Source organism: Pinus tabuliformis, chromosome J, assembly GCF_031772625.1.
Source record: "Pinus tabuliformis cultivar Carrire ecotype Pingquan chromosome J, CPIR1, whole genome shotgun sequence".
NCBI classification, from domain to species: domain Eukaryota; kingdom Viridiplantae; phylum Streptophyta; class Pinopsida; order Pinales; family Pinaceae; genus Pinus; species Pinus tabuliformis.
In genome coordinates, this window is record NC_142295.1 from 500,844,884 (window position 1) to 500,916,972 (window position 72,089).

A 72,089-nucleotide genomic window follows, 5' to 3' on the forward strand; every position below is an offset into this window, starting at 1 on the left:
AAATCCATAGATTAAACTGCAAACCATGACCCAGAACCCAGAGGAAACTCTCGTTTCTACTTCAGCGCAGGCTCTGTGAAGAGGTTTTGCATTTCAACGCAAGTTCCGAGAGGGCTACCTGCGCTGCAATTCAGTTTCTCTGTGCAACAGGTGCGCTGATCAGCCTTTGCCCTGTGCAGCTGTGGTTCTTTGCATCCTTGTGTTCAGTTTTATCTCTGTTTTTTTTGCAGCCTGTTATCAGTGTGTGTACCTATCTGAAAACCCCTTTTCTTTGCCTTAATTCCGCCTTAGTTGTATAAAAGAAACTGTATTTGTTTTTGTGTATTTGTTACATCATTTGCAGTTTCCCATTACAAAAGTAAACTAGTCATACTGTCGCCCTTAGATCTAGACCTGTCGTAAGTGTCGTTTTGATCTTAGGAGAAGGTTTGTTTGCTGTTGACAGTTGATTGCGCTTTTACTTTTGTATTTTGGTTTGAATTTGTGAATTTCTAGTGTCGAAACAAGTGTTTACTTCAAAATCATAAAGTGTCGTAATCGTCTTTTTGATTTCAAAAAGAAACTTGTTTGTGTTTTCACTTGAAATCGAATTCAAATTTGTACAACAGCTTTCTTTTTAGGCATCAATATTAAGAAAGTGAAAACAAATACATGCATTTGTTCATTTGCATATTGATAGTTTGTATGGTTTGATTTAGGAAAAGTGCATTTACAGTGTGCTCTATGCTCTTTGAGAAAAGATTGTGTCTTTCTTTTCCCCTTGTAGATAGGATTTTCATTGTTGAAAAGAGATAAAAGCTTGCTTACAATCATTAGACTGCATTTAGGAATTGTATCTACATCTCGTGGTGATCCAAAAAGGTAAACTTCTAAGAAAGATCAACCTAAAATAAATTGAATGAACTTAACAACGCATTGGAACTTAACGCACAACATAGAGGTCTAGGCTAGAGATGTGTTCCGGCGTCGTAAAACCTGGTGACTGTCGGCCTCACTGATGGTTGGGTGATTCCTCCTGAGAGACGATAAGCGCCAGTACGGATTGTGCTCCCACGTACCGTCGAGTATATATTGGGAGACCCCTATAGGCATAAAACCTTTATCCATAGGAAGCCGTGTCGGCCGCCCTACTGATCGCAATGCACTGAACACAGCATTCAGGAAGATTGACCGCCCGTACCCTAAAAAGTATTCTGCGGTTTTGTGATTGGTTTGGCACACCCTCTACCTAGAACTCCAGAGCAGTCCCTTTCATTCCTTTTCAGACTCCTTAACAGAAAAGGTCCATCTGAGCACTTGTCACTTCAGGCTCATTAAAAATCGAAGGAGACTAGAGTCATCTTTTGTTTTTTCTCGACTCTTAAAAACTGAAAAAGCAAGTTGTGTCTGAAGCGTCTAAAATTCATTTAATTCGAAAACATATTTCCCCTTTGGTATTTTAGTTGATCGAGTAATCCGCAATCGTGGAAGAAAGTCAATTGAAACCCCGTCGTTCGCGGAGGCTTACGAGTCAACCGTCTTTGTCTCCGGAATCGAAAACAGTACGGACAAAGCGAACTCGTTTAACCGATTCGAAATCTCCTATTAAAGTTAGAACAAGTGTTCCAACAACATCCGAGATTTCGGTTACTCCAAACATTTCTGGAAACCCTGCCTCTACAGAAGAAGTTCAACAGCCACAGAGGGATAGTGATACTGATCCTAGTCTGAGAGCAAACACTTGTGTTACTGAACCAGTTCCATCTGCAACTGGTTCGGAGAGTCTTGCTCCTCAAACATCTGTCGCTGCCGATTCAACCCCTTCTTCGGCACCAGAAATATTTTACGGACCTGACGGTCTTCCCCTTCCACCTGGTTTGATTGCGATAGAGGAAATTGTAGAAGATCCGCAAGCAAGTACTCTAACACATTTTGGAGTCGGGGCCACTCTATTTCCTTCGACATCAGAAGTTAGTCTACCACCAGTGGAAGTTCCTGTAGAATCGCTAGGTAATCTTTTGGATAGACTCAAAATGTCTGAACAACCATCAACATCTAGGACTGTGTCAACAGACACAGCGACAACAAAACTCCCTGCCGTCACTCCGACAATGTTTACCGGTGTACCATCTGTCCCGACTAGCTCACAACCGCTAGAAGGAGTCCATCCAGGGATTATTTTGACAGTATGGTCCGTTCCTGTTTGTTCCTCTGGAATAATATCCAGTAACTCTTATGTTGATACTCGCCAAATTGATCCATTTGGAGGTCAATTTGGGCAATCCAATCCCCAAGGGCAGACAATCCCCTTGAGTTCTGGATTACCACCGTATGGGGGGCAGTATGCCCTTTCATTACCCCCTCCGGGAGGATATCCATACGGGAGTTCACAATAGTATTCAGGTTATACTGAAGTTATGTCAAGTGGTTGGGTACCTATACTACCCCAACAACCAAGAGTTGTGTATTCTATGCAACCATGTGTACCTATGTTGAACATCCCGACTACACCAGCTATTGTGACAGTGTCACAAGTTCAAACGCTGCTTGTTGTATGTCAACCTCAGATTTCTCAGGTTGTAATACAACAGCCCCTTGACCCTGTGACTCAACCACAATCGCCGACTGGTGGGGTGACACAGGTCCAAACAGATACAATTACCCCACACCTTGGTCCAACGGTTAGTATAGCGCCACAGAACATGGCTTCACAACCGTGGCTGGTGCAATACCAACAACCACAATTCCAACAAGTATACCAAGATTCTGAGCAGTAGATCTTTGTGAACAGTGGACAACCGTACATTCAAAACGGTCAAAATCAACCACTTTACAATGGTCATGTCCACCAACCGTATCAGTCATACCAGCATCAACTGCATTATGCTGGTATGCAAAGGCCAACTGCTCAGGCAATTCCATCATATCCTGGGTATGCTTCACCTAACCTGAAACAACAGTTATCATTCGTGGCAACTTTAGAGTTACCTGATTTACACCGGTTAACAAACGATCCAATTGCTTACGCTCCCTGGTGGCCAGCGATCCCTCATAAACTTCCATCAGATATTCCTAAATTTAATGGAAATCCAGGTGAAGATCCATCGAATCACGTGATGACATTTCATCTATGGTGTTCATCAAACACCCTAAACGATGATTCGATAAGGCTTCGCCTATTTCAGAGGACGTTAACGGGTCCAGCGGCAAAATGGTATATTGAATTGCCTAGAGCTTCGTTCGACAACTTCAGTACCTTAGCCACGACTTTCTTAACCCATTTTCAATTACCGATAAGGTATGAAACGGGAACGGAAATCCTAACCAGCTTCAAACAGACAACGGCCACCCACATATCTGATCATATACATGAGTGGCGACGTCGTCATTGTTGTGGGGAAAAATGCCTATGCAGGACGATCCTATCCACCTAAGGTGTGACAGTGCCTTAGCAACAAACAGAAATAGCTATTCTAGTATTCTTCCTTTATGAATTAAGAATGAAGAGAGATGGATGGACTAACCGGTGTCTTCCGTTTGTCCCTCGATCCGGTTTCTCTTCTCTTTGAGAGTTCCCCACCACTTGCCTTCTCGCTCGCCCAGCTTCAACAGGTTCCTGCAAGATCACAAGAAGGGAACACTACACAAAGACATAGATTCATATTCATAACTAGTTCAGGATTAGAAATAAACTAAACATACTAATGCAATCATACATCAAAGATACATCAGTATATAGGAGAAACCAAGATAGCTTTATTGATGAATAACAAGGTTCAAGAGGAGATACAACCAAGAGGGCTCCAATCCAGCATCTCCTTCCCAACAAATGAAATTCCTATCTTCACCTTCCTTCAAAGCATTATGCACCCAATGATTCCAATCTCAAACCAACAGCAATTCTTCGCAATAACAAAATTCCAGCCTCTTGGATCTCATGGAGGAGAGATCCATATATAGATGTTTGGAGAGAGGATGAGTCAGCTTGAGATCTGACTAGTGTCCTCTCCCTCTGTCAGTTCTTGCTTCCACTTGGAGACTAAGAGTCTCTTACTCATCACTAGTCGAATTCATTGAGGCAAGTGTCATTGGAGAAGATTCTGGAAGCTTCCAGGGTCTTTCCACCTCGTTGAATGAACTTGCCATTTGTCACTTTCCACTCAGCGTACCCTGGTAGTGCTTCTACCTGCGTTGCAGTGCACCTAGCCAGTGCAATCTCTGCATTTCAGTGCAGACAGCTAGTGGAGCCTTTGAATTGATCCTGAATTGACTTGTTTTTTAGCAGTTTCTGGTGGAGAACTTCTGTGAATTGCTGTGGTTTGTTAGCCTTGTTCCTCTAGGGGTAGGAACAACATGTTTAGGGACTTTGGATCCCTTGGATTATGGACATGTCATGCTTATAGCTGTAAGGCACAAAAATGTCTATAACAGTTGCCCCCTAAAGTATGAAGCCGTTTATCAGGTGAAATGCTTTATTAGGAGGATCCGAAGTTCTTTCAATGCTGGGAGGAGACCTGTAATAAGATACAATACAATACATTATTTTTCATACTGCTTTCATGATCTAGCTGAGGCGAGCATTCCCATGCTCAGCTTCATAAATTCATTTTTCTGTACATAGAACAAACAATCGTCTGATGGTAGACTGATAATTTTGATGAAATTATCATCCTTTGGGTAGGATGATTATCTGCTGCAATGATGTACATGTCAATGTTTTTATTTTTCCTGAATATATATCACAGCTCGGATGGATGAAACTAGATTCGGGGTCTTCAATCTCATCTGATCTTCACTCTAAGTACAAGTCGATCCATGTGAGAATTGTTCTGAAGTCGAACATGGAAAGACATCGCTTGATTACCAGTCAATGAGGTAAACCGTTAACAAGCGTGAGAGGAATCACCGATAATGATAATGACCCTCAAGGTACTGCAGTACAATTCACGTGGTGTGAATAAAGGACTTGGCGTCGAACACCATGCAAAATCTTTCGGTCGAAGGTCATTGATGTATACCTGTCGCCGGAAGTGAGAAACTTGCCATTGAGGCATGCAAGCTTCAAAGTACTGAAGGGGTTGTTCCTAGATCAACTTCTTGGATAATGAGATGATGTCGACAAGAAGTGATCCATCAAAGGAGGGCCTTAATGTATCCCACATCAGTGACACGGAATGGAGCAAATGATTTTGATGGAGGTGAAAACGATCTGATGATATATGATTCAGGGTGGCAGTCATGAAAAGAATGAAGGATAATGTATGGTAGTGGATGGGACATGGGCGACTTCTCTGAACGACTTCTCTTGAACATATGGCGACACTTATGCGATGGATCGGTAACATTACCCCAAATATGGATGGTATGGCGAGACCATGGTGATGTGACCGGTGAATGAAACAACCCAACCCGACTGTGGTACGGAGGAAAAGTGTCATGTTCAAGAGCGACTTGCTACCATCAAAGTTTTCTTGAGTTTCTCCCAATTTTTCCCTAGTCATTGCTGACCAGTACCTCTTTATTTTTGTCAAGCTTGAGGAGGATAACATATGCTTCTTCTATAACTTGCCCTTCGGGCAAGCCCATCGCTATGTTTTAACAAGCCTAGCGATAGTGAAACTCGTTCTCGTCTAAAGACAAGTTTGTCGCTATTTAATGCTTTTAACGAGTCTAACGACAAAGATAACTCGGTCCTTTTCATTTTTAGAGAGTCTGAAAAGGTACGTAAAGTCAACACCGAAAGTCCTTTTTCGTCATCTAATCCCTTAAGTCCAAAAAAGTATAAAACAATACAGAAGGGATGAGTTTTCGATAGTTTTAACGAGCCGAACAAAACAAGCGCTCGATCTTTTTGTGCAATAATCCCTCAGGTCCAAAAAGATTAAAATTTAGAGGAGGGATAGCTCTTCCGGTCGCTTTATCGAGCTAGAAGGCCAAAACTCGGCAATCTTTTCATATTTTACGAGTCAGATGAAAAGAGCTTAAAGAAGACTCATCTTTTGAGGAACGAGTGATAAAACGGGTTAGCAGCTGATTCCAGGTACGGGTTGGAATTTTCCAATCACGGCAGTGTCACAAGGATGGCTAGTGAAATCACTCTTCGCAGCTGTTCCTCAAAATGGGTAAACAATCATATGGAGGTGAACGATCGGCCAATGGAAAAGTGGAGGTGACGGTGCAAACACGACCAAGGCTTTAATGGCTGATAATGTTACATTCATGGTGGTTATTTACCGGAAGATAGTTCATTTTTTAACGAGCTTAAACACGGAAAAACACTGCTCAGTCTTATGTTTATTTTTTAACGAGCATGAACTATGTGCTAAAACTGCTCGGATCTTGTGTTTATTTTTTAACGAGCATGAACTGTGTGCTAAAACTGCTCGATAAATCCAGTCATATGATAAGAATGTCTCATTGAAGATGCTATTTTTTATGGAGCTTAGATCTTATAAAGCTTTGCTCCAGATCCTTTCTTTATGCAAGTTTGGAAACGACTAATCCTACGAGTTTAAAGGGTTAGACCTACAGGTTTAAAGGGAGGACCTAAAAATTTAAAAAATAAATAGTTGCCCCTTGCTTGCACTCCAAAAGGTTTGCATGCCCCCAGGCATAAAGTACGATTTCAAGGTTACCCCTCAATTTGCAGATAAAACATTTGTTTTACCAGTAGAGGCCTACCTTTTTCAGGTTACCCAAAGATTGTCTCGTTAATCTTTCAAACAAAACACTTCTTCGGCGATATCTACCGAGATAGGCAAAGGTGAGTGACAACGAGCGCCAAACACATAACTTTGACAAAAGAATCTTATTCTAGAATAACCCCCCTTCCAAGACAGACGGGGTACAGACTAGTCATATTCTCCCGTGGAAACCTACCCTATACCCAAAGTTTTCCTGCCGAAGCAGACCAGGACGCATGCTCCCTGGGTTCTAGTCATATCCTTCCGGATTACTCGCGCTCATCGGGAGGACGGACCGTGGGTTGAGATATTTCTTGCGTGAAGAGACCATTTAGTGATGGTATATGACTATTTGCGATGCGTGATCCGGGAAATGAAAGCTGGTCCACGAGCTTGACCACTCTTCCTTCGTGCGGAAATCACATTACTCTAAAGAGTGAGGAGACGATGGCTCCCATGCAATATATATAGTCTCGTCCAAGGAGTAGGTTATAATCCAAGGGTCCTTGAATGACCATCACGTTCATTTGAACGGTCTTCCCTTTCAATGTTATGGGCACATTGGGGAGGATCCCTAAAGGTCGACTAGTTCCTTTATCAAAGCCTGTCAGATTTCTCATTTCAGGCAAAAGCGCTGGCGAACCAAGCACTTTCCAAGCAATAGAGGAAAGGATACTCACAGATGCCCCCTCATCAATGATGGTGCCAATAATTACCATTCTGTATATTTGAACCATAATTCTGAATGGTATGCTTGCTGGCAACTGGGGTCTGCCTAGTTGGTTCCAGTCAAAGGATACAACTAGGTTGCTTGGTGGTGGGACCGAATATACGGCCGGGTATGACTCTGACAAAGTTCCTTCCTGCGATATAGGAATGGGAAAATTGCCCCCTTGTTCATCGGAGTCTGTGTTGATGAAGAGAATTTGGACGGTGTCATCTTTATTCTCTTCTGTGATGGTACCATTCGAAGATAGAACCTCTGAAGGCAAGACCGGGTCAACTCCCGCCTCGACCTTTTGACTTTCGTTAGGTATGAATTCGGACGGTTCATCCTCAATGATAGGTGCTTCGGCTAACCACCTGAGCGGGCCAACCGGGTTCTCAACTGGTGAAGGACTTGGCAGGAGTTTTTGATATCCAGGAGGAAGTTGCACTGGTAAAACCGGGCGATCTTCCAAAACTCTTTTAGCCTCGTCTAAGAAGGGACAACGGTGGATGGCATGGTCGCCTTCACACAGTTTGCAGGGAAATCTATCTTTCCCTCTCTGTCCTATGGCTTCACTTTCACTAGTTGATGGTGTGCTGTCAACATGGCTATCAGAGGTTGACGCCACCGAATTGTGCAAACAGGGAGACCAGTCCCTTAGAATCCGAGGGATGCAGGGACAATCTCTGTGGAAGTGGTCTCCCTTGCATATGACACATGGCGATTTAGGCCTAGTCAGTGCTGTGTGTGGATTTTTGTCGGATGACACTTGTTTGCCCCCAGTCGCTTTTGGCTCCTTCTCCTTCTTCTCTTTCTTCTTCTTTTCCTTCTTCTCCTTAGGAACTTGGTTTTTTGTTTTACCAGCTCTGTCAAGCGAAGAGGAAGGAGGAGAGGAAGAATTAGAGGAAGTGGAAGGCTGGTGGGCAACTCTGGACTAGTCTAACTGTTGATTCGACTGTTCAGGAATAGTGGTGTTCTGAACGACATTGGCTGAGAAGAGCCAGACCGGCAAGCCAATTGTCAGTCCTGGAAGCGACAATGTGGCCATATGGGGTGCACCAACATCTCCCCAAGAGGAGAAGGGACTAGGATTTCCACCAAGGGGAATTCCTTGGTTGGTGTGCTCCATTTTCTCAACCTAAAGATCAACGCGGGAAGAAGGGGTGATTGTTCCGTTTAAAATAAATTTTAACGACGCTTTAGACACAACTTGCTTTTTCAATTTTAAAGAGTCGAGAAAAAGCTAAAGATGACTCTAGTCTCCTTAGATGTTTTAGCGAGCCCGAAGTGACAAATGCTCGGATGGACTTTTTTCGTTATAGAGTCTGAAAAAGGCCAAAAGGAACTGCTCTGGAGTTCTAGGTAGAGGGTGTGCCAAACTTTTCGCAAAACCGCAGAATACTTTTTAAGGTACGGGCGGTCAATCTTCCTGAATGCTGTGTTCAGTGCATTGCGATCAGTAGGGCGGCCGACACGGCTTCCTAAGGATAAAGTTTTTATGCCTATAGGGGTCTCCCAATATATACTCGACGGTACGTGGGAGCACAATCCGTACTGGCGCTATCGTCCCTCAGGAGGAATCACCCACCATCAGCGAGATCGACAGTCACCAGGCTTTACGACGCCGGAACACATCTCTAGCCTAGACCTCTATGTTGTGCGTTAAGTTACAAAGCGTTGTTAAGTTCATTCAATTTATTTTAGGTTGATCTTTCTTAGAAGTTTGCCTTTTTGGATCACCACGAGATGTATGATACAATTCCTAAATGCAGTCTAAAGATGATAAGCAAGCTTTTATATCTTTTCAACAATGAAAATCCTAGCTACAAAGGGAAAAGAAAGACACCATCTTTTCTCAAAGAGCAATCAGCACACTCTAAATGCACTTTTCCTAAATCAAACATGCAAACTATCAAAATGCAAATGCACAATGCAGGTGTTTGTTTCCGCTCTCTTAATATTGATGCCTAAAAAGAAAGCTTTTTGTACAACTTTGAATTTGCTTTTAAATGACAAATACAAACAAGTTTACTTTTTCGAAATCAGAAAGGGTAGAAGAGAATACAACACTTTACGACTTTCGAAATGAACACTTGTTTCGACACTTAAAAGAGACAAACTCAAACCAAAAGCAAAAGTAAATGTATAATCAACCGTAAACAGCTAATGAACTCTCTCCTAAGATCACAATCAACAGATCTGAATCAAGGGCTACAGGATGACTATTTCACTCTTGCAAAGGAAAACTGTAAATGACGCCACAAACACATAAAAACACTCACAGTCTTTTTGTACAAAAGGAGGCGGAATTTAAGTAGAGAAAAGGAGTTATCAGACAGGTACCTATGCTAGTTACAGGCTGCAAAAATCAGAGATCAAAACAAGGCAAAACAGAGCAGAGAACCCCAGCTGCACAAGGCCTAACTGATCAACGCACCCTCAACACAGAGGTTTTGACATTCAGCGCAGGTAGCCTTCACGGGACCTGTGTTGAAATGCAGAACCTCTTCACAGAGTCTGCGCTGAAGCAGAAACGAGAGTTCCTCACTGGGTTCTGGGTCACAGTTTGCTGATTAATCTACGGTTTCAGGCCAAATAAAAGCAACAAGCAAGGTACAATCAAAGGGATGCTTTGAGGGAGGGCTAAGATTTATCACAAAGGATCATCAAATCATTTGTGAGTCCATTGTTCAGATCATAGACAAATCCAGTGATTGGATCAAAGCAGCAGTTGTCTACTTTGCATCTGAAAATAGCAGATGCAGTTCGATTGTTGCTGTTGAGTCTATGAAACAAACAATGATAGAGACACAAATAAAATGAATAAACAGATATCCCCGGCGGAGTCGCCAATTTGTTGTGGGGAAAAATGCCTATGCAGGACGATCCTATCCACCTAAGGTGTGACAGTGCCTTAGCAACAAACAGAATCAGCTATTCTAGTATTCTTCCTTTATGAATTAAGAATGAAGAGAGATGGATGGACTAACCGGTGTCTTTCGTTTGTCCCTCGATCCGGTTTCTCTTCTCTTTGAGAGTTCCCCACCACTTGCCTTCTCGCTCGCCCAGCTTCAACAGGTTCCTGCAAGATCACAAGAAGGGAACACTACACAAAGACATAGATTCATATTCATAACTAGTTCAGGATTAGAAATAAACTAAACATACTAATGCAATCATACATCAAAGATACATCAGTATATAGGAGAAACCAAGATAGATTTATTGATGAATAACAAGGTTCAGGAGGAGATACAACCAAGAGGGCTCCAATCCAGCATCTCCTTCCCAACAAATGAAATTCCTATCTTCACCTTCCTTCAAAGCATTAAGCACCCAATGATTCCAATCTCAAACCAACAGCAATTCTTCGCAATAACAAAATTCCAGCCTCTTGGATCTCATGGAGGAGAGATCCATATATAGATGTTTGGAGAGAGGATGAGTCAGCTTGAGATCTGACTAGTGTCCTCTCCCTCTGTCAGTTCTTGCTTCCACTTGGAGACTAAGAGTCTCTTACTCATCACTAGTCGAATTCATTGAGGCAAGTGTCACTAGAGAAGATTCTGGAAGCTTCCAGGGTCTTTCCACCTCGTTGAATGAACTTGCCATTTGTCACTTTCCGCTCAGTGCACCCTGGTAGTGCTTCTACCTGCGTTGCAGTGCACCTAGCCAGTGCAATCTCTGCATTTCAGCGCAGACAGCTAGTAGAGCCTCTGAATTGATCCTGAATTGACTTGTTTTTGAGCAGTTTCTGGTGGAGAACTTCTGTGAATTGCTGTGGTTTGTTAGCCTTGTTCCTCTAGGGGTAGGAACAACATGTTTAGGGACTTTGGATCCCTTGGATTATCGACATTTCATGCTTATAGCTGTAAGGAAAAAAAATGTCTATAACAGTCGTAGGATGGTAAAAACATACGTTCTCGATCAGCCATTAGCTGAATGGTTTATCAAGTCCTTACTTCCTACAATCACGGAAGATGTGGCAAAGGGGGGGGGGGGTCGTAACGGAAGAGCAAGTCATCGCTCGTGCGCAATATCTGGACTTGGTCTATACTCAGTCTGGCACGCTCTACGACAAAATACCTGACGCCCCTAGACCGGAATTCTCAATTCCTCCTCCTCCTAAATCAAACAATGACTCTCACGCCGACGATGGCGTGATTGGCACGACAAACATGAAATCGACAAAGGCTACGTCCAAGAAAGCCCGTAAGATTTCAGATCAAAATGCAAAAGACGAAATTCTTGCTTCGGAAGTAAATTCTGTATCAGCAGATAAGGGCAAAGAAACCAAACAACCAGGAAGCAAGAAGAAGAAAGGCAAAGGGAAGAAGAAGAAACAGGATGAATCATCTCCTGAAAAAACTTCTTCAGACCCTCCTGGAAATAGGAAACCCCCCTTTGGGTGTCAGATATGTGATGAGAATCACTGGACGAGAGAATGTCCATACAAAGCTGAGCTTAAAAGATTCTTTAAAAGTTCGCAAACCTCAGCTGTGTTAACTGATCCATTTCCAAATCCAGGAACAAATCTGGTTGAAAGTGAAAATGCTTCCCTGTCGCAAGTGCTAATGTTGTCGATTTCGAAGCAGCAAAATGATGCTTTGATTGCGACAAGGAACAAAGATTACGGGAATCCGTAGATGTCGAACGACAAGGATAAAGATCAACCAAGTAGTTCGACAACAACTTCGACAGAAGTTGTACCACCCATCATTCCTGAATTAACAATAAAACCACCAAAGGGAGTAGTACACAAGTCGACATTTAATCCTCGCGCTAGAGCAGCGCAGAATTATAACATAGTGGAAGATTTGGCCCAATCACCATCCGCTATGTCGACTCTTGAGCTGCTACAAAATTGCCCATCCCAAAGGCAGGCTTTGTTATCAGCCACTGGTGGGGTTGATCCTAGGGATTCCAATCTTGTATCCTTCGACCACAAAGGATACGATCCTCAGTTACCAGCCCAACTAGCTTTCCTTATTCAAGTGAAAGCCCTCAACAAAACTGTTCATCGAACAATTATTGATGAGGGGGCATCTACATGTATTATGTCGATGAGTTGCTGGAAAACTTTAGGATCTCCAACCTTGTCGCGATCCTTGACGACATTAAAAGCATTCAACGGAAGAACATATACCCCATATGGAATTCTAAATAACTTGAAGGTTGAACTAGGGGGAAAAATAGTAGAAATAGATGTTGAAGTCATCGATGGAAATCTTGATTACAACATCCTACTAGGAAGACCGTGGATATATGCCATGGCAGCTGTTGTGTCGACCTATTTTAGAAATATTGCATTTCCCTTTCAAGGAGGGATTACAATCGTCGATCAACAAAACTTCCTCCCCAATGGTTCTCAAGTTACAGGAAGTATTCCCATGATCCATGGAAGCCCCCATTCGCTTCAAAATATCGGAGTAGGCCTACTAAAAGATCCTATACTAATGGGAACTTTCGCTCTTCCACCTCCAATCAATCTGGCGGAAGTAGCGTCGATAGGAACCTGCAATATGATATCTTCCACAAAGATCTCAGAAAATGATATCGACATGGATCATGCAATGTTTTTGCCCCCAAGCCCAATAGAAATATTGTAGCAACCAATGTTTCTAGCATGGGAGGCAAACCCAAATCAACGCTCATCAAGCGTTTGGGTAGATAGGTCTAGAGAATATGGTACCCCTTCAGATCCTTGGTCGCGAGTGCATGGAACCGACGAAGGAATTGTACAATCAATGTTGATTGAAGGGGCACCATGGAATGATTGCCACCATCGTTCCCTTCTTCTAGATTATGAAGAAGATACTCAAGATGACCTTCATCATCCTTCAGTTTTTGAATTCCTTTCAAATAGTGTAAATACGGTTGATTCCAAGTGAAACTTATCCAACATTGAAGAGCTATAGCCATAAATATCTCGACTAAAATAGATTTTGTAGAGAATCTTTATGTTGGCAAATGTTGTTCTCGTTCAGAACTGGAAGTATTTAACGCTCTTTTTCGCGAATTCAGAGATGTCTTTGCTTGGTCATATGATGAAATGCCAGGCATTGACTCGAGTATCATTGAACACGAAATTAAGATGTATCCAGATGTCAAACCGGTACGACAACGGCTCAGGCAGGTGCACCCCAAGAAAGCCGCTGCCATTAAGGCAGAGGTTGAAAAACTTCTCCATGCTGGTTTCAACTACCCGGTTCCTCTAACCGATTGGGTATCAAATATTGTCCCTGTTATGAAGAAACAAGGGACAATTAGAGTGTGTGTCGACTATAGGGATGTAAATCAAGCTTGTCCAAAAGACAACTACCCTACACCCTTCATCGACCAGATAATTGATGAATGTGCTGGATGCGAAATCTTTTCATTCATGGATGGATTTTCCGGGTATAATCAAATAAATATCCGCCCACAGGACCAGTCAAAGACTGCATTCATTTGTCCGTGGGGCAAATTCGCATATCGAAAATTACTCTTTGGTTTAAAGAATGCAGGGGCGACGTTTCAGAGGGCAATGACTTATGCCTTCCATGACATCAAAAACATCGTTCAACCATACCTCGATGACCTTCCGGCTCATTCGTGAAAGCGGACTGATCATCCGCAGCATTTAAGACCGATATTTCTACGTTGCCGACACTACAAGATACGACTCAATCCACACAAATGTGTATTTTGCATCAGTTCTGGTCGTTTACTTGGCTTTGTAGTCTCCAAGGATGGGATTCGTCTCGACCCGTGCAAGGTACAGACAATCATAAATTTGCCTCCACCTTCAAATTTGCTTCAGATTCAGAAACTCCAAGGGAAAGCAAACTTTCTGACGAGGTTCATTCCAAATTACGCCGAACTTGCTAAAGGTTATACATGTCTTTTGAAAAAGGAGGTACCCTTCGTTTGGGATTAGGTTGTGCAAGCTTCCTTTGATGCTTTAAAAGATTCCTTAATGAAAGCATCATTAACGTACGCCCTCGATTATCAAAGAGATTTTAACCTGTATCTGACTGCAGCAGATACGACCATCGCAATGGTTTTAGTTCAAGAAGTCGATGGAATTGAACACCCTATATATTATTTAAGTAAGAACTTAAATGATACAGAAAGTAAATATTCTTATGTTGAAAGACTAGCACTTGCAGCTGTTCAAGCGATACAAAGATTTCGACACTATGTCCTCTTTCGGAAAACTACCATTCTGTCAGATTGCAACCCCATGACTTATATATTGTCGCGACAGTTGCTGGGGGGCAAATATTCAAAATGGATAGCAATCCTTCAAGAGTTTGATCTGGAATTCGTAAAATCCAAATCAAAGAAAGCTCTAGTTTTTGCAGAATTATTATGCGATCTCCCATCATCGTCCAACGATGAAACATCCGAAGAATCAATCGTGGACGAGAATTTGTTTCTGATATCCACCAGCAATGAGTGGTATGGAGATATAATAATTTACCTCCAAACCCAAAATTTTAGGCCTAACACCTCTCACTCTGAAAAGAAACATATACGATACCAAGCAAAAGACTACATGATCGTCGGTGATACACTTTACCGTCGTGGTATCGATACAGTTCTGAGAAGGTGCCTCACCCATGAGGAGGCCAAAAAAGCCCTGAATGAGTGTCATTCAGGTGCATGTGGAGGGCATCAATCTGGATATGCTACAGCACAAAAAATCTTACGAGAAGGATACTTCTGGCCAACAATGTTCAAAGATTGCATAACTGCAGTCAGAAGTTGCCATGCTTGTCAAATTTTTGATAGCAAAACCAGAAGACCACCCACACCTCTACAGCCAATAGTTGTTGTTGGGCCGTTCGCCAAATTGGGCATCGATTTCACGACATGTAACCCCACCTCGACCGGGGGGCATGGGTATATTATAGTCGCCGTTGACTATTTTACCAAATGGGCCGAGGCAATGCCTACATTAGATAACACTGGTGAAACAGCTGCCCTTTTCTTTTTCAATCATGTAGTCGCCAGATTCGGCGTACCACAGGCTATAGACACAGATCATGGATCACATTTTCGCAATCACATGATGCTCGAATTAGCTGCCAAACTGGGATTGTCTCATGACAGCTCCACTCCGTATTATCCGCAAGCCAACGGACAAGTTGAAGCGATCAACAAGGTCTTGAAGCGTATGTTGCAAAGGATGATTGGAGTTCACAAAAGAAGGTGGCACCTAATCTTGTACTCAACCTTGTGGGCTTACCGAACATCGGTAAGGAATGCGACCAGGTTCACACCCTTCCAACTGGTATATGGCCTGGAAGCAGTCTTACCAGTCCAGTGTGAAATCTCGTCTCTTAAACTCGCAATCGATCTCCTCCCCGGAACTTCAGAAGAAGAGGCCCGTTTCTTGTAATTAATCCAATTGGATGAAACCCATCATGATGCCGCTTTGGCTAACGAAGCCCATAAGAAATGAGTCAAGGCGCAGTTCGACAAAAATGTCAAACCCCGTGTCTTCTCAGAAGGTGACTTGGTCTTGCTTTACGACCAAGAATCCGATAAATTGGGAGCCGGTAAATTTAATTCTTTATGGATGGGCCCCTATATTGTTAAACGAGTGTTAGCAAAAGGAGCCTACGAGTTAATGGATTATGACGGAATTCCACTGGCGCAACCTCGTAATGGGTTGTACCTCAAGCGTTACTATGCTTAAATAGTAACCAATATGCTTTTGTTGTATTTTGTTTTCACTGAAGTGTTCGTTTTGGTTGAGTAATCCACCTTTTTACATTTATTGCAGATGTCAAACCTTTTGGAGACATGTGTTGGATATGCCGACAGAGCGAGTCGTAGTTCGCGGAACCTGTCCTCTGCAGCCTAGGCCATTTTTTATCCAAGCGGCGAGTTAGTAAGTTTCAGAGGTGTATGTATTGGTCAATCAACGAATAACATCGCTGAGTATAGCGCGTTGATAGAACTTCTCTCTGATGCCATCACCCATGGTATACACCGACTAATCGTCAGGCTAGACTCACAACTCGTAATACTACAACTCAATGGTATATATTCCGTGCGAAACCCAGCTATTTATCGCATGTTCCTAAGGGTTAAGATTTTGGAAAGACAATTTGATTTTATTCAATACCAACATATTTCCAGAAACTTAAACACATTAACTGACTCATTAGCGAACTATGTGTTAGATAGACATTTGCAACATTTATAAAAAGAAACACATCATCAATGTTTTACATGTGGATCATATAACTCAACCAGAATAAAACCCCGAAAATCAATATATATATATATATATATATATATAGCTGTTTATGGTTTACATATAATGTTCTGTAACCAAGACAAAATCAGTCACATGACCCAAAAACTCAAAATGCTAGGGGGCACCCTAGTCTAATGATGCTCGTGATAGCAAGTCACAGCCTGTGCGATCATGCGTAAGAGACGAGTCCATCGTCTAGGCACACCAGTAGTATGCCGCTGTAACTGCAAAGGTAGCTCGTCGATCCTCACATCGAGAATACCGAGAGTAAGGCTCTCAACCTGCTCCTGCACAGCTGTGAGAGTCTCGGCCACATCAAGGTCACGAAGAATAACCCTCCCGGCAGCCTCTCCTGCTGGGGCAGCAGCTGGCACTCTCAAACGGACTACTGGACGAACAGGACCAACATCTACATGTACACATGAGTTTGATTAAAAGTCTTGATAGAATAAAGCACAAGGACATTATAAATAAAAATAGTAAACAGTGATATGGTCAAAGATTTTACCAATAGCGCCCCGCTGCTCGCCATCCGGCAGTACTAAATCCGAATCACCCCGGAAGTCCATGCCAGCATATGGATACTCGGCATAAGCCATCTCCTGCTGATCAAACCACCTGAAGAAGGTATCAGAAAATGAAATCTGAGACTAACCAGCATGCCTAGACATATGGTCAACCCATCTCTGCATACGTGGTTTAGTAGGAAGAGGTATGTCGAGTGCAATGTACTATGGTTGCATCAGTGGTATCTTCTCCAAGGCAAAGGCGGTCAAAATAGAACCGAACCCAAAGTTCTTCAACCTCCCATCCTTTATCTTGGTCAACTGGCTCTTCATCATAAGAACTACTGCATCACACCAGTTGAATATTTTCGGTTGGAAGCATTCCAAGGCATGCTGCATATAGGATTTGTTGGCTACATGAAGAGACGCACTCCCGGCCATCCTACCAAAAGTAAACAGGATAGACCTAAGGGACCTGTCAGTGACATCTCAGATGATGATCTTGCCGTCTTTACTCGGCTGAGATCCTTCCCTGCAATACTGGCGGACATAATCTCTCACAGAGTCACTCCCTTGGGCTGAGCCTGACAAAGAAATGGGGGCACCCCGCCTCGACAAGCCAGTCAAGAAGTAAATGTCTACTGCGATCAAGGGGATAGATTTGCTCCTAATCTGGAAAACTTGATTGATAGGATCCCAAGCATCGAGCAAATACTGCAGTAGGTTGATCTGCTGTCTCATGCTAGAAATGCGGAAGAACTTCAGTAGACCACAGTTCCGCAGTGCGTTCACCGTAACAGGATCATGTAGGGCAATCATGTCCTCTTCTTCATGTTCTCATTCTCGCCATGTAAGGGTAATTTTGCTCCAATATCTCTGCAAAAACAAGCAAGAGAGGAGATTAAATCCTAATTTTTATGAGAAACAGGGAAAATTTTCATTAAAAACTGTGCAACAACTTTCTTTTCTGTGCCCAATGCACCTGCACATGTGTTATGGGTGCATTGAATGTCAAGTCACCTTCATGATGACCCACAATCAGCACAGGTTTCGACATGCCTAGGGTGTGTTGATGGCAGAACGCACCCATCAAACCCCAGGGGCTCAGAAAAGCAGGGACTGAAGCACAGAATGCAGAAAAGGAACCATGAAATGAAAGAGCTCAGGTTTAGCTCCTACCTGGTCCAGACGGCACCGAGAATCGTCCACAGAATCTCCCGAAATCAGTTGATGAAAATCAAGGGGGAAGAGGCACCTCCAAAGCTCCAACAAACCAAGTTCAAATGAAATGGTAAAATGAGAGGTAAAAACACTTTTTAATTGCTTTTTACGTAGTTCAAAGTAAAATATTAGCGTTTTAATCTCATTTCTAAGAAAATGTTGTCCATTTCTAACTAGTTTGATGAAGCAACTGAAGATACAGTACTATCTTTGAAAAGCAAAGCTATTTATGGTAAAAAATCAAAACAAGACCATGTTATCGAGCAGTTTTAGCACATAGTTCATGCTCGTTAAAAAATAAACATAAGATCGAGCAAGTGTTTCAACCCGCGTTTAAGATCGTTAAAAAATGAACTATCCTCCGGTAAATAACCACCGTGAATGTAACGTTATCAGCCATTAAAGCCTTGGTCATGTTTGCACCGTCACCTCCACTTTTCCATTGGCCAATTATTCACCTCCATTTGATTGTTTACCCATTTTGAGGAACAGCTACGAAGAGTGATTTCACTAGCCATCCTTGTGACACTTCCGTGCTTGGAAAATTCCAACCCTTACCTGGAATTAGCTGCTACCCATTTTATCACTCGTTCCTCAAAAGACGAGTCTTCTTTAAGCTCTTTTCATCTGACTCGTAAAATATGAAAAGATTGCCGAGTTTTGGCCTTCTAGCTCGTTAAAGCGACAGGAAGAGCTATCCCTCCTCTAGATTTTAATCTTTTTGAACCTGAGGGATTATTGCACAAAAAGATCGAGCACTTGTTTTGTTCGACTCGTTAAAACTATCGAAAATTCATCCCTTCTGTATTGTTTTATACTTTTTCGGACTTAAGGGATTAGATGACGAAAAAGGACTTCCACAGTTAACTTTACGTACCTTTTCAGACTCTCTAAAAATGAAAAGGACCGAGTTATCTTTGTCGTTAGACTCGTTAAAAAGATTAATAGCGACAAACTTGTCTTTAGACGAGAACGAGTTTCACTATCGCTAGGCTCGTTAAAACATAGCGATGGGTTTGCCCGAAGGGCAAATTATAGAACAAGCATATGTTATCCTCCTCAAGCTTGACAAAAATAAAGAGGTACTGGTCAGCAATGACTGGGGAAAAATTGGGAAGAAACTCAAAGAACCTTTATTGGTAGCAAGTCGCTCTTGAACATGACACTTCCACTCCGTGCCTGAGTCGGGTTGGGTTGTTTCATTCACCGGTCACATCACCATGGTCTCGCCATACCATCCACCTTTGGGGTAAATGCTACCAATCCACCATATAAGTGTCACTGATATGTTCAAGAGAAGTCATCCAGAGAAGTCAACCGTGTCCCATCCACTACCATACATTATACTTCATTCTTTCATGACCGCCACCCTGAACCATATATCATCAGATCGTTTTCACCTCCATCAAAATCATTTTCTCCGTTCTGTGTCATTGATGTGGGATTCATTAAGGCCCTCCTTTGACGGATCGCTTCTTGTCGACATCAGCTCATTATCCAAGAAGTTAATCTAGGAACACCCCCTTCAGTACTTTGAAGCTTGCATGCCTCAATGGCAAGTTTCTCACTTCCGACGACAGGTATACATCAATGACCTTCGACCGAAAGATTTTGCGTGGTGTTCGACGCCAAGTCATTTATTCACACCACGTGAATTGTACTGCAGTACCTTGAGGGTCATCATCCTTATCGGTGATTCCTCTCGCGCTTGTTAACAGTTTACATCATTGACTGGTAATCAAGCGATGTCTTTCCATGTTCGACTTCAAAACATTTCTCACATGGATCGACTTGTACTTAGAGTAAAGATCGGACAAGATTGAAGACCCCGGATCTAGTTTCATCCATCTGGGCTGCGATATATATTCAGGAAAAATAAAGACACTGACATGTACAGCATTGCAAAACAGATAATCATCCTACCAAAAGGATGATGATTTCATCAGAATCATCAGTCTACCATCAGACGATTGTCTGTCCTATGTACATAAAAATGAATTTATAAAGCTGAGCATGGGAATGCCCGCCTCAGCTAGATCATGAAAACAGTATGAAAAATAATGTATTGTATTGTATCTTATTACAGGTCTCCTCCCAGCATTGAAAGAACTTCGGATCCTCCTAATAAAGCATTTCACCCGATAAACGGCCTCATACTTTAGGGGGCAACTGTTATAGACATTTTTGTGCCTTACAGCTTTGAGCATGAAATGTCCATAATCCAAGGGATCCAAAGTCCGTAAAAGTGTTGTTCCTGCCCCTAAAGGAACAATGTCAACCAATGACAGCTTCTCCCAGAAGTTCTCCACCAGAAACTGCTCAAAACTAGTCAAATCAGGATCAATTCAGAAGCTCCACTAGCTACCTGCGTTGCAAAGCATCCAAATACACTGTCTAGGTGCATTGCAACGCACTTGAATGCACTACCTAGGTGCGTTGAGCGGGAAATGACAAGTGGCAGAGTCATTCAACGAGGTGGAAAGACCATGGAAGCTTCCAGAATCTTCTCCAATGACACTTGCCTCACTGAATTCGACCAAGTGATGAGTAAGAGGCTCTCAGTCTCCAAGTGGAAGGAAGAACTAACAGAGAGAAGCCACAAGTCAAAAAATAAGCTGACTCATCCTCTCTTCTTACATCTATATATGGATCCCTCATCCCAGAGATCCAGAGGCTGGAATTTTGTACTTTGCAGAGAATTGTTGTTGGTTTGAGATTGAGATTAGTACATTGGGTGATTTATGCTTTGTTGGAGGAGAGGAAGGGATTCCTTTGCTGGGAGGTAGATGCTGGATCGGGACTCACTTGGTTGTATCTCCTCTTGGACTTTCTTATCATATCAATAAAATTATTTGAGTTTCTCCTACATGCTGTGTATCAATGATGCTTTGTTATATTTGCATGTTTAGCTTAATCTGATCCTGAGCTTTTTATGAATGTAAATCTATATCTTCATGTAGTTTCTCTCTTCTGTGATCTTGCAGGAATTCGGTGAAGCTGGGCTGGTAAGGGAGCAGGGAGTTGGGAGCTATTGAAGAGAGGAGCGATTGGATCAACAAACTAGCGAAAGACACAGGTGAGTTACATCCTTCCTCTTCATTTACATTTCATAAAGAAGAATACTCAAGTAGTTTTCCTTGTTTGTTGCTAAGGCACTATCACACCTTAGAGTGGGATAGGGGAATTCTGAATGGATACTTTTCCCAACAACAACTTGTTATGCTCTTAACCTACAAAATGATACCCAAATATAGAATATGCGAAGAAAAGATACCCAGAACACAGAATAGCAATGATTTTATTATTCAGAGAGTAATGTTCACTTGCCTATTCAAGGGGGCAACCTCCAATAGAGCAGAGCTCGATTACAAAATAAGACACGATGCTCCTCGCAGGGAGTCTCTATCCTTTATATATGACTCATACATGCAATACCACGGGCCAATACCGTGGGTTTTATTAATACCATCTATCTAATACTACGGCCCATTTGCAACTAACTGTGGTTCCGTCATTAATTGCGGATTAACCACTAACAATTATTAATATGGGCTTTATTGACTCTTGACTATGACATGATCCCATTACATAAATAAGGGGGTTAGGGTGGGACCCTAACACCATCAGACACACAGTTGGGTCTCCTTCCTTGCCCAAATGATGGAAATGAAACATTTACAAGACATTGTAACACTAGTAGCAGTAGCAGTAGTAGTACTAGTGAAACAAGCGGTTCATGTACAAATGAGCTGTGGACCATGTGTTTTGATAGATCAAAGACATAAGATGGCTCTGGAGCAGGTTGAGTCTTAATAGACCCAATGCATAGGAAACACGATCTCAATCCTCTTGGAATTCGAGTGTACAAACAACACTGCTAAATATGAAGCACTTGTATTCGCTTGAATAAATCCATTAGCCTAAATGTTGTTGTGCTCAAAGTGGTAGGTGATTCAGAAATCATGGTACAGAAAGTACATAACACCATACATTGTTTATCACCTCATCTCAAAATTTATCAATAAGAGGTATTGTGATTGATCTCTAACTTCCAAGATTTCAATATTATTGATGTGCCAAGAATGCGTAATGTAATTGTTGAGGCCTTAGCTAATGCAACTGCTAGTATGACACCGCTTAGGGATAAGTTTACTGTCGAAATTTTGTATAAGCCTTCTATACCTATCAACATAACTAACTTATGCATTTTTAATGATGATCAATAGATATTGCACTTCATGGCCAACATTGATGTCTTCAAGGACGCAATGATTAACAAAGATGATCATGAGCAGTCTCTGCAAGATACAATTGATGACAAGAAAGGAAACCTCATCCCCAAGGGTGTGGTATCTTTCAAAAAGATCTATGACTTGTAGAATGGTTCAAAGGGCCAAGGAACAACAAAACACATAGTTCCACCATGATGCACGAAGAAATCAACTTGGGAATAGAACAAGATACGAAGTTCGTCAATCTTAGTACATGTTTCACACCTAGGAGTGACAAGCCTTTGTTCACTTGTTCAAACAGTACTGGGATGTGTTCAGGTAGACATATGTTAATCTAAAAACATATGGCATAAGAATACTCCAATATGTGATCCCGATCAAAGAGGGGGTCAAGCTATTTTAGCGGAAGCTAAGGAAAGTACATTTGTCACTTGAACCCCTCATATAGAAATAACTGACTAAGTTGTTGGATGCTCAGATCATTTACGGAGTTTTTCATTCTACATGGGTTTCTAACTTAGTTCTTATATGTAAGAAGTCTGGGGAGATCCACTTATGCGTTGATTTCTGAAATCTGAACCACCCCTTAGACAAAGACAACTACCCCATGCCATTGATGGAACACATTGTACAAAGAATATCTAGAGCATAAATTTTTTCTTTCCTCGATGGTTTTTCAGGATACAACCAGGATCTAGTAGTATAACTTGATAAACTGAGAACTACCTTCCATACCAAGGAGTGTACATTCACTTACAAAAGAATGCTGCTTGGGCTTGTGATGCACATGCAACATTTCAGTGCCTTCCATGGACTTATCAGACAAAGTGTAGTGGTTTACCTTGATGATGTGACAGTGTTTTCCAGAACACAGTCATACCACATACACCATCTAAAGAAGGTATTCGAGCAATGCCGAAAATACGTGATATCCTTAAATCCCAAGAAGAGCATATTTGCTGTGTATGATGGGAACCTCCTTGGGAACATCATTTCTAGGAGTGGGATCAAGGTTGATTTGGACAGAGTTCATATCATCACATAGAGTCCTCACCCAGTCAACAAGAAATCCATGCAATCCTTCTTGGGGAAGATCAACTTCCTCTGGAATTTCATCTCGGATTATGCATAGATGGTGAAACCAATGCAAGACATGATCAAGAAGGATGTAGTCTACAACTGGGGTAAGAAGGAAAAGGATGCATTCACCCATATCAAGCAGGCTATAGTAGATGCACCTGCACTTTACAGCCTAGAATTTAACAAGGATTTCTTGTTATACACCTTTGCCTCTGACACTTCGCTTGTTGCAGTACTCACTCAGAAGGATGAGCTGAAAAATGAAGCTCCCATCTCCTTCATGAGTGAAATCATGCAGGGACCTGAACTCAACTACCCCATCATCAATAAACAAGCATACACAGTATACAAGGCGGTGAAACACATCAGAACCTACTTGCTGAAGAACCATTATGTAGTCTTTGTGCCACACCCAGCAGTCATATCACTTCTTGTTCAACAAGAGCTAGGTGAAATATGTGCGATCTGGATGGCAGGATTGCAAGAGTATGATATTGACATCAATTTAGTTAACACTATCAAGGGTCATGGTCTCTGCAGACTCACAACAGAAGAAGTCCACACACAGGATGAAGAAGAAGAGTTGACTGGTTGGGAGCAAGAAATTGAGATGTATGATGTAGAGTGAGCACCACCCACTTCATATGGAGACTCTTGGTATGAAGATGTGTGCCAATACCTTGATCGTGGCACCATTCCCTATCACTTCTCCATGGGACAGAAGAGAGCACTCTGCCTCAAAGCTTTACCTTACCCATTGGTGCATGGAGTGATTTACAAAAAGCACATCAATGGAATTTTTCTCAGGTGCTTGGAGGCACATGATTCAAAGAAGGTCTTGCATGATTTGCATGACAGACCAATTTGGGGTCACTTCACGGGAAAAGCTATTGCACACAATGTCATGCGAGTTGGTTTCTACTAGGCCACATTATTCAATGATGCACATGCTTATGCCCGAAAGTGCTCGGTCTGTGAGCAATGCACCGACATAACATGAAGGTTAGCAGCCCTGCTGCACCTTATTGCAGTGAGTGAACCATTTCAATAATTTGGCTTAGACATCATTGGGGAAATATTCTTGCACTCATCAAAGCAACACCGCCACATCTTGATAGCTATAGATTACGTCATGCAGTGGACAGGAGCAGTTCAACTTAAGAAAGTGAATGACCAAGAAGTCATTAGCTTCCCTCAACAAAAAATCATCTCATGATTTTTCATTTCGGTATCACTTGTTTTTGACAATGCAACTTACTTTTTGTCTTTAAAGCCTTATGATTTTTCAGTACAATATGGTATCATGCTTAAACACTTAGCTAACTACTACCAGTAGGGAAATGGTCTCATCGAATCTACGAATAAAAACCTTATCCGCATTATCAAGAAGAGTATTTACTCTGAACATCGAAACTGGAACTCTACTTTGATGAATGCCTTATGGGCTAAACATGTAACACCCAAACCCTCTATGAACACTTCGCCATACTTCTTGGTTTATGGGAAAGAAGCCATCCTCCTGCTGAACATCTACTTGACTGCTCTCTTATTGTCCCAAGAATCCCAAGGAAAGCCATGTCTGTTAGTTCAACATAGGATGCATACACTTCACAAGCTACTGGAAGAATAGATGAAAGCAAAAGAAAAATTCATACTCCACCAGAATTGTATGAAGAGATGGCTTGACAAGAAGTCTGCAGGGAATGCTAACCTTGATGTGGGTGACTTAGTCATGAAATGGGACAAACCCCATGAAGACAAAGGCAAAGATATGAAGTTCCAGACCCTATGGATTGGTCCATACATTGTTAAGGAAAATATTGGCCCACACACATATCGTCTGCAATCACTTAACAAGAGGATTGACAACCTTCTTGTCAATAGCCATGACTTACAGAACTATTTTCAGTAACTTGAGGCTACACCTTGCGCTATGTACATAATATTTTTACTACCTGTGTTTTCTCTTTACTTTTCTTTGCTTTGTTTTGTTTTCTTAATATCTTGCTATTTTTGGTTTTGCTAATAAGTGCTTCCCTCTACTAAGTTATGGCTCTTGAATGAGCATGTGGTTGAGATCCAAAGAGTCTTGTGACACTGCAACACTTGACCAGTCTTGTGTCCATCTTCTCTATTCCTGGTTATAACCTTCGGCCGATGAAGTCCTAATGGAAAATATGTGCTGTCTGTAAGGGAAGCTCTGGTCCAACCATGAACTTGTGTCCAAATATGAAAACCCCATGCCTGTACTCAGTCTTCTTATCTGTGTGTTCAAGGTCATCCAACTAGTAGAAACAAGAAGGGGAAAATCTAAACGAGAAAATCTAAATCAGAGGTCTTACATGCTTCTCTGAAGGAGAAGCTTCTTCTTCTCTTAATAAGTTGGGATCCCTCTTCTGTTGCAAAACTAAATAAGTGCCTATGCATAGTTCTCTTTCCAAAAAAAAATATAAAAGGAGAAAGATAAGAAAGGCTTCCTGCGCAAAGAGGTGAAGCATGAAACTTCACCAGGGTACTAACCAGGCTTGCTAGTAGTGGAGAAATGTGTGTGTTCCTACATGACTCTGTCGGGGTATTGTCCAGGTCTGCTAGTAGCAGAGCAACACAAGAGATGAAAAATTATACTCTGAAAATTTTAAACTCGCGAGCTAAAATACCCTTCCCAATTTTGAAACACAATGATCAAGCTCAAAATTGTTGTTATCTTTGATTGAGTTGGCAAAAGGTGAACCATGTATGTCCATGGGGTAAGCAAGGAAACCAAGGTAACCCACCTAATGATTCAATACTCTTTGATAGATCAAGGCCATGTGCTGTCAATGGACCAAAACAAAGAAGTTGGTATTCAACCAGTGTTTTGCCAAGTGTTGTAAAGGCTACAACACCCTCCAAAATTTTGTCTTGCATCCAATTTTGGAGCCTTCCTTGGATTTTCCTTGATTATTGCAAACACTCAAGATCATACCATGAGATCTTGCCAAGTCTCTACACTCTCTTTGCTTGACTGATCACTAGTTGTGTTTTATCATGTTTGTGTAATGTCATGCTTGCAGTCTTGTTCTGTCTATGTTGAAGGTCTGTGTTTACATGTACAAGTTGCGTTCACTGTGTAAACATATGTCACACTCACACACGAAGTTGTAAACAATGTCGTGCAAGTGTCTTCATGGCCTTTCAATGATCTATCTCAAGTGTCACACTTGTCGCTCTCACCATTTAGTTAGTCACACTATGAATATGTTGTCTTGTGGTTTGAGGTGTCTTGTCATTGAGTCATGTTGATTGTGTGTTTGCAAGGTCATTTATACATGATTTCACTCACTCACACACTTAACCATTTTTCTGAATATCTATCAACTGGACCACCCTCCATCAGCCAAACCTCCACTAAGTTGCATTATGCAGTCTCAGCCCTTAGTGACCAAGCGTTGTTGCCTAGAACTGTGAAGAGCTTGAGGTTTCCCTCCAAGAAGTCTACACTGCACAATTTTGGAATCAACCTGGCTGACTATCACCTAGAACAGTGCAGAAGTCACCCAAGAATTCATCTGAGTCTAGTTTTCTCGCAAGCCTATCCATCAATATTCCCGCTGGTCAACCGAAGAATTGGCTTGAGCAGTGACCCAGGGTTGCACTCATCTCCAAAACTGTGCAGTAGTTTCCCATCTTGGTTGCCTTCACTACCTTAACAATCTACATAGACATGAGAAACAGACACCCGCTTCCTGTCACTACATTGTCCTATGAAATTGTGTAGTTTTTCTGGGTAGTCTCCTTGCTGCCCTGCTCTCCACTCCTCCTAAAAACTGCACAGATTTCATTGACAGTTCACTTGTTGCCTAAAACCCCACTCAGCCTAGAAATTGTATAGTCATGTATTACATGAATACCTCCTAGAAGTGTGCAATTCTTACCAGCAGGCTCCCGCAGCCCGATCTCAACTTTCTCTGGAAAATTACGTAGTTTTCACTGTGAGTGCCTCTTGCTACCCAAACTACCTTCCCTAGAAAAACTATACAATTCGACATCCCATCTGAGCCACATCCCACATATGTCATTGCTGTCCCATACTTCTCAACCTAGCCCCTCAATGACCTCTACACATTTCTTCCCAACAGTGCCTTGGAGCCTTGCATCCAGGCCTGAAATGTGCTCTGCGCACCTTCAGAGCCTTCTCCTCTCTCCAAGTCACCTACACCCAAAAACGAAAGATGATGCATCATGGTAGAATAGGGGATTTATAGATTGGATGTCATCTCATTATGAGTGATTGAAGAAACCAGTACATGAATGAGATATAGTGTGATGATTAACAAGATGAACAAGTAGCACATCCTAGGAGGCTTGTTCGCAAACAGATGAACGCATGAAGCATACTAAGTACTAGCAAAGGAGACACATGCATATGCAACATCAAGTGAACACCAAGACCATCGAAGTCTCTGCACACCTTGTCATGCAGAGGTGAAGCTATGATACACAAATAACACACTTATTACTCAGCAGCACAACATCTTGACATGGACACCACCATCAGCATGAACATACCAGTAGTGTCATGTTGAGTCATGTCATGAGTCATCTCGGACACATAACTACTATGGGCCATATGTGCTGTAATAAATGTAATGTAATGTGGAAGTCCAAGAGACCCACATATGAAGTTGAAGAGTCATGTCAGTCAAACAGGCACAAGAAAAGTTGAAGAGTCACAAGGGTCAAGTTCACCCTTGGCTATATATACCCCTCATTTGTACATGCAAAGGAAATTTCACCTTGGCTCCTGCCACATAGCCTTGAGAGTCTGTAGTATTTTCTTTGAGGAGCAAGTAATGGCTCCTACGCACCACTACTGGGGTTAGTGATGTATGGTGTACAAATGTGTCTTGGAACTTTTTCTAATTCAGAAGCCTTTTAACAATCCAACACATTTTCACACATGTATTGTATTCGTTTGTAAGACTATTCTGTGGATGCTTGTAATGCATGTTGCTTCAACTTGTACTAATATAGTTGAAATATTTTGGTATTTTTAGTGCATATACTATTGGAAATGTGTTGGATTAGTTGTTATCACTGTCTCGCCCATGTGGACTACTCTGTCGGACACTAGACATACTCATTCTTGTAAACTTGTTATAATGTTCATCGCACTCATGTGGACTACTCCGCTTGGTTTTGTACGTGCTATATGTCCAGTTTGTGTTTGTGACTACCACATCCATGTGTACTACTCCAATGGAAGCTGTGTAGATCCTCCTATGTTGTGTGTCTCTACTTGAGTTGGGACTACTCCCTCTCGACCAGAGACTCACTTTCACCCTCTCCTTATGCAATGAAATAACTTAGACACAAGTTACACTAAGCACTCACCGACACACGAACCTCACATTTTTAAGACTAAGTGAACCACTCTCATGTGGTGAAGGCAAGAGCTAAGGAATATATTTAAGATCATACCAGATGGGACTCCTACACTAAATGGTGTGAGGTTTAGTTGGGAGTTCATACCGGGGAGATCCCCTGAATGTTGGTAGGTCCAACACTATCAACAACTTGAAAGAAAATAAATTATTGAACTTTAACATATTCTACTCCAGAGAATTAAATGACATGAAATAAAGCCTACTCTGATTGCATGGAAGTAAATGACAAAAATAGATCCTAATCTATCTTGCAAAAAGTAGATGACATCAAAATGGCCCTAATCTATTTTGCAGAGAGTAATGGAAAAATGAAATACAAATCTATTTTGTGGGAAAAAACCTATTCTATTATAGGAAAAAAGAATGACTAAGAAAATCCTATTCTACTTGCAAGAGGGAAATCAAATGCTCAAGAATGTTGAAGGTAAATCACTTTCGTTCTATCTAACGTATAAAGAAGTTGTGTAACCTAGTTGTAGAATGAAACTACAACTAAGAAATGAAATTACCTAGGGGTATCTTTTCTTCTAAACTCCATATTCAAGGCTTAAATTATGTTATGGAGTGATGAGGAATGAGAAACAAGCTTTCAAGGCAATTTGGAATAGATTTGAAGAAATTTGTACGTTGCTACAGGATTGCTACAAGATTCTTGTTTCTTGAGTTAACCTACCAAATTACTAAGTTAATAAAATGAAAATGATGTGGGGTAAATTTTTTATTAATTTGAATTGTTTTAGGATTTAATTCAAGTGGAATCAACTTGAAATAGTTTCATTAGCATGTGCTAAAATTTAGCAGAAAATTACTACTAAAAATAAAAAATTTCATAACAATGAGCTAGTAAGTTGATCTAAGTGCCCAAATGCCTAAGTTAGTCAAGTGAAAATGTTATGCGTTAATTTTTTTTATTGATATTAATTTTTTTATATCTAGATTCATGTGGAATTAACTTGAAATAAGTTCATTAACGTGTGAAAAAATTAAGCAAAAAATTATTACTAAAACCAGAAATTCTAGAATTGTGATCTAGTAAACCAATCCAAGTAACTCAATGATGAATATGACTTTGTAGATTTGTTCTAAGGATGAATCATAGAACTAACTATATAAATGACATGAAAATAAACTTACTTCAACCATTTAACCAATCTAAACTGCAACAAATGAAGCATGAATACTAAGTGCATAAATAAGAAATATAAGAACAAGAGATTTAAGTGAATAAGAAATGTAAATAATATAAACGAAATTGTACAATAGGTCTCTGAGGCTCTTGGGATGGCAAAGGCAAAGGATAATCAGAGTTATATGGAGGAAACCAAGATTTCTAAGTTGAAAATGAAACCAAAATTTACTATTAGAATCAATTCAAATACATCCTTACTAGATATGAAAGTAGACCTGCTAAATAACAAGTTTTCTTCACAAAAAGAATAAACATTTCATGCACCGAAAGGGTAATTCAAATTGGTACATATATAAATTGTGGAAAGAAATATCCTTGAAAGGAGGAAACTTTCCCCTCCAAAATCCCTCAAAAATTGGATCTGGTCCCTAACAATAGGAATCTTCATCAAATACTAAGTTATGGCTTTTCATGTGGAAAGGAACACATCCTTAGATTTTCTCAATCAATGGAGCTCCAAGATTTACTCAATATTATCAAATATTCTACAAAATAAACAATATTAAGCAATTATCTTTAAATTTTCCCAAGAACTTATAAAAAATAAGAAAACATTATTAAGTGTAGAAGGAGAGATTTAATATAGCCTTTATGCGCCTAGGAAAGGTTACATGGGCCTTAATTTTATCCAATTTGGAGGCCCATCATACCCCTTACTGAAACTATTTCTCTTCCTTTGAGAAACATACTCATGTTCCTTGTTTTTTTGTTCTTCATGTATTCCTTTAATAACGTTTCTAACATCCCATATTAATGTGGATGTAGCTACCCCTGTTGGATGGAAGCCTGCATGATCTTCAATTTATTTCTAGTCCTTTGTTGGTTCTCTTGGTGTTTTAATGAGTTCCTAAGGTTATGTTGAGTGTGGATCCTGATTATCTTCTTTATTCAGAGGTATTGTCTCATTGGACCGCATTTTGTAATGTAGCGGCAACACCACCCGTTTGTGCACGCCACTAGGGGGTCTAGGGGGGTGACGACGATTCTTTAGAGACCCCCCATGGTGGGGGATCGGGGGTGCTAAAAATAGATGTAAAATTGCCTTGTGAAATTTTGTAATTTCATAGTCAATATGGGCCATTCATTAGGCAGAAATATGATGGTAGAAGTTATGTTTAGTTTAGGGTTTTTTTCCCTAGAAGGCAACCCCTCGCTATATATGAGGGAATTATATTGCGGCTATGTAGATCTTTATTTTGAGAGAGAAAGAGAGAGGAGATTGTGTGAGAGCAAAGAGGAAATTACAGTGGACCTGTTGTAGTTTGTATCTCTTTATTTTTCTGGATAATATAAAAGGAAGGATTGGCTGTTTCTCTGCAGACATAGCCCAAATTGGGTGAACCACGTATATCTGTGTCTCTCTTGTATTATGTGTTTTCTATGTTTATATTTCCACAATATTTTATGTGCTCCATTGCTTTATAATATATAATTTTCTAACAGGTTCTGCGAGAGATCCTGCTGCATATAGGCTTAAATGATGTTGTTAAGTGATGCAGAATGAAGAAAAAACTTCTGATGTAATTCTGGAGGTGAATTGAAGAAATATGTGTAGTGCTATTGGAAGCCTTCTTTTTCTACAGGAAGCATCCATGAGAACTTTTATGGAGTCTAGGAGTGATTTGAAGGATGGAAAAGGTGGTTATATCTTATGGAATGGTGAAAGTGACCTTACCAAACACAAGCACACTCATTGAGCCAACTTATGTAGGGAATAAGAGAAACGAGGAGATTCATGTATCTTGGTTAGGAAGCTGATGGATTATGGAGGGGTTTGTAGCATCTCTTTGGTTGAATCTTTCCCCCATGGCTTGTTGGCTTATTGGGGCCTGATCTAGGTTTAGAGTTATGTTAGCCAAACAAATCTCGGTACTACTGGCACTTTCAGCAACAATCCATGGAGCACGGACTAAGGTCTCACCCAAAGTAGTATGGGAGGGTGCTAGAACCATGATTCCACCCCGTGGATATTTCTGATGGGTTCAAGAGGTCCGCAGTTCGACCATGCATGCAAGTTTCTTTTCACACTTTCACTTACCTCGCAGTCTGATATACTACCTTCGCACAGCCCTACTCAGGGGCTGAACACTGCGCTTCTGCGTTATTACCCAAGTCCCTCCTGGTATTCCAATCTTTGTTGATTATTTTAACCTACTTGCTTGCTTTAAGTTATACCTAAAAACTTAAAAAACTCATACAAATGCACACAGTAAATAAACAGTAGATTTGGAAAGTATAAACAACATGCATTAACTTTAGAACAAACACACAAAATGATAACAAACTTCTCTTTATTAGTTTCTTCCTTAGTTATAGACTCGATTCCGCCCTGCGCACTTAGCTGCAGGGGTCCAGGCACTCAGTTGTAGACTATTATGCCTCTGTGCACTCAGCTGCAAAGCCTTCTCCTACTCTACGACCCAAAGACACTTAGTCACTTAGACTCTTTTTCTTTTTCTACTTTTCTCTCTTCTCCCTCTATCTACTTAGAGCCTCACTCTATTTATACAATCGCATGGTCCGCAAACCATGGGTAGGTCTATCCAACTGACATTACATTATAAAACTATGGCAAACAACCCTGTGACTCTATCATACATTTCGCGCTATGCGCCCGCAATTTGCGGAGTCTTTACAACAATATCGGGTCAAAACTTGGGCTTTGAGCCCCAAAACATGCCTTGGAGGGGATTCCATGCCCAACAGGCCCCCAACACAAACATCGTGACTCGCCCTTGAGTCACTCTATTAGTGCATTGATCTTTGCACGAAGTCCCTCCAACTTTTCTCAAACTGTGCTGAGGTCAGTAGCGCACTGAGCTACTGCTTGTTAGATCTGTTGTATCCGTTGTTCTGAGACCTCTATGTCTAGGGTGCTTCTTTGCATTAGTGTGTGAATCCATTGTATGTGTGTGAGATTTCCTTCGATGTCTTCTGTGATAGTGAAGACCTCATCGATCCAAGGCTGGATGCGCAATTTTAGAACTGCCTCTTTACGTTGTGTCATGTCCACCTGCTCTTTCAGTGCTTCAGCTTGCTACATCCTCGCAAGCCGCTGGGTGAGGACCACTGTCTGTGTAGTTCCTATGACACTGTCATATTGTTGTTGGAGTTCTCGCGCCTCTGTCTCCAAGAGCTAGATGTTGGGGTCCTTCTGCAGAGTTGTGAGGACCTCAAGTGCTTGTTCCAACATGCTGGTACAATCTTGCACGGCACCTCTGATTTCCTCCAATCCCACTGTGATAGTGCTAGTGCGTTGTTCTCTAACTTCCAAGGGAGTGGATGGCTTCACCTTTAACCATAGCTCGGTGATCTACTGATTCAGCTCTAGCGGAACCTTTTTTGTTTCATCCCTGGCTTCGCAGAATCCTATTACTAACCTGTGGATCTACACCTCCAGTGGTAGGTTAGCTAAGATGACTAGCTTCGGGGTGCTTCGGTAAGCGTCGTCTACCAGCTGCACCAATTGTTGATTTTGCAACACCAATTTGTCACGCTGCAAACTGAGTTGTTCCATATTTATCTTTTGCTCGCTGAGGACTTGAATCGTGTGGCTCTCCCTAGTGCGCAGCTCTGCCGTTATCCCATCCTAAAATAGATATAATGTCTCGTGCAGAAGGGCAGCCAGATTAACGCTGAGACCTTTTAGCATGCTAACCGAAAACCTATCGGCCTCATTCGATGTCACTAGAGCCCCTTCCGAAAACACAATTGTGTTTGTCATCTGTGCACGTAACATATGCTCTGCTACCGAGGATCCTACTGCAAGGTTGGTTGAAAGGATAACAACCTAAGGGACGCATGCTTATAACTCCGGCAACTGTGCTCTGAGGGCCCCCAACACATTCTGGTGCTCCTGCATGAAATCCAGAAGGGCCTCATTTGTGACATCGCACACCATTTCACTGTTGTCATGCAGATCACCCTCGGTTAGGGTGATTGGATCAATGGCCAATTTCAAGGCCTTGACCTTCTTCCTCAGTCCTACTCGCTCTACCGGGTGTTGGTGCTTCAACTATGTGGACGAGGTTCATGGGTCCACGCCTCCTTCTTCTATTTCTTCTTCCTCTGCCTCCTGCCCCTACGAGGGCATTGCTTGGTCCTTGACTACCTTTGCAGTCACTTCATGTGCTGCTACGGCTACTTTTGCATCCTTTTTCTACTTGGCGACCTTCTGTGCTACTTCCTGCACTGCCCATACCTCGGCTGCTGCTTTTTCCTTCTGCCTTTTCTCGGCCAACTATGCGATGCGCAACTTGGCATCGTCTTTCTTCTTCTGCGATGATAAGGGCCTACAAATCTTCTTCTTTCTCATATGTTTCTATCGTGACAGCTTTCCCCTTCTCTTCCATCAATAGTTTGTTGTGCAGCAGGTTCCTCAGGGACACACATACAGGAGCCATTGCTTGTTTATCCTTCTTGGGTCTTGGTATACGTGATGATTTAGGGAACTCTGCCACAACCCCGACCCCTTCTGGAACATCTTCCACAGTTAGGGCCTGCACGGCCTCACCGACGGCTACGTCTTCTATTCCCAGACCATTCTTAGTTGCTATCATTATAGCTGTGCTGAAATCTGTCATTTGCGAATTCAGGGGCTCAATCAATGCTTGGATCACAATGCTCAAGGCTCTGCTTAATTGCTCAATTCTCAAATGACCAAGTGTTTTTTGTTGGGTAGCCCTTTATATTTTAGAGCCCTTTTTAAATTCGAATTCGACCGTTCCCCCCAATTCTGGTCCATTAATTCTTTCTTGGTGACAGATTTTCCCAAATCTTGCCCATAAATCGCATCTTAAATGCCTGCCACCTACTCCATTTGGCCTCAATTTGAGCATCCCATCGTGAACAATGACTTCAACGGTCACTTTTTGGCCAACCCACGTGGTAGCACAGCCCCCCGTGCGTGGTCGCGGACCTTGTAACTCTCTACTTCTGCATGCATCTACAATGTCGCACAGCTCCTGGGCAGAATAATTTATAGTTCCGCATTCCCTTCCAACTACCTAGAGCACTAAGACTGTCCCTTCCTTGGCTAGTCAGGTGGTTGCACCACCCGTGTAGTGTTCCATCTTGTCCTCCATCATAGTTCCTAGAGAATCCCACCTTGTATTGTTATGGTCGGCATCGTGCACTTCACCATTTTGAACACACTACCCTAGTCACTATGCCTAGCAATATGCGGTACAAGCCAAGGCATTAGACTAACCAATTCACGGTGATAGTTCTCAAACTTGTTAGTATGATTTTGCACACCTTGCCTTATCATCCTAATTTTTTCAGCCAGAAACTCTTCCTTTATCTCGTCCTCCAGCTTCTTGACCTCTGCGTCCATCAAAGCACTTTTCTTCCTTAACCGTACCCTTTCTTTTTCAAGTTCGCAGAGTCTAAGGTTTTCCTATTGGATTTCTTCTTTATGTCCCATGTGTTATGTTTCTTGCAGTTGTGTGATCCCTCCTTTCTGGGCTTCATGAACCATTGTATCGATGAGTGCTACTGTGTGTGGTCTAGGCTTCACATGCTCCATAGGGATTATAGCCTTTGCTTCATAGTTTAGCTTTGGAAGTGCCCACACGGTGAGGGTTTTGCACATGGTCTTATAAGCCCATAGAACCGCTGGTACATGTAGGTCCTAGTCAGTGTGTTTCACATGGTGGACCCCGTTCAATACTTCGCATACTTTGTCAAAGGCTTTCACATGGATAATCTTCGGTGCACTTTGTCTTATCATAATTCGTCATTTGTGCCATCATTTTTCCCACTCCTGCTTGTTGGTTATGTTTCCTCTCGCGAGGATGGTGTGTGTTCGTGTAGGTTACGCACCATACGCCTGTACCCATCTGGAGAGGTGAGCACGCAAGATGTTTCATCTATCATACCCAGCTTGCATCGACATATGAGGCTTTCCAAACCGCATGAGTATCATCCTTCTGCATTCGCTCCAATCCTCAAAACTTCTTTGATGCGTACCCCACCATTTTGCGAGCATTGAGACACTGTTGTTTTGGAACTTCTATTTAAAATTTGTTCAAGAAATTATCCACCACTGTCAACCCGTCATACATAGGCAGATCTCTTACCTCTGTTTCCACGTAGTGCAGTGACCTTATCATCATGTTGCAGTTGAGCATGCTTACTTTGTGTAATCGGTTCTGCCATCGTTCTATCTCCTCGTCCAAATCTGAGGTGCAGGAGATTTCGCACTCCCACGAAATCCTGCCATCTATTGTTGGATTCACCCAGTCCTGCTCCCACATGGTTATCTTGTAGATATAGTCTAGATCATCATCACTATTATAGTCGAGCATAGGCTCTATGTAGCGTGATCCTTCCACAGGGTCTAAAGGTACCACTACGCGCAGTGACTTTTTCTCAAAAATCATCTTGCGCTTCTTTAGATTTATCACTCCATTCATGTCAGTGGCCCAATCTATTCCCAGTAGTGCGGGATAGGGATTGTTGTCATTTACAATCTCTATCACTTTGAAATCTCCAAGCGCGCTCTCACCTTCGGTATCCACTGTGATTCCCTGCAATCTTCCCATGGGTAGGATCCTTTTTTGGTTCACCATTCACAATTGAATAGGAGACCATTGCAATGCGAGGCTACCCATGCACTCCCATGTCTGCTTTGGTAGGACATTCATGTCCTATCCTAGATCCAAAATCACTTGATCCATTTCATATTACTTGATCTGTGTGGTCAATCTCATCTCCCTTCTTGTTCACATTGTGTGCTTTCCAAGCTTCCAAACTACGCACGGTTCTCTTGGTCCAGCACATCTAGTGATGAGTTCTTGCAGTCCCTTCACCACTTTTCTGTCACGCAACAGCTTCATGCATGTCTCCAAAAAGTTAGTGAGCATTGATGAGTCCATTTCTAGTTCCAAATTGTCTTTACTACTTGAAGTGGAGACCTCCATGAAGCTCTTCTTAGCTTCCATGTATGTCTCCTTTGCACACTCCAAATCAAATTCTGGTTCCTTCGTTGGAGCTTTGCGAACCCAAAAACTCTCTTCGGGCTAGTTGCCCTTGTCATCTCCTATTGTAATACCAGTTTGGAGCATGATATTTACATTCGGGTCTTCCTCATGTGGCTTAGACCTCATCATTTGCAGGTTCTAAGTCGAGGGAGGTTGGAGTGCTCCTTTATCGCACAAACTCTCTATGAAGTAGGAAAGTGTTCCCTTTGCGGATAGAGGCAACCCCTCTAGCCCTAGAGTGGGTCTAGTCACAGTAAGGAAAAAACAACAATTAATTCCCTTAAATAGTCATTGTTGGAGGCCTACCTCAAACCGGTGGTTGATGAAGTTCCGTTGCACTGCTCTAGCTTCCATTTCCTTCTCCTTAATGAGCAGTTAACCTAAAACACCACAATAAAACAACAGAGCACATAACCGAGAAACAACAATGATCTATTTACTCATAAAGTCAATAAGTCACGAGATATCAAGTAAATTACATACAAGACATAGGAAATCATCATTGATTGTATTAATCATAAATCAAGAGCAAAGCTTACAACCAAGTCTTGACGTTGCAAGCCTTCTCGGAGGGTCCAACCAGTATGTTTCTTCAAGAATTCACTCTCAAAGATGGGTCTTCCAAACAACAATATATCTCTCTCCCATTCACAAGCTTTAACACAAAGTCAAGGGCACTCCACACCTTCTTGCAGACTATGTAGCAATCCCACACTTGTCACACCTACACCAAAACTATCTACCAAACTCAAAAGCAGCAGCAGCACTATACAACCAAAAGAACTAGAAGATGATAGCAATGGTGAGTGATTTTATAGGAGAAGGAGTCTCCATGAAATGAAGGAGAGAGAGCTTATCCTCAAGGCAAGTAGCACAAAATACGGAACTACCATCCCAAAGGGGGAAGGGCGACCCGAACTAACCCAACAACCAGGTCTAGAGACATCTAGAAGGCTGACTGTTGGAACAAATTCGCCCAATCTGGATTGTCGTTGATTGTTAACTAAGCTTTAGTGCTGACATTCCTAGGAAGCAATGTATGCAGACCGACCATTGCTAAAGATAGTTGAGAGCCTCATGCTGAGGCCTGAAATCTGACCATCGCAGGAAATAGGTGTACTCCCACGATGGGGGCACGATAGGAATGATTATGATAGGGGTCTGTCGCGTGTATTAAGTGTATTCTCATGACGAGGCAGAAAACTTAGGAAATGAGGGTCAATTGGCAACATTAGAGAGCATTTGTTTAATATGAGCATGTTTATTTGACACATGACACAGTAGAAGGACTGGGGTGAAGGCAGTGACAAATTATTGTGTAACAGATGCCCCCTAAAGCATGAAGCCCAAGAGAGTGGGAGGGGTGAAATGCTTTATGAAACTGTCTGAACTGGAACACCACCTAGAAGAACCTGCAGGCGCAAGTACAACTGATATCTTTGATAGTGAAATACATGTAGTCTAGGCATGGGCATAGCCATACAAACTTGGTTTGTGGTATGGACACAACCACCCAGCTAACAAGACCATGATAATGATAAAGGCATGGTTGCAGCCATCCATGAAGACTCAGGTATGGTCATAGCTATCCATCAAAGGGTCATGTAGTAATCACGAACCAATCCACGCAACCTGAATGTGTGTAATCTTAGTTCGGGTCTTGAAACCCAACCGATCATAGTATAAATTCTAGCATGTGAACAGATGTACTAAAGTCAAGCATGATAGAAAGTCGCTTGGTTATTGGCTAATGATGAAAACCATTAACAAGTGCGAGAGAAAACCTCCAATAATGCCAATGGCTCTCAAGGTACTACCCAGTACAATCCACTAAGTGTGAAAAATGAGTTGAAGTCGAACACTCATAGAATCACCCAATCGATGACCAATGATGAAATTCTATCATCAGGCATGAAGAACTTTCCATTGAGGCATGCAAGCTCCAAGGTACCAAAAGGGATCTCTAGACCAATCTCCTGGATAATGAGTTGGCGTCAAAAGGAGACAATCCATCGCAGGAGGGCCGTAATGTTTCCCTCATCAATGACACGAGATAAGGAACAAGTGGTAGATGGTGAAGCAGAGTATCAGAGGATGAGGTAAGGGTGTGAACTGTAAAAGGATTATACTCTTGAACATGTCGGCGACATGACTCCGGGAGGTAGCAGCATTCAGATACCAAGGGATCGAAGGCTCGATGGAGACAACGTGGATCAGATGGAATGAGGCTAGATGGCAACCCAAAACCCCGAAAGGCCAAATGACGATGCATGGATATCCCAGCCCTACAAGAAGCAAAATTTTCGATGTTCAAGAGTGACTAGCTGCCACAGGTAACCAATAATGACTTCCAAATTTTCCCCCACCATTGCTGGCGAGTAACCCAATTATTTTTGAAAATAAGCTTGAAGGGGTAAGCATATGCTTGTAATATAAGTTCGTCTTTCAGACAAATCCAACCTAGTGATGGTTTAACGAGCCCTAGGGAGGAGAAGCTTGAGTCTCATCATGGTGATGAGTCCAATGTCGTCAGGGTTTAACGAGTCTGACATAGGGAAAACTTAGAGTCTTGTTCATGTTTAGAGAGTTTGAAAAAGACACGGAAAATAAAACTCCAGGGGGGTCCTTTTTCGTAAATTTGTGTCCCTCGAGCCCAAAAAAGTATCAAATAATACTTGAGAGAATCACTTGACCATTATGATCAAGAAGTATTTTTTGTAATTAGTGGCCTCGATCCGAAAAAGTAAAAGAGTGATCAAAGACACATCGTTTCGTAACCAGTATCAAACCTAAAACAACAAAATTCCAGCGATCTTTTCATGTTTATACAATCAGAAAAGAGATTAAAGTGGACCACGTTTTTAATTCCATTTAACGAGTTAAAAAGGAAAACTCGGCAACCTTTTCATTTTTTATGAGTCAGAAAAAGAGCTTAAAGGTGACTCATCCTCGAGGAACGAGTGGTATAAAGGGTAGCAACTAGTTCTGACAATGTTGGAACTACTCAAAACACGTAATGGTCAAGAGGCTGGCTAATAAAATCACTTGTCACTGCGGTACCTCCAGAAAGGAAAAACAACTAAGTGAAAGCATATGACCGGCCAAAGAGATGGTGGCGATGGAATGAAACAACCAAGGCTCGTCTAGCAGAATTTAGCGAATAAAAACGACAATCAAAAGATGTAAATTGGGTATGGGTTCATTTTTACACAAGCTTGAACCATGGAGAACTCTGCCTGGATTCAGTTTCATGTTTACACAAGCTTGAAATGAAAAACTGTGCTTGTTATAAGTTCGCGTGCCCCCAGTATAATGACACAAATCAAGTTACATGCCCCCCAAGCTTCATTTCATTCAAAGAGGTGGATGGAATGAAGGTTCACTTTCGAGATCTTGGAAAGACTCGACTTGGATGTTATGAGATCTTAATCAAAGACTCAATTTGGAAAGGGAGTTGTTTCATTTTTTAATGAGGTTGACACAGTAAAAGAACTATCCTCATAAACCTTGTTTCATTTTTTAACGAGCTTGACACAAGACAAGGAACTATGCTTGAGACTCCTTGTTTCATTTTTTAATGATCTTGACACAAGACAAGGAACTATGCTTGAGACTCTGTCATGCGGAAAGAGTCAATTTTACGGACAAAACCGACCTCCCTAGAAACTAAGGCGCTTCTAGTGACAAACAAAAGAATCAAGCACTATCTTTCCCTAAATATGCATTTAAAATAAAAGCAACCAGGTGTTTAAGGCTTACCTTTAGTCCAACGCTGTTTGTAGTAGCCAAGCCTCTTTGATCCAGATGAGCTCCTTCTCCTTGAAGCCTGCATACACTAACAAGCAAACGATTACATAGCACCTGAATAACTCATATAATAAAACATATTCATCATAAAGACCAAGGAGCTTATGAAACAAATTATATATAACAACTTGTTGAGAAAAATGAACTTAATTGTATTAATTGGAAACAAAAGAAACCTTACAACCAGCGCCTTGGTGTTGTGTAGGTCCCTCCCAAGGTCCAACAAGAGTTCTCCTCTACTTTGATCAGCTCACCCACTTCCAAATGAAGCTAAGAAAGGAATGTGATCTCTCCTCTCAAGCTCTATAAGGGAGTCCTAATTTCAGCAGCATCTACCCTTAGGAATGTTCAGCTTTCAACCTCCCTTGCCTCTGGCCCAATTCCTGTATTTATAATGCTTTGGAGGAAGTTAAACAGGTCCACCATCAATGGGATAAGCCCCTCTTTCAAAGGGATAGCTCCCCTCTTCATGGGATAAGTTCCTCTTTCATTGGGATGCATGAACCATCTGGAGGCGCTCAATCCACGTCAAACCATCTTCTAGAATGCTCTAGAATCGACCGCAAGTAAGTTTTTTGAAGTAAAACTTGTGCCTTTTGACTTTTACAGGGGTACGCACCCACCCCTTTACAGACAGAGCGTACAAGTATGCAGGTATTATGTACTTGAGGTGCAGGCACGCAGGTAAAAGTAAGAGAAAGTGCGGAACCAGAGTTATATTGATTTTTAAAGGCTTTTTCTCTTTTTTGGAGTTTGACATGAGGAGCAGAGGTATAAGACTTGCCAAGGAGGACAGTATGGTTATTGATGGAGCCATATTGACTGCAAATAGTCATGGTGACAAATTTTAGTGTAACAGATTGCCCCCTAAAGTGCGAGGTCTGTAGTAGATTAGGGTTTTATATCATCTAGGAAGGGTGAAGCACTTTATCATTTCGAGGATTATCTTGTGGAGAGCCCAGTCAGAACCCTCAAATATTCAACACAAAATACATATATGAGATCATATCATCGCTGAGGTAGCCATTCCTATTCTCAGATCAAAAACTTAACTAACAAAATAACTACTGCTCTGATATAGGAATGATTTCGCAATACATCATAATCATAGACACATGTAGACACAGTATGGACGCAACCATCTGTTTATAATTAGTCTACTGTATAATGAATACAAAAACTCCTCGCAACCTGGATGGCGGAAACTATATCCAGGGTCTTCATTTCTACTTCCCGAAATAGTACGATTCTATCCATGCGAATAAATGAGTTGATGTCGAACATGGTAGAAACCACTTGATTACCAGTCAATGATGTAAACTGTTAACAAGTGTGAGAGAGACCACCAGTGATGTCAATGGTTCTCAAAGTACCCAGTACAATCCATGAGATGTGAATGAATGTGTTGATGTCGAACATGTCACAGAATCCCTGGATCGTAGGTCATTGATGTAACCTGTCGTCAAAGGCGAGAAACCTGCCATTGAGGCATGCAGATTTCAAGGTACTGATGATTCCTAGATCATCTTTCTAGATAATGTGTTGATGTCGATAGAAAGCGACCCGTTGCAGGCAAGCCCACAACATGAAATCGTAGATCAAGTTGAAGAAATGTAGCTGTAAGGACTGACTCAGGGATGGTCTAGATGGATGACAGATATTTTGCAGATGAATGGTTTATTTGCAGGACTCCTCTTGAACACATAACGACACTACAGATGGTTTGGTGACAATTGTCCCAAAGTTAATACCCAGAAACCGGCTGAAGACTTTCAATGTGGTTTGATCAACTATTAGGCAAAGGATTTCCCAACCCAGGTGAATGAAAAGTGTCGTGTTCAAGAGTGGTGATAAGGTTTTTTCGAGACAAAGTATAACAAATAGGCTCATTTTCCTCTCTTTTCCCCCACCATTTCGGGCAAGTACCTCTTTTTTTTTACAAGCTTGAGGAGGATAACATTTGCCTGATTATAAGCTCATCCTTCGGATGAGTCAAACTTAGTTTAGATTCGAACCCTAAGAAGGAGTGGTCCGTTCCTGTTTGTAATCGAACAGGTCCTTTACTGTGAAATTTTAACGAGTCCAGTATAGGAGAAACTTAGCGTTTTTCAATTTTAGAGAGTCTGAAAAACTTAAGAAGACTCCAGGGTTGACCTTTTTTGTAAATTTGTGTCTCCCAAGCCCGAAAAAGTATAAAATAATACTTGAGAGAACTTCTTGATCTTTACGACCAAGGAGTACTTTCATGATTAGTGTCTCTGATCTGAAAAGTAAAAAGCGATTAAGGACACATCGTTTTGTTTCCAATATCGAATTTGAAACGACAAAAATCTGGCAATATTTTCATGTTTTTACGGTCAGAAAAGGGTTGTAAGAGGACCATGTTTTTAATTCCGTTTTAACGAGCTAAAAAGAAAGCTCGGCAATCTTTTCACATTTTAGGAGTCAGAAAAGAGCTTAAAGATGACTCTGATGTTTTTGTTTGTAAAAAATGACAATTTTCCCTGAAAATCCTTTATCCTGCACAAAAACCAACACATTACTCATACCTGTTGAAGATAGATAAAAATACTTTGAAAAATACCTTTTCATGGTGAAAAATAAACAAATTTACCATTTATTTACCCAAAAAACCTATAAAAAGGGCTTTTACCAATTCATTTTTACCATTTTACTATTTGAGGAGAGAAAAAGGGCTTTTGGCAAGAAACTTCCCATGGACATTGCGGAGAATCCGACCGTCGAAATTGAACGTCGTCTCTTCCAGGTAATCTACAACATCCTCCTCTTCAATTTCATCCGTTTAGAATTCTTTTTTAGGCCCCAGATTTCATTTTTGGGAGGTTTTAGGGTTTCAAAAACCACCTCTCGGGGTACGCAGGCGCCACACTAGGGACCCGCGTACCCCGACATTTTCTCAGTTGGAAAAATGTCAGGGGTACGCACCTTGCCTTCAGGGACCCTGTGTACACACGCTCTGTTCCTAAAGGCGGGGTGTGTACCCCGTGCAACGAGTTTTTAAAACCTAAATTCTTCAAAATGGACCAATTTTTTTTTTTTTTTATGGAATCTAATGGATGTTTCATGGCATGTAGATTGTTCATCATGCTCGATTGGCGGGAGAGAGAGCACGAAGATGTTGATTTGGCCGCCATTAATCATCAACTGTCAATTGATGCTTTGAAGGCATGCGGCCTTTATAAATACTGGGCCATACCTGGCATGAGGGCCCAAGTGAGCTTTCTAGAGTGGCTGGTAGAAAGATGGAACGTTCAGGACCAGTGTTTTTATATTGGAGGGCACCAGCTTGAGATGGAGCCGGCAGATATCTACTTTCTCACTGGTTTGCCCAAGAGAGGCAAACACTTGACTTTGTTTGGGACTAGGCCAGGTGGCCAGTCTGTCACTAGTCTCCGACTAGAGTGGTGTAACACTCAGTCTCAGGAGAAGGGGATAGAGATCAAAACTATATCCCGTCCTGAACTTATGGTGATTGCCTTTACATTTACTAGACTTTGCGGGGCTGCCTATTTACACATTGCCACTGGATCCCAAATACGGATGGAAATTGATTGCTACCAAGGTACCATTTTCAACTGGTGTGATGCTCTGTTGGCCAATGTAAAAGGCCAACTGAATAGAGCCAAAAACGGACAGCTAAAGACCTTTGGTTATGGGGCTTTAGTTGTGATTTTTGGCTTTGAGAGGGTTCCGATGCTGATCCCACAGCAGCTCATTGTTGAGGTTGGGTTTCCTCGAGAGCCCAAATTGATGCGATGGGTTGCGGTTATGGCCCGTCATCCTGATGAGGGGACGGAGGTTGTCCGATTTACTCCGGAGTACTTTCACTGGTTAGAAGACCAGGTCTTTTCTATACAGGATTTTCCTTATGCCGGAGTTGATTTTCGTGGAGATCTGGACATGGTTCTTCCACCGGGAGAACAATGGGATGATACAGGTAACTCATTTTTCACAAGTTTTTTAAACTATCTATTATTTTTGTTTGTTTTATATCACCTCAAAACTGATAGTAATGATTTTCAAAATGCAAATGTAGGCCCACGACGTCCAGCCAATCTCCGGCCTTACGAGAGGAGACTACCAGTTGCAGCGGCACCGGCCCCACAGGACGAGGCCACAGAGACTTTGGCTAAGTTGGAAAGTGACCTGGAGCGTTTTACAGCAGATATACCAGAGACTACCATAGATGATATTCCAATCATGCTTCAGCGCTATGTAGTCGGGGTCCCAGGACCTTTTAGGAGGTTCTTGTGTAGGGTGGCCCATGCAGTGGTATCATATAGAGATCATCACCAGTGATGGGATGGTCATTTTGTAGACACATGTGACATTTTGGTTTTTTGTACTTATCATTTTTTCCGATCATAAGGTGTTTTTCAACCTATGATCGAAGACGATGTATTTTTTGACACATTCCTATATATATATATCATTATTACCGACTTATCTTGTAAATCATGTTATGGAATGGTTTTAAATTTACATGTATGATTATTGCAAATGTCTATTTAACATTCGAGAAGCAATTGCATCTTCTAATGTATTTAAAGACCTTGGAATATGCTGATATTCAATGTAATCAAACTCACGTTCCAAGAGATGCACTCTCAAAAATAATCTTAATAACAATGGATTTCTAATGGCATACACTCTATTAAGCTGTAATACAACGAGTTCAGAATCTAACCTCATTATCAAACTCCGAATCCCAAATGAAATAGATTCAGACAATAACTCAATCACTGCACTGTATTCGGCAATGTTGTTTTTTGTTTGACCGAGGCTCACCCCATGCATAGATACTAACTCGTCAGAGGGCGAATAGATAACCCAAGCTGCGGAAGAGATATTCCGTGTACTACGACAAGCACCATCAGTGAAACCAATGTATGTTTGGAGAGGCATCGACATCTGCAACATCAAGAGTAAAACCAAGATAAGCAGAAATAACGACAATAACTCAATCACTGCACTGTATTCGGCAATGTTGTTCGTTGTTTGACCGAGGCTCACCCCATGCATAGATACTAACTCGTCAGAGGGCGAATAGATAACCCAAGTTTCGGAAGAGATATTCCGTGTACTATGACAAGCACCATCAGCGAAACCAATGTATGTTTGGAGAGGCATCGACATCTGCAACATCAAGAGTAAAACCAAGATAAGCAGAAATAACGACGAAAAACACACTCTTTAAGCTAAGCACACTGTCTAAACTAACAAACACACTTGCTAGAAAGGAAAACTAACCTAACTAAAAATCTCCATACCCATTCTTTTAAGCATAATACCTCTTCAAGTAAAGACCATTTCTGGGTTTACCTAAAGAGTCCCCGTCAAAGTCTACCAACTCATAGGCCCCTTTTGCTAGCTTTTGCTTGACAATATAGGGTCCATGCCACATAGGAACGAATTTTCCAGCACCTAATTTATCATTAGCTTGATCATATAATAACACTAGGTCTCCTTCTGAAAAATTTCGAGGGGTCACATTTCGATCATACTGAGCTTTCATACGTTTTGCGTGAGTCTCGATCGCCAATGCAGCATCACGTCGATTCTCATCTAATTGAGCTAAGTATAATAAACGCTTTTCCTCTTCTGAAGTAGCTGGAAGTAACTCGATGGTCATTTGCAGTGACAGGATTTCGCATTCAATGGGTAGCACAGCGTCCAAACCATAAACTAGTTGGAAAGGAGTGAACCCTGTTGATGTTTTCACTGAGGTTCGGTATGCCCAAAGCGCTGAAAATAACATGTTGTGCCAATTCGACCGATGAATACCAATGATTCGTCGAATCATGATAACTAAAACTTTGTTGATGGACTCAACCAGACCATTCGCTTGTGGATAATAAGGAGTTGAACTATCGTGACGCAAACCAAGCTGGCCTGTAAGTTCTGTCATCATAACGTTTCGAAAATGGCGCCCATGGTCAGTGATTATCGCTTGTGGGACACCAAACCTAGCAATTATATGATTGAACATGAAAATTGTAGTTGTCTTGCCGTCCGCCTCGAATGTAGGCATCGCCTCAGCCCACTTAGTAAAGTAATCTACCGCAAGGATGATATACGCATGCCCCCCGGCCGAGTGAGGGTTACATGTAATAAAATTGATACCCCATTTGGCAAAAGGACCAATAGAAATTATAGGGTGGAGAGGAGCAGGTGGAGCGTGCATCTTTCGATCAAACACTTGACAGTTGTGGCATTTTCGAACCGCAGTAATACAATCTTTAAACAAGGACGGCAAGAAGTAGCCTGCGCGCAATATCTTTTGAGCTGTGGCATACCCAGACATATGACCGCCACATGCTCCAGAGTGACAGCCATTTAAAACCCTTTCAGCCTCTTCGTGAGTTAAGCAACGATGAAAAATAGAGTCCGCCCCACGGCGATAAAGAGCACCTCCAATAATTTTTATTGTTGGGACTGAAATCGAATTTTCCGACGTTCTGACTTTGAAACTTCGGGCTGAAAGGATTGGGTCTGGAGATAGACGATGATATCCCCATACCACGAATCTAAAGTGCTGATTAGAAACAAAGATTCGTCTGCAATGGGCTCCTCTGCCACAGTTTCCGTGTCAGCACGTGGGAAGTCACACATTAACTCTGCAAAAACTAAAGATTTCTTAGACTTAGATTTCTCAAACTCTAAGTCGAACTCCTACGGGATAACAATCGATTTAGAGTACTTGCCCCCTAGCAATTGTTTGGTCAAAATCTAGATCATAGGGTTGCAATCCGAAATGACTGTAGTTTTACGGAGTAAAATGTAGTGACAAAAACGTTGGACAGCTTGAATGGCTGCCAATGCCAATTTCTCCACATGTGAGTATTTTAGCTCAGTTGGATTTAACATCCGGCTAAGGTAATATATCACATGTTCTGTTCCGAATTCATCTTCCTGAACTAAGACCATTCCAATGGTGGAATGGGAGGCGGCGAGATACAAAAAATAATCCTGGTTGTAGTTGGGAGGATGCAACAATGGTGCATGGGTCAACGCGTGCTTGAGTGCATCAAAAGATTTCTGAGCTATCTCATCCCAAGAGAATTGAGCGTTCTGTTTCAACAACCGTGTAAAACCCTTTGTAACCTCGGCGTAGTTAGGAATGAATCGTCGTAAAAAGTTTGCTTTCCCCTGCAAACTTTGGAGTTGGCGAAGACTCGAAGGAGGAGGCAAATTGATAATAGCTTCGACCTTCGAGGGATCAACGCGAATGCCGCCTTTCGAAACTACAAATCCCAGCAATCGACTCGTTTCTATACAGAAGACACATTTGTGTGGGTTCAACCGAATACGATAATGCCTACACCTCATAAAAATTGCACGTAAGTGAACAAGGTGGTCAGCTCAATGTAATGAATGAGCAGGCAAATCATCGAGATACGGTTGCATAATGTGTTTGATGTCATGAAACGCATAAGACATTGCCCTTTGAAAAGTTTCTCCAGCATTCTTGAGCCCAAAAGGTAATTTGCAATAAGCAAATGCCCCCCATGGACAAATGAAATCCATTTTTGGTTGATCGGCAAGTAGAATATTGATTTGATTGTAACCGGAAAAACCGTCCATAAAGGAAAATATTTCACTGCCGGCACAATCATCAATGATTTGATCGATATAGGGTGTTGGATAATTGTCCTTTGGATAGGCTCGATTAATGTCCCTATAATCGATGCATATTCTTATTGTTCCCTGCTTTTTGTTAACCGGAACAATATTCGATACCCAATCTGTTAACGGGATCGGATAAATGAAACCTGCCTTCAACAATTTCTCAACTTCTGCTTTAATTGCAGCAGCTTTTCGTGGGTGAATCTGACGCAAACGTTGCCGGACGGGTTTAGTGTCCGGGTAAGTATTGATCTCATGAACAACAATCGCGGGATCAATTCCTGGCATTTCCTCATAGGACCAGGCAAACATGTCGCAGAATTCTTGAAATAGGGCCTTGTATGTCTGAATTTCGTCATCTGTACACGAGGCACCTATATGAATGTTCTCAACAATTCTAGGCTTAACCGAAATATCAATGGGAATAGTTCAAGAAATGTTTCCCAAGTTTAACTCGGAATCAGGATTTTTCATGGGATTCTGAGCTTCCTTGACATATTCAGCTGTAAATATTGATGAGAAATCATTTTCAAAATGATCATCCTCGGGTAAAAACGAAGATCTATGATGGAGATTGTCCCATGGTAAATCATCTATACACAGGACTTCATGAAGTTGCTCGTCAGATGAAACAATTTCGGGAAACGCTATTAACTCCGAGGTTGATGTGAAAAGTGATTCCTCACGGACCACATTCATTAAGTCTTTTTCGGTTGAACACGGGTCGGTAAAAGACTGCACAGCTTCATAGGCAATTTCATATGGACTCAACGACATAAAATTACCAAATGATTCTATTTCAGATTCAGAAGGAACGATCCAGGGATCGTCATAAACAATAGTGTCTGATGTAATCATATGAATGGATGCAAACAAAGACAATGCGTTGATTGGAGGAAAAGGAAAAGTTCCCAGTAAACCGACATCTTTAACTAATCCTACTCCAACATCCTTATATGGGATAGTCGTTTTACCGACATGCTGAATACTCTCTGAAGAGGCTGGGTCGGATGAAAAGTAAGCCAGCTGGTCTATTGTTACGATCTTTCCATTATGTGGGAATTTTATTACTCGGAAGACCGATGAAACGACCGCTGTCATAGCGTAAGACCAACTTCGACCCAAGAGAAGGTTGTAGTCTAGAGGGGCATCAACCACCTCCACATCTAGACTAACGATTTTTCCTTCAACCCCTATAGGCAAATCCTATAGAATACCAAAAGGATGAAACCCACAGCCATCAAAGGCCTTAAGAATTGTCGGGGATTGATTTAGTGAAGGAGAACCAAGCGATCTCCAACACTGTATCGACATAATACATGTTGAAGCTCCCTCATCAATTACAGTCCGAGAATAGGCCTGTTTTTGACTATCACTGGGATTTGGAAAGCCATTTGATGAGGCAAACGCAGTGTACTATTTTCTAGATCAAAGATTATTAGGTTTGGGTCCTGAACATCAATAGCTCCGATAGCCGACAAAAGTAATTTACGCTGTGCTGGGCATGATTGCAGCACTTCCAAAGCTGACATTGCTGAGGGTGAAACAGCTAAGTCCTCAACAATGTTATAATTCTGGGCCGCTCTCGCATGTGGATTGAAAACAAACTTTTGAAGTATACCCTTGGCGGGCGGTTTGATTACTAAGTCTGGATTAGGCTTCTCGATCTGTAGTGGATCGAAACCGAGAGCTAAGGTTGATGGATTAGAATGAGAAGATTCTGCTTCTTTACCATCAACAGGACTTTTACTGCCATAATCTTGCGATCGAGTCGCAATCCTTACATGGGACATCATCAATATCGGTTCTTCATTGGCACTCGAGGAAGAACCTATCATCTTGCTATCTTGTTTGGGAAATGGATCCTTCAAAACAACAAGAGTTTGGGAACCTTTGACAATCTTCGCAACCTCTGCTCGATGTGGGCAGTCTCTTGTAAAGTGTTCCTCTTCACAAATAAGAAAAGGATATCGAGGTTTGTGTTTTTCGTCATTGGTTTCCGATTTTTCAGTTTCTCCTTTGGAGTTTTGTTTACTTTATTCTTCTTCTTTCCTTTCTTCTTCCCACCGGATTTTGATTTAGTCGTAGATGATTCTACAACGTGAACATCGACGGAAACCTCTGCAGAAGAATTTCCTGTCGGGGAATCAAGCAAGCTTATGATAGGAGAAGCTTGGAAGACTTCTTCTTACTTTTAGTGTTAACCGTACCAATCATACCATTAGCAGCATAAGATCCCGAAGGAGCTGCAGCGATTTGATTTGACTTGGGAAGATCAGGGATCTTTTTGTGTAACGTACCTGACTGAGTATAAACTAAGTCAAGGTACTGTGCGTGAGAAATCACTTGCTCCTCAGTAACTACTCTGGCCTTAGCTACGTCTTCAGTAATCTTCGGTAACAATGATTTAACAAACCATTCAGCTAAGATCTAGTCCGAGATAAAAACTTTCACTAACCGCCTTCGACGTCTCCATTCATGAATATGATCGGAAATATAAGTGGACGTCGATTGCTTTAATGAAGTTAGTAACTCCGTGCCATTATCATATCTGACCGGCAACTGAAAATGAGTTAAAAACGAGGTAGCTAACTGGCTAAAATTATAAAAAGAGGCCCGTGGTAACTCAATATACCACTTGGCCGCAAGACTAATGAGAATGCACTGGAAAAGACGTAAGCAGATCAAATCATCCGAAACGGAATTAGAGGCACACCAGAGGTGGTAAGTCATCACATGGTTCGACGGGTCCTCTCCAGATTTACCTTCGAACTTGGGAATGTCACTGGGCAACTTATTCGGCATTGGCGGCCAAAACGGAAGATAATTAATTGGATCGTTCGTTAGGCGCGACAAGTCTGGTAAGTCAAAAGTTGCGATAAACGGTAGCTGCCGATTAGGATCCCTAAAACTCTGGGTCATGAGACCAGCCCCAGGAGGAGGATATCCACGATAACTAGGAATAGGAATTGCGTTCAGGATATTGTATCCTCCTGGAAAACCAGGATTAACCGGACCGTACTGGGGTTGTTGTGGTTGTTGATAAGTGTACCCAGGATACGGTTGATACTGATAAAATGGCTGCTGGACAGCAGGACCGAATTGGTACTGTCCCTGGTACAGTTGATAAGTGAATTGTGGTTTACTTGTGACAACCGTACTTAAACTAGGTTGTCCTATAGGCATCTAAACCATAGTTTGAATCGTGGATCCAGACGATGGTAAAGATTTCTGAGGAGTAGATACAGGAACAGTAGAAACCGGAGCTGTCGATACTCCAGAAGTAGGTGGGGTAGATTGAACAGATGTTGCGGCAGTTGCAGCAGTCGTTTGAGATGGAGTACCAGGCGCAATAGGCCCAGACTGAGAAACTACTGAAGGTACAGAAGTTTGAATATTAGACTGGACTGGTTGCTGGGGTGAACCAGAAACTAAGGGTTGTCCAGTTTGAGATGACAACTGTACATTCGACTGCAACACCTGTTGAATTTGCAATGGATCCCACACTATGTTCATTTCAGGGTACTGATCCATAACAGGTTGAGAATATTGAGATCCAAAACCGGGTTGAGGGTAGGATTGATAATTGAAAGGTACATTTCCCGTTCCTTGAACATAAGATTGACCTTGGGGTGGTTGGAAACCTTGGTTCGAGTACTGACCTTGGGGTAGATACCCTTGAGGCATGTACTGATACTGGGGTTGACCTTGAGGTATAAATTGATACTGAGGTTGACCTTGGGGTACATATTGAGGCTGGGGTTGACCTTGAGGAATGTACTGTACCATGGGTACATACTATCCTTGAGGTTGCCCCCCAGACACAATTTGTGTACCTTGAGGTTGCCCCCCAGGCATTAATTGAGGCTGCCCCCCAGGCGGTAACTGGCCACCTTGAGGTTGAGAATTGGGAATAGAACCTGACATCATAAGAATGTCTTCTACGCTCAACGGCTTTGCACCATTGCTTCCAGTGAATAACCCTTGTTCAATGGGTTGAGGAGATGCTCCCGAAAAAGTACCAGAAAGTGACTGATACCCAGAGGGAACAGAAGGACCGCCGTACAAAAAATATTTAGGCGATTGAGTAAACATGGACGACTGACCTGACATATTTACGGGAGTATAAAAACCTCTAGGTGTCGGGTGAAAAGGAGCTCGAGGTGGTGAAAAACTTAACACTGGGTTTTCCAAATAATTAGTTAACGAAAGATACCAAGTAGTGCTTCTAGGTGGACTGTAAAATATTGATTCACGCTCCCTTAGATCAATGACAGGTTGATTTTCAGGGATAGGGATGCCTATTTCTTCTTCCGGAGAAAGTCCTTCAATAGCTATCAAACCAGAAGGAAGATTTTCGGTGATTACTCTTTCTACCTTAGGTGAATTAGGAGCACTAGAAGTCGAAGAGACAAACCCCGATGTTGGAGTAACAGGTTCAGATATCTCAGGTTCTTCGCCTATATCACTAGTAGATGAAAAGATACCAGCTAGTTTGGAAACCGAAATAACTTCAGGATTATAACCTGTTTCTAGAGTTTGGTAATCAGGATGAACAACCAACGAAGACTCTCCTTCTTCAGGTGACCCAATTTTACTGCCACTAGGAGTTACGAGGACTTTCAAACCTTCGTAATGGCCCGGGACTTCTTCAGGAGGTTGGCCCCGAAGTCTACGGGACTTCCTCAACAAATCAGCCACGGTTGCAACCTCAGGAGACTGGCCCCGAAGTCTACGGGACTGTCTTGGTAATTCAGCCACAACTAAAAACTTTTAACTACTGCACATGCAAACAAAGTAAAATCTCAAAGCAAACCGCCTAAAGTCTCTAAAGAACCAAACAAATTCGAATCACACGCCTAAAGAATCTAGGGCATCAAACCACACACAAACAGTAACTTTTCGGACCGAAAACACTAGTTGGTGATGAAATCCAACATCGCAGAATTCAGTACAGAAATGGTGGGTGGAACAGTTACCCCGGCAACCTGCTTAATGAATAGACTGGACCAAGTTCCTCCACTTTAACCGTCTCGAGTGAAGTGAACCCCCCAGAAAATCCAAGTGAGTCTAGCCGACGTCTGCTCCAAGTACAGTGGGATCTTCCCTCCACCAACACCTTAGGAAGAATCCTAAAGATAATAGTCACTAAGATCACCAACATCAACAAATATACCTGGGGGAACAGTCTACGATCCGATACGCACACAAGGGCAGAGTAACAAGCTCAATCCCCTTACCATCTCCTTGAAAATAATCCAAGGTTTACCAACAAGTGACCCCAGGCTCCTCGACAATGGTTAATCCAAGGTTTACCGTTTGTAGTATGTGCATATCTGGCGTCGTTCCCAATGAAGGATGATTGATCTCCTCACCGGTTCGGACACGATCTCGTGCTTCTCCTTTAAGAGGAGCTTTCCCAGAGCATAAATGTAACAATTGGATTTATCCTACCGCAAGATAAGCTACTTGTTTGTTTTTATTGTCTTGGAGAGTTAATTACTCTCCTACTCCAAGACACTAGCCTGATCTATGTTGGTGTATTAGAGCCCTAGTAAATAAAAAGTTACTAAGTTAATTTTACTTTAAGCGTTATTTTTTATGGCTTTTATTTAGGACAAAAGGTAGCGGAGATGAAACTTATGATGTGTAGACTCGACTCAAATCCACTAAAAAGATGCACCTAGGATGAAAAAACAATCTTTCCTTTTCAATGAATTCCCTAGCTAAGAGAGTTGGAGAATGCAAAATTTATAAAGACAATTTTCTTAGCAATGAAAATCAAAGAAAAAATCTCTTTATCTTTTCCAAAGAACACAACACAAGACTACTAATTATTTCACAAAAACCTCCTTTCTCTTTTCAAAGACTTCAAATGCTATTAAAACAAACTTTCTTCAAAAAAGATTTTGTATTTTTCCTATTTTAACAAAGCATGTAAAACTACTTAACAAAAATCAATTTTAAGATCTATGAAAATCTAAGAGAAATCTATCTAAAAGCAAATCTAATGAGGTAAAAGCCTAAAAAATATAATTCCAGGTTGTTTTACTCAGTTACGATTCAACCAAGGACTAATTCATGCAGAATCATAAATTAGTCAAAAACAAAAATAAAAAGCTCTTGTTCTTTTTCTTAAGAATGAAATTCACAGCTTAACAAACAAGCCTTCTCGAAATTCCGCAAAGAGACAACACAACGGTAGGTTCTCAAAAAAAGGTGGATTTTACGAATGGTCTAACTCCTGAGAAGACTGAAAAGACCAGGGATATCCAAGGTTTTTACAACTTCTAAATCCAGAGTCACTACAAGACCAATACAAAAATCAAACCTAGGGCTAGAATTTCTATGAACTTCACTAAAACCCTTGATGCTAATGAAACAAGTCTAGATGAAAACTTCTGACAGGTAACCAGTGGATCTGGGCAGCAACAAATAAGCTATAAACAAGATCTAATAAGTAAAAAAGAAAAAAATTGAAATTTTCTAAACTTTTGACAGGGTACGCAGGCATCCCGTTTGCACAGGTGCGGCCACGCTCTGTGTGCAAAGCAGAAGTGCGTACAGGTACGCACTATGCTTAACTCAGAGGGTGTGTACTTCTCTCAAAAACAAGAAAAATAAAAAACTAACTCAATCCTAAGCTATTCTACCCAAATTCACAGTCAATCAGTCAAAAACTAGAAAGAAATCAACGTTTCTCAAATCAAAGTATCAATCAAAAGAGAAATCAATCAAATCCATGGATTCCCCAGTATGGTCGCCATTTTGTCATGCGGAAAGAGTCAATTTTGTGTACAAAACTGACCTCCCTAGAAACTAAGGCGTTTCTAGTGACAAACAAAACAATCAAGCACTATCTTTCCCTAAATATGCATTTAAAATAAAAGCAACCAGGTGTTTAAGGCTTACCTTTAGTCCAACGCTGTTTGTAGTAGCCAAGCCTCTTCAATCCAGATGAGCTCCTTCTCCTTGAAGCCTGCATACACTAACAAGCAAACGATTACATAGCACCTGAATAACTCATATAATAAAACATATTCATCATAAAGACCAAGGAGTTTATGAAACAAATTATATATAACAACTTGTTGAGAAAAATGAACTTAATTGTATTAATTGGAAACAAAAGAAACCTTACAACCAGCGCCTTGGTGTTGTGCAGGTCCCTCCCAGGGTCCAACAAGAGTTCTCCTCTACTTTGATCAGCTCACCCACTTCCAAATGAAGCTAAGAAAGGAATGTGATCTCTCCTCTCAAGCTCTATAAGGGAGTCCTAATTTCAGCAGCATCTACCCTTAGGAATGTTCAGCTTTCAACCTCCCTTGCCTCTGGCCCAATGCCTGTATTTATAATGCTTTGGAGGAAGTTAAACAGGTCCACCATCAATGGGATAAGCCCCTCTTTCAAAGGGATAGCTCCCCTCTTCATGGGATAAGTTCCTCTTTCATTGGATGCATGAACCATCTGGAGGCGCTCAATCCACGTCAAACCATCTTCTAGAAATCTCTAGAATCGACCGCAAGTAAGTTTTTTGAAGTAAAACTTGTGCCTTTTGACTTTTACAGGGGTACAAACCCACCCCTTTACAGATAGAGCGTACAAGTACGCAGGTATTATGTACTTGAGGTGCGGGCACGTAGGTAAAAGTAAGAGAAAGTGCGGAACCAAAGTTATATTGATTTTTAAAGGATTTCTCTCTTTTTTGGAGTTTGACATGAGGACCAGAGGTATAAGACTTGCCAAGGAGGACAGTATGGTTATTGATGGAGCCATACTGACTGCAAATAGTCATGGTGACAAATTTTAGTGTAACAGACTCCTTGTTTCATTTTTTAATGATCTTGACACAAGACAAGGAATTGTGCTCAAGGACCCTTGGTTTCATTTTTTAATGAGGTTGACACAAGAACAAACTATCCTTGTGACTCCTTGTTTCATTTTTTAACGAGGTTGACACAGGAACAAGAACACTCCTTGGTAATCTGTTCACGGGCCATATGAGAACATGGCTCCCAAGAGGTCTTCACGGGAGGGAAGAAATGCACTCTGGGAGGAATACATGTCATGAGGCGCAAATGACAGATCGGGCTACAATGCCCCCAGTACGTGGTGTACAAGACCATCTACATGATCATCAACAGAGGATGAGATGGAACAGGTAGCCACATAATTGACCTGTGGCAAAGAAGGTACTACTTGTGGGCAAGAACTGAGAGGTGATGATGGTGGTACAGAAGGCACCGAGTGACTAAAGAATGACAATTGATCAATAGTCACTATTCTTCAATCGTGCGGAAAACAAACCACACGGAAAATTGAAGAAACAAGAGCTCGCATGGCATAAACATAGTCACGGCCAAGGAGAAGACTAAAATCTAAAGTGCCTTGGACAACCATGACGTCTGTATAGACGGTTTTGTCCCCCAAAGTAACAGGAAGCTTCGGGAGGATTCCTAAAGGTTGACTAGTTCCTCCGTCAAATGCCAATAGATTCTGTGTGACTGGCACAAGCTATGGGGAGCCCAAAGCTTGCTAAGTAGCAGAAGGCATAAGACTGACAAATGCACCCTCATCCAAGACAATGCTAGGTACTGCCTTATTATAGGCATGTACTGTAATCTAGAAAGGCACATAGGATGGAAGGCAGAAATAAGTCAAGTGACTCCAGTTGAAGAAAACGACCGAACTACTAGGTGGGGGAATTGTATGATTGCCCCCCTACTCTACAAGAACCGAAGAAGGACTCTGTTGATCAGTAGGGATAGGAGGGTCATTCTTGGACTCTAGAGAACCTGACTAGATGAGAAGAACATGAGCATGATGCTCTTTCGAAACAGAGTGATCAACAGGTGGTGAACCCAAGTCGACACTCTCTTCAACCAATGGTTGGTCTAGAATAGGCTTAGCACAGCCAGGCTTGGAAAGAGGAGGATGGACAAGAGAAGGATCTAAGTCAATCTCTTTGTCAACGGGGAGAGGGTCTTAAGAGAGCCTCTTATAACCAATGGGAAGATGAGGTGAAGAAGCTGTAAGGCTTTCCAAAACAACGGAAGATTTATCCATGAGCGGATAAAGGTGAAGGGGATGGTTGCCTTCACACAATCAACAGGGGAATCGAATCTTCCTTTTCTTCTTACCGCTGTTGGTTGATAAGGTAGCATCATCATGAGCTTCAGAGGATGACAAGGGATGAGGAAAATCATGAGACCATACTTCTAAGATCCTAGGAATGCCAGGACAATCACGAAGAAGATGGTCACCCTTGCACAATTTACAAGGAAACTTAACCTTTCGCAGAGGAGCAGAAGGTGGTCCGACCTGAGATGTACTCAGAGCAATAGCTACACAGGTGGCCTCACATTTATCAGACTTCTTCTTCTTCATCATCTTCTTCTTCTTCTTCTTAGTCTCCTGGTTACTACATGTGAAACATTCACTAGGAGAAGGAGGAGATGAAGGTGAAGAAACAGGGGAAGAAGGCAAAGGATCAACCTTGGAATCATCATGTTGTGATTCAAATGAAGGAGACAGTGGAATAGGAGTCATGACACTCGAGACCACCGAGGTTGAAAACAACCACACGGGCAAACCGATGGTTAACCCAGGCAAAGACAACGTTTCCATATATGGAGCACCAGCATTTCCAAGTGGAGGAAATGGACCAGGAGTTCCATCTGCAAGAAGACCTTGGCCAGTAGACTCGGGGAAGGTTTCCATCAGAAACGAGCCTGACAAATACTCTTATCACAACCAAGAACTCAAACTGTTACCAGGAATATTTCGTGGGCAGTAAATTTTATGACACAGGGAAAAAACTTGACCTTTTCATGTTTCAAGAGTCGAGAAAAGGATGAAAAGGTGACTCTAACGCTTTCAAGGGCTCAGATGGGCCTTTTCTTTTAAGGAGTCCGAAAAGGAACTAAAGTGGCTACTCTAGAGAACTAGGCAAAAGGTTTACCAAACAACCTGTAAAATTGCATATACACCTTGGCAATCATATGAAAACCAAGGACTTTCCATACGGTAGTAATCTTCCTGAATGTTGTGTTCGGTGTGTTACAGTTTGCAAGGCAGCAGACACGGCTTCCTAGGGATATAGGATGATAACCTAGTGCAGGGAGCACAATTCTGTACTAGACCGCTATTGAGTCGCAGAAAGAGGAATCACCCAACCATAAGTGAAAACAATAGTGACTAGGTTTAACGACGCCGGAGCATGTCTCTAGCCTAGACCTCTAAATAATGTACATTATGTTCCAATGCGTTGTTAAGTTCATTCAGTTCATTTTAGAGTTGATCTTGAATTATGTTTCAGTTTCCAGGCCTTACCGTATGTATACCAAAAAACCTAGGATGCAGCTAGAATGAGTAAAGCATCTTTTACTTCGATGAAGACCTACCTACAAGAAGGTAGAGAGATCATTCCCAAACCAATAAAAACCAAGATAAACTAAGAGACACAATGCATAAACACATCAACCCTACAGTGCATGGATACTACTAATGATAGATTTTATTGTTTGCTTTCCAATATGAAAACTCGAAATGCAAATACACTTTCACTTTCATATACTAAATGAATGCAGTCTTTTGATTTTGATTGTTTTGAATTTAAAAGAAACAAACAAGCAAGTGTGGAACCGGTCGATCCAAACAATTGTGATCTATGTTTGGTAGTGAAAAGAAATTGAATCAATACCAAAGATTGGTTCAATAATTTCCACTAAATATCAACCAGCAAGAATCAAGCAATGAAGAAGCCTAAAACAAATCAACAATAAGGTTGCAAAAGAACCTTGGAAAAACAAGTAACCAAGTGAAGTAATTCAAGAATTTGAAAAAAACTAGGTCACAAAGCCAACAAAGCAAGATCCATTCTATAAAACCAAAGAGAGAGTACCTTAACCATAAGCAATCAAAAACAAGCTAATGGGCAAGAGAAAGATAACAGGGGATCAATAGGACTGGTGAATTCAGGAGGTAGAATTGAAAAAACAACTCTATAGGAATTGTCGCGGGCATAACACCAGCAACTAGGGATGATCAGCCACTAGCTGTAGCAACAGAGCGATGTCGTCACGAGAGTACATGTCTCTTCCACGACAGGCCAATTTCAGGAATCGTCACAACTGTACGACAGGATTTAGTGATGCACAACTCTTTACAACAGAGACAAGGCGACGTCAGAATGTCTGTTAAACTTTTTTCAGCGACGATCTTAAAAACAATGAAAGATGAACAAAAACTCCCAAACAAAGACTAGTCTATTCCACAGATAATAAAGGGATTTCCCAGATTGACCCAGGTGACCCAAAAGACTGATAGTTTACCCCCAAAATTCAAGAGACATTAAATCAAAACCAAAACAAGAGAAAACAAGAGAAGAAACATATAAAGGACTCCCCAGCAGAGTCGCCAACTTGTGAAGTAGGAAAGTGTTCCCTCTACGGACATAGGCAACCCCTCTAGCCCCAAAGTGGGTCTAGTCACAACAGGGAAAAAATAACAATTAATTCCCTTAAATAGTCATCGTTGGAGGCCTACCTCAAACCGGTGGTTGATGAAGTTCCATTGTGCTACTCTAGCTTCTGTTTCCTTCTCCTTAATGAGCAATTAACCTGAAACACCACAAGAAAACAATAGAGCACGTAACCGAGAAACAACAATGATCTATTTACTCTTAAAGTCAAGAAGTCATGAGCTATCAAGTAAATTACATACAAGACATAGGAAATCATCATCGATTGTATTAATCATAAATCAAGAGAAAAGCTTACAACCAAGTCTTGACGTCGCAAGCCTTCTTGGAGGGTCCATCCAGTATGTTTCTTCTAGCATTCACTCTCAAAGATGAGTCTCCCAAACAACAATATATCTCTCTCTCATTCACAAGCTTTAACACAAAGTCAAGGGCACTCCACACCTTCTTGCAAACTCTGTAGCAATCCCACACTTATCACACCCACACCAAAACTATCTACCAAACTCAAAAGTAGAAGCAGTACTATACAACCAAAAGAACTAGCAGATGATAGCAATGGTGAGTGATTTTATAGGAGAAGGAGTCTCCATGAAATGAGGGAGAGAGAGCTTATCCTCAGGGCAAGCAGCACAAAAGATGGAACTACCATCCCAGAGGGGGAAGGGCGACCCAAACTGACCCAACAACCAAGTCTAGAGACATCCAGAAGGCCGACTGTTGGAACAAATTCGCCCAATTTGGATCATCGTTGGTCGTTAACTAAGCTTTAGCGTCGACATCACTAGGAAGAAATGTATGCAGACCGACCATCACTAAAGATAGTTGATAGCCTCCTGCCGAGGCCTAAAATCCGACCATCACGGGAAACAGGTGTACTCCCGCGACGAGGGCGTGACATGACTGTTTATGATAGGGATTTGTTGCTTGTATTAAGTGTATTCTCACGATGAGGAAGAAAACTTAGGAAATGAGGGTCAATTGGCAAAATTAGAGAGCATTTGTTTAATATGAGCATGTTTATTTGGCACATGACACAGTAGAAGGACTGGGGTGAAGGTAGTGACAAATTACTGTGTAACACTCTCTATCAGCGTGGGACAATCCTCCATCTCATGATGAAACTAGGTACAATATAAGCATGATGGTATCATCAGATTTGTACAATTGCGGGCATAATGTCCTAGCTCTCCGCAATTGTAATAGATCAGCTATCCCTGAACCCTTCCTGGTCCCATTCCACCTCGACTACGTCCGTGCCCCTAAAATCCAATGCACGCCATTCTTGCGTTATGATCGAGGGCTCATGTTTTGGTTTGAACCCTGTAGGTAGGAGTTTGGTCCATGATCAGTTCATAACTTCTACAAGTGCGCTCTTCGTGGCCTACCGACTTGTAGAAGTTACAAAACAACTACTGGGAACTCTGCGTATACTTCTGTAATAGATGGCAGTTATCTGTAGCATTCTTCCCTCCTATCTGAAAAATCATGCACCATAATGTAGGTGCTACGCCTTGTCCTTATTGTGCCTCTGGTCTCAGTAGCATTAGCCCTCCTCTCGCCAGGTAGTTTGTAAAGACTGGACAATGGTCCTTGTCATGTCCCTGGCCTTTACACTTTATGCACCATACCTCCTCATGCGCTTATGGGTGAGCTATCTTGTCTTGTTTCAAACTCTGCATCTCAAGACACAAGCTTTTCAACTGTGCATGGATCTATTGGACTCCCAGGTTAGGATCTTGTATCAGGGTCTTGTGCAGTCTCACTGTGATCTCTAAGGCCTCAGCCTAAGTGGATAGCTTCTACTGTGACAACGCGGTCCTTAGATGCAGTGTTAGCGACGCTACAAACCATGCATGGTGTTGCCCATCTGTCAAGGTCATACTGGCTTCACAAATCATACACTTCAGTCTGTAATCCAGCTCCCAAGGGATCTCACCTCGAAGCATCACGATTTCCTTAAGTCCGATAATCGACTATGTCTCTAATTTTGGCTTGCTAAATTCCCTGTTTAGCGTAACATGGATATCTTCGATCCCTGCGTTTGGATTGTCATTGGAATGCTTAATGTACCATGTCAATGTGCGATCTTGCAAGGTGTTGACTAGTGTTTCTTTCTCTATATTGTCATTTGTGACACCTTGCACTTCCCATATAGCCTTTACCATGAACCAAAACGCGTCCATATCTTCATTCCCTACTCCTTTGAACACCAGAAATTTTATTACGCTTGCCATATTGAACTGTGGTGGTGGCAAAGGTGGTGTGGGAGAATATGGGGGTGAAGATGGTGAAACTAGTGGTGGTGTAGGTGGGGGTGGTATGTGCGAAATTTGTTGCCTTATTAAACTGATCACACTTCTTGGTGAAACCTTCACGAGCTCCTCCTCGCTTTCCCGTGGAGGTGAAATCAAGGGACTAGTCTCTAATTCCATGCTACCTTCATTTCTGTAGATCCTCCCACTTCACATAGCCCCAAACATCAATTTATTCGCATAACCCACTTTTCACATAGTAGCATCTTAATCCAAGTGTTCAAAGATTTAACATACTTACCTCGCAATCCTTTGAGGAAGCATCATTCTGCCTCACTATAGCTGACTGAAGTATCCACCACAAACTTGGTGATAAATCCTCCTATGATTCAATCGAGCCAGAGATCCACAGCGTGCGCTATCTTATCTTCTGATGCTTCTAGCCTACACACCAACTCTTGAGTCCACACAATAGGTTTGTTGAGCCTACACCTTCCCTAACTGTTTGCTAGCTTCACGATCCACTCGTATAACTCAGAGGGGAAGGATGCAAAGAAAATTTTGTGGACTTCCATATATAAGTAGCACTATAACCACTCTTCCTTCGATACTCGTGGATTCTTGTTTTCTTGCACTGCAAACTCATGAATCTTTCTATCCAAACACTCTTCGATTTCTTTCTTTGTCGGATTCTAGTAACATGATATCAGACATCTCTTATGCAGATCCCAGTCCTGACAATGGAATCATTTGTTGGCTTATTAGGGCCTGACCTAGGTTCAAAGTTAAGTTAGCCAAACAAATCCTAGTACTACTTGCCCTTTCGGCAATAGTCCATGGAGCACGGATTCAGGTCTCACCCGAAGTAGTATGGGAGGGTACTAGAACCAGGTTTCTGCACCCTAGAGATGTCTGATGGGTTCAAGTGGTCTGCGGTTTGACCCTGCGTGCAAGTTGCTTTGCACACTTTCCCTTACCTCGCAGCCTAATATACTGTCTTCGCATAGCCCTACTTAGGGGCCAAACACTGCGCTTCTGCATTATTACCCAAGTCCCTACTGGTATTCCAATGTTAGTTGATTATTTTAACCTACTTGCTTGCTTTAAGTTATACTTAACAACATAAACCACTCATACAGGTTCACACAATAAATAAACAGTAGATTTGCAAAGTATAACCAACATGCATTAACTTGAGAACAAAAACACAAAATGATAACAAACTTCTCTTTATTAATTTCTTCCTCAGTTACAGACTCGACTCCGCCCTATGCACTCAGCTGCAAGGGTCTGCACACTCAGCTACAGAGCCTTCTCCTACTCTACGACCCAAAGACACTTAGTCACTTAGACTCTTTCTCTTTTTCTACTTTTCTCTCTTCTCCCTCTATCTACTTAGAGCCTTGCTCTATTTATACAATCCCATGGTCCGTGGACCATGGGTAGGTCTATCCAGCTAACATTACATTACAAAACTAGGACAAACAACCCTGTGACTTTATCATACATTTCACGCGGACCATGGGTAGGTCTATCCAACTGACATTACATTACAAAACTATCACGGACAACCCTGTGACTCTATCATAGATTTCGCGCTCCGCGCCCGCAATTCGCGGAGTCTTTACAACAATATCGGATCAAAACTTGGGCTTTGAGCCCCAAAACATGCCTTGGGGGGGATTCCATGCCCAACATGGCTTCAATAGTATTTTCCAGAGTGGGATAAGGAATTCCCCTTCTCTGCTATAAGATTTTGAAGTTTTCTATGTAAGGGTGTTTATGGAAACATAGGGAGAATAAATTTTCTTTTTATGATGTTGAGGAGAGGGGAGAATTTAACATGTAGCCCAAAACACTTTATCCTTCATTGTACCATGTTCATGACATAAATTAACTAATATTTATTATCGAGATTTAAAAATGTGTCACGAACAAAGTATGCTTTTGAGAATTGAGTGAGTTCTTTAGGTTTTCATGCCAACTATTGGTGGGGAAAGTTTGTACTTACCCTTTCCCTAACAATTCTTTCATCCTTCTTCAGGTTTGAGGGACATTTAGTCCATTATCAAGCTTCCTATAAAAGCCTATAACTTTCTTGTAGTAACATGTAACTTTCTTGTAGCAACCATTATATTTATCTTTGTAGCAGCTAGTTTGCATGCCAAGAGATGGTGGGTCCACCTTTCCATTTTTATTTATATATATGTTTTTAAATATCTATTCTCTCTCTTATTTTTTATTTATTTTTATAAACAAAATTGCATGAAAAACTTTAATTTAAGTGATCTGGCCTCACCTATTTTATTTTATTTTTTATTTTTTTTCTTAATGATAGTGTATACAAAGCTTTGAGTTAAATGAGATGGCCCTTGCCTACTTTTTGTGCTCCATGATAACCTCCCACTTTTTAAAGTCTTTTTTCTATCTTGTCTCATTTATCTCCCATACGTGTGGGTCTCCTTTGGATAAAAGTTAAGTGACTTCTAGATAAGGCCAAGGCTTCTTACTGCTAAGTTTGGCTATAAACGACCTTTCCTTCTGACACTTTTATGCTTTCTCAAGCTAGAATGGGTTGGAAGGGTGAGTTTAAAGAGTTGCATACCCATATGCCTTACAATGAGTGTTTTTTTGTGAAGACTGATGTTGTAGATGTGAAGGCTATCTTTAATGATCCTGGAGTTACATGTTATAATTTTTTAGACGTCCTAATGTTGATAGCCTTGTTTTTGGAGGCCTTCTAGGTTTTTTTAGTTGTTGTTGTTGCTTCACATCTCTGGTTTAGATGCTTGAAATATTGCTTTTGATATGCTATTTTTGTGAGTCTGTTGATGAATTGCAATCTACAATTTGGGGAGCTTCATCATTTTTATTTCCTTTGGAGGTATTCTTGTAGTCTTCTCTACTGATGCAAATTTCTCTAGTCCGGGTTATCAAGTTGTTGCTATTGTAGCTACCCTAATGTTCTTAATCCTTGTTGATTTAGGATCCTGTAGCAACATATAGGATTCTTGTAGCTACTCAGGTCTACCTTCTGAGATTCTAAAGTATGGTGATCTTTAAAGCCTCATGAACTGGAACTGCAACTTTTGACCTATAGGGCTTATGTAGGTTACAACAATACTATGTGTTTTCTTGTAGCATCCACATAACCTCAATAGGTGCATAATTTCAATTTGTGAGACAACTAGTGGTGGTTGAGGAGTTTTTCAGTGATGGTGATAGGTTAAGATAGAGGTGGAGGGTCAAATTTGGTGGATGTTTATTGGGAGAGTAGAGAAAAAAATGAATGATGATGGAGTGGATGGATACCAGGGGATTCTATAGACTCCTTCTCATTCCCCTGGGTGAAAAACTTCAAATATGCCTCCCTTTCCTATACTCAACAACTTCCTGTAGCAGTATAGGGACTTTCCTGTAGAATTTTAGAATTCTATTTGAAATGCATAAGAGGGGCTTGGAAATGATGAAAAGAGTTAGGAAAAAGGTGAGGAATGAGTTGAATGGATGAGGGAAGATGGATGAAGGCTTTGTAGGTATGTGATTATATGATATTGCTTAAAGCTCTACTATTTCTAGAATCCTACTATAGGAAAATGCCACACTTCCATAAATGTTAGAATAGAGGTTCCTTTGAGCTAAACAATGTTTGTAGGTGATGTTAGAGATTTTCTTCCAATGTTTTTCTACATGTAGATATACTTATTAATTGTTGCCTAGCCTTCTTCTTCTCATTGTTAGGGTCCTTTCATGATAAAGATTATGCCAAGGCTCTATTGGCCTCTACTATTTAATTAGTGTTAATGAATGGTGGATTTGTTGGGCCCTTGAAGGCTACTACATGAAAAAAAAATTCCTATAACTGTCACAAGGGCTCCATAAAATCACCAATTCTTGGAGCTTTAAGAACTTTGAATGCTTCATATATATTGGGTAAGAATGTTTTGTAGATGGACATGGTAAAAAATAAAAAATGCAAAAGTCAAATCATGGTTGTGGCAAGGAGGCAAGAAACTAGCCCATACAAAAATGCCAATTTTTGCAAGTGTTGGTATTTTGATTTTTCTTGATTGGGTTGATGAGGATGATAATTAGAGACATGGTGGAAACTTCCTTTCCCTCAAAAAGTTAAAAAAATCTAGATCTGATTTTTTTTGTAAAACAGGCTTAACTGTATGCGGTTTCTTTAGGCCATTTTTTAAAGTGTTCAAATCCCATTTTTGACTTGGGGGATTGATGAGGTATTAAATTAGAAGCCTAGTGACACATTTCCCTAACCAAATAGTTGATAAAAATATGTTGTTGTATCTTTTTCTGAAAATAGGCTTATAAATAAGATCACAATGAACTTGTAGAGGTAATGGAAAGTAATGGGACCCACTTTTTGACACTTGGAGGTGGTGTAAATTTTTTTTTTTTGAGACTATGGGTGTCTTCCTCCCTAGGACAAACTATGGATGCAATTCTGGAAGAAATTTGGAGAAATATATGTGGTTCTACAAGATTTCTCTATGTTATAGGTCATTTTTTCACATCTGGTCAATAGGTGTTTAAATAGGATCATTCACATACTTTGAACACTTTGACATCCTCCCTACACAAATACCTAAGCATGAATCTCTCATATCCCTGCATTTTTTCTTGAAACTATTTCATTTTAGTCATTTTTAGGACCAACACATCCTGGCCCCTCATTGGCCAGTGTTAACTTCTAGGTTTCCCTACTCTACACATGTGCTAATCATCGACAGGTTGGTCATTGTTGGCGGTGCGTTGATTATATAAATTTGGGAAATCATAAAATAATCCCGAAGCTTCCAGGATTTGTTGTAACAATTTTCCTTGGATAAAATTCTCGTATCCTATCCTATCCTACCTTGGATTTTTCATATCTTATCCCTTGAGCTCATCCTCCCATCAAGAGTGGATCTCAAGCCCAAATTGGAAAAGGATAAGAATTCATCAACTACCTCCTTCACCTATATATTTACTACCATCCATAGGTAAGAGGTTTGCTTTTGGAGAGTCATCCTAGATTTATGTTGTTGATGTGAGAGATATCATTCCATGTGTTAGGGTGATTAGAGGTGCACTTTATGGCAAGGAAAGGACAAGTCAACTTGAGGGAGCTCTTCTACAAGATCAACACCTATTTTTGGTTGTAACTCACTCAATTTCTATTAATGCAAAGAGTTTTTTTTTCCCTATATATGATGTTAAGGTTTCATATATTTCAATACCATGTTGATCTATTGAATAAAGTGTGTTGGGACAGGGTCCCCTAGGGTCAATTTTGAAAATATTTTTATATTTTTGTAAAGTATCCACATTTTGAGGAGCGGAGTGCGAAGGTCGTTAGGAGTCAAAGGGGCTTTACAAAGGTCAAAGCCCCTTATTTTTTTATAACTTAAGTTGTTTTGTGACCCGCCCATGGTTCGAGGACCATGGTATTTGTTGATGGTGCTGGACCCACCAACATTCAAGGGATCACCCCAGTATGAAGTCCCAACTAGACCTCACACCATTTGGTGTGGGTGTTACAGATCCAATTGGGCACATCAAATCCCAACATCCAAATCAGTGTTTTAGGGCTCATCAAACCGTAATTTTAGTTGCTTCATGCCCTAAACAAGTCACCCCTTTGAATGCCTCCTTCCCAGACAGTTTCATGACTTGAAGACATCCAAAAGTAGCCTCTAAAGGGACCAACGCAGGCAAGCCCTTATGAAGGGGCACTGCAGAGTAGTTAAGTCCACTGCCAGGGTGCTCTGAAAAGCACTTAGGCTTCCTTTAACCTATGTTGGGTGAGAATGAGCAAAATTCACATAGGGTTTGGGGAATATTCTTATCTTTTGGAGTCATCTAGAAGTTTCCTTCACTTATCAAATCCTATGAGCTCGAAAATGGATGAGGAATGAGTTAAGGTGCATCCTATCCTCTCATCCCTTCCTCCATGGAACTAATTCTAAGTATCAAAGTCCATTTAATGCCACCATTAATGAAAAAGCCTCCTTCATCTTCTTATAAATTGAACACTCATCTAAGTGGTCAGGGGTTGGATTATGTTGAATTGTAAGGAGTTAATGCTACTATGAGATTTGGCTTTGAAGCAAGTATTGTGATGCTACAAGTTTTTCATGCTTTTGATGTGATGTGGATGGGATCCAATCTGGAGGAATGGCTTTGAATCAGACTCCAATGGTTGTAATTCCTTCTTCTATCTAATAAAGTGTTTGAACCTTTTTCCCATATGTTTGTATTGTCTTATAATGCTTATGTGTGTGAATTGTATCTGATTCCTTTCACTTATATTCAATAGATCATATGCTTTGATCGGTTTTTTGTCTTCTGTTGTGTTTACAAGGTACTTCTCAAGCAGATTAAGTACATGAAGAAGTGACGAAATTAATACAAGGGAGACGAGAGGAAAGCGAAACTACATGTAGGCCTTCTATCTTCTCATCTTATCTATTGCTTATAGGAAAAGTCTAAAGCACTTTAAACTGTTGTTCTAGATACAACTACTTATCTAGGGAATTAGTTTTTATCTGTACTGGGGAAGAATCCTCTTTCCTAGTAGCTTATCCACCTCCTAAGACATCCTTGTAGGCGTTATTTGTGTTCATAGATTGTAATTCAGCCGTTTACATTAAAAAATTGGTCAAAACTGTGTCAAATTGCCTCTTGAAATGGCTTACTGTCACCAGTGCATGCTTGTGAGGGACACAATGCGCTGCAGGGCACCCCTGTCTTAGGGATAGTGCTCTGAAGCACACTATATCCCACTCTGGGCTGCATTGATCCTCCTAGTATCAATTTTTCACCTTTGGATTGAGTTTTTTACCAAATTTCCTCTATTTGATTGCTTGTTGATTGATCAATGAATTTCATGTCTCAAAAAATAAGTTTCTATCTCCTTTGCCAGCCCTGCTTTGACTTGGTTGATTAATGTTTCTTAAATGTTTTCTTTGTCATTATCAATCCATAGTCAAAGTTAGAATATAATTGATTAATCTTTATTCAAAAGAAAGTGTTGTGAATCCTTATTTTCCTTCGGAATAGAACTGTCGTAAAAGTATTCATTGTTATTAAAGATTGATTGATTGTATGTGCATTAGTTTCCTTTTTTGTTCATCATAAAATTAAGGGATTCGAAAAGAAAAAATTGCATCGTTCATATTGTAGTTTGTGAATTCTTAAAGGGAATAGCTAGAGAAATTGCATTAGTTGTGCTCTTCGCTCTTTGTCATAGATCTGATTGCTCTATCCCTACTAGCTAAGGATTTTCATTGTTAAATTGAATGGAAAGAATGCTTATCATATTAGTTGCATTTTAGGAATTGCAAACATACATCACATGGTGAACCTTGAAAGGAAAATTGTTGGGCAGTGGATCCCCTACGTAACGGTTTTGGGGCTTAAATCCCACAATTTTGGTTATTGGTATTGTAAAGGCTCCGTGAAGTGTGCATAGCATGAATTGTAATGAGTCAAGTCAAAGGGTAGTCCGCCCTAAAACATTGTAATTTAATCTAGAATGTGTCAGCCTACCCATGGTTTGTGGATCATGGGAATGTATAAATAGAGAAAGGCTCTAAGTGCAGATGGTGGTTTTTTGTTCAGATCTAAAGTGTATGGGTTTCTAAAAGTAATATTGGATCTAAGTCTATAAGTTTGAGTCATGGGTCGTAGTAGTAGAAGAGGCTCTGCAGCTATGTGCGCAGAGGCCTAGTAAAGTCCGCGGTTGTGTGCACAGACCCCTGCAGCTGTGTGCACATGGTAGGAAGTGGATTGTAACTGGAAAAAGCATTAATAATGATAAGTTGGTTTTGGAATATCTCATATCTATTCCTCTATTTCTGTTTATGCATCTGTTTACTGTTTATGATTGCACGCAAGTCTATTTATGTTGAATGGTAAAGGAACGCATTGGGGCCATTTAAGTTAATCCAAGATCTATAATACCAATAAAACATACTAAGGGTAAGGGATCTAGATAGCGTCGTCTCACGCTTGGTACTACGACTACGCAAAGGTTGGATAGCTGCGCGAAATTGTACAAGTGTGAAAAATCGGTTTGCGAACACTCTAGACCTCATCAAGACATCCCTAGGGTGTGGAAACCTGGTTCCAGCACCCTCCCATACTACCTTAGGTGAGACCTCAGTACGCGCTCCGTGGAATGTTGCCGAAAGGGCCAGTAGTTTCGAGATTTGTTTGGCTAAAACACTTCTGAACCTGGGTCAGGCCCCATCAAGCCAACAAATGGTTTCGTTACCGAGACTGGGATCTGCCTAAGGGATGTCTGATGTCAGAACACTGGAACCCTACAAAGAAAGAAATTGAAGATTGGTTGGATCAGAAGCTTCATGAGTTTGTGATACAGGAAAACAAAACCCCGCAGATATCTGAGAAGAGGTGGTTGGATCGCTACATATATACAAAAATTCACCGGATCTTATTTGTGTCCTTCTCTTCAGAGCTGTATGATTGGATCATGAGGTTAACTGACAGCCAGGGAAGGTATAAGCTTGATAAATCGATAGTGTGGAATCTGAAGTTGGTGCGCAGGCTAGAGGCCTCAGAAGAACAAATCGCGCGAGCTGTCAACCATTGGCTCGATCGAATAATAGGAGGGTTTATCACTAAATTTGCGATCGACACGACTGTATGCTACACCGAAGTAGAAAGACTCTTTCTCAAAGGACCACGAGGTAAGTACATCAAATCTTTGAATACCTAGATTAAGATGATGCTATGTGAAAAATGGGTGATGTGAATACATTAATGAGTGGAACGATGTGGAGAGGAAAGGTCTACAAAGGTATCTAAGGGTTAGGAAACAGTCCTTTAATTTCACCTCTGCGAGTGAGCGAGGAAGAGCACACTTGGGTTTCTCCGAGGAGTGCAACTAGTTTGATAAGGCAATGCATTCCACAGTTACCATCCCCACGTACGCTGCCACCCACATCACCTCATTTACCTCCATCTTCGCCCACACCACCTCCACCTAACCAGTAGTTTAGCATGGCGAGTGCGATCAAGCTGCCTGTATTCAGAGGAGTAGGGAACAAAGATCCAGATCAGTTTTGGTTTGTAGTAAGAGCAATATGGGAAGCACATGGGGTTATAGATGATAACATTAAGAAGGCCACATTGGTAAGTGCGCTATAGGACCACGCACTAACTTGGTATATCAAGCACTTGAATGATCACCCAAATGTAGGAATAATAGAGATCCAGATTGCGTTGAATAGAGAATTTAGCTAATCGACCAAAATCTGAAACATAGTCGATCATCAGATTTAAGCAGATCGCGATTCTTCCAGGTGAAACCCCTTGGGATTTGGATCAGAGACTAAAAAGTATGATCTGTGAGGCTAATATGACGCTAATGAATGCGTAGCACCGCACATGGTTTGTGGCATCTTTGACACAACACCTGAGGATGGCACTGTCATAGCAGAAGCTCTCAACCCAGGCAAAAGCATTGGAAATGGTGATGAGGTTGCATGAGGTGCCGATACAAGATCTAGGGTTGGGAGTCCAACAAATCCATAGGTAGCTACAAAACCTATGCTTGGAGATGTAGAGTTTGAAGCAAGATAGGGCACCCCGATCGAAAGCGTGCGAAGAA